The following is a 72089-nucleotide window of genomic DNA, read 5'->3' on the forward strand; positions in this document are numbered from 1 at the left end:
GATAGAGTCATATCTATTTGCATATAATCACATATATGCATATATATGATAATCTGTGTCACGCATGTGCGTGCGTGCGTGCGTGCGTGTGCGTGTGCGTGTGAGCATGTGCGCGTGTGTGCGTGCATGTGCGTGCGTGCGTGCGTGCGTGCGTGCGTGCGTGCGTGCGTGCGTGCGTGTGTGTGTGTGTGTGTGTGTGTGTGTGTGTGTGTGTGTGTGTGTGTGTGTGTGTGTGTGTGTGTGTGTGTGTGTGTTTTTTGTCCAAACGTATCTATGCATATGTTTGCATGTGCATACAAATATGGAAACATTCAGTAAAATTATAACAAAAATGAAAATAAAATAAAAAGAAGTTGCAGAATCATGAAGAATATAAAATGGAGGCAATAACTACCAAAATAACAACTTTAAAAATCATTTAGGTTCAACCTTGAAAAATATAACAATTTTCTCATTTATAAAAGATCCACAAAAATATTTATGCACACAAAAGTTAGGGCACTCTAAATGTACAATGGGGTGAGTGGAAGGGTGGATGTCCTAAAGTCAAACCCAAGGTATTTAAAGTTCAAGAGAAATGAAAAAGGCCCATTCTTATGGGTTCAACCTAAGGTTCTCTTATCTTATCATTTTCTCCTCTTCTATCTACCATAGCTTGAGCTTCAGTGTGAGAGTGGGTGCTAGTGAGTGAGTGAGAGCTTGAGAGATTGTTAGATTGAGGGGAATCACTTCTCCCTCTCCTCTTACTCACATGTGGAGAAGAATCAAATGTAAGGTGGAAAATCGAGGAGAGTTTGGAGTGCACTTGCTAGGATCAAAGTCCCATCAAGCGTGTTTATCCAACCAAACGGATTACAATGGCAAGCAAAAGCATCATAATGAATCCTATCTTCACTTCTTGGTCTCCTTTTGAACTTTCTTCTGGTATAATCAACATAATAAATTAAGAAGACAAAATAGATTGATTGGGAGTGGTGCATCTTAGATGAAAGCTAAGAAAAAAAAAGTCATACACTAGCTTTTGAATAAGAAGGAGATGTGCTTAATCTCCATTTTTAAACCTTTTTTAGAGGGCATAACATTCTAGTAGTTACGGTGCTAGGATTGAGTAGAATATTACTTGATCTACAAGAACAAGAAAAAGAAAAATCATGAATAATTATTTTCAAATTTATTATTTAGCATTCGTAAACTAAGGATGTGATAAGAAACCAAATGTGAGCATTAATTAATAAAGCTATTTTATATGTTATAAAGAGTGTGATAGTATGCCTTATTTAGAAGGCTAAAATATGACTTGAAAGGGAAGCAGATGGGGAACAATTTCCCAACAGAATCACCCTAAGGCTCAATTGGGTGGCTTTTCCCAAACTTGGAATAAGGACTAATAAATCGAGGTTTTTCTACGAGTTGGAACAGATAAGCGTTGCTTTAGGGGGCTAGTGTGAAATGAGGACCTTGTTTAGAGGGCTAATTATTTACATGATTATTGTTGACTTGATGTCGCTACCCAAAAGAATTTGGAGCTGAATTTACATGACCATGTCTGTTGTAAGGGTCCTAAATTATTACCTCCACTTGCTTGACCATGATAAGACCTTTGTTCTTCACCTTTCTCTTCATGTGTAGATTTAGGATAGTAGATGGTTGTCCATAAAAAGACTTGTAAAAAGGATGGCATCCGATGTGTGTCATCATCAAGCCTTGAGTTAGCATGGGTCTTATCTTCCAAATCCTATCCATGAGGGCTAGTGTAGGTCTTGTGTCACAGGAGAAGCCCATCTATGATGGGAACGATGGTGTCATGACAACACTATTTACTAAGACATCCCAAACCTGGGAATAGATTAAGATAGCTATCCAAGAAAGATACCTATCCCTAACATACCAAATCTGTAAACTAGATAAATTCTTCAACTTAAGGCAATAAGGCCTAACCGTGGGGAGCATTACTACTTCCATTTTGTTTTCCTCCTAAATTTTGCCCCAAAAAGGAAAATGACACAATAAGTAGCTTATTTTTGTCAAGGCCTAAATTGACCATTGAATGGGCAACTAAAGGCTATGAAACCCTTTGATCTTGAAAACGCTCTACTATGAGCTTAGTTCTTGATGGATGTCCTCCCCATAATGAATTTTTAGGCTACCCCACAATTCCCAAATTGTGGGTTTCGCTATCCAAAGAGAGCCAGGGTCTGCCATCTTCAAATGGAAATTGGGGTCACATCAACCTTGTTAATAATGGCCCTAACTGTCAACCCAACAATAACAATAACAACAACAACCCTCACCCTATAAATGTCAACCAAGGGACCCAACCTCGTTACTTTACATGCAACCAATCATGCCAACCCTTCTTGTAACCCTCTAGTTAGGGAAAACTTCAACAATCAAGGGTGAAGACCAAGAGAGTAGGACAAGGGATGGGGGGCCAAGCTTATTTCCTTATCGGATAAGAAGAAGAGGAGGATCTTATCATCCTACAAGAAGTTAGAGAGAGGTACTATCCACACGGCTATCAATAATCAAGACATCAAACAATGATTTACTATCCTTCAAATGCCTACAGAACACCAAGGTAAAACCCTTCAAATTCTTATTGATTGTAGTGCTACTCATTCCTTCATGTCTCCTACGCACATTAAGAAATTACCGTTCGATCCTAAACCCACTCACTAGAAAACTTATAGTTGAACTAGAAAACATGCAAGAAGTATACTTAAATCAAACTATCAAAAATGTTAAAACTTCACTTAGGAAATGAATACAAAAATGCAAACTTTAGGTCTCTATCCTTGGGCACATATGATAACCTCTTAGATATGGATTGGCTAGATCCTAATCAAGTGAGTATCCACTGTAGGGAAGGAACAATCACTTTCAACAATATTGAGGAAACTTTAGTCCAAGCTCAAGGAAAATCAAGGAAACATAGACTCAACTAGAAAAAGTAAGATGGCTAATTGAGGGTTTGAGAAAAGGACTATCCATTTATTTAATAAATTTAAGTAAGGCAAACCCATCTATGGGCCCTAAAGAACCATCATCGCATAATGAATATGCTAGCGTGTTTCCTAAATATCTAATAGAATTATCTCCTAGATAAGAAGTAGATCATGAAATTAAATTAACCATGAAGACTAAACCAATGGCAAAGAGGCCCTACAAAATCTCTATTTTGGAGGCCATCTAATTAAAAGAATAGATCAAGCAACTATTAAAGTAAGGGTTTATTCAACCTAGTAACTCACTTTGGGGTGCCCCTATGCTCTTTCACAAGAAAAAGGATGGGACTTTAAGGCTTTGCATCGACTATCACACGTTAAATCAAGAAACCATAAAAGATAAATACGCCATCACATGAATTGAGTTGCTCAATAGACTTCAAGGAGCAAAATTGTTTTCAAAAATTGATCTAAGATTAAGCTACTATCAAATTCGGATTAAGAAAGAGGATATACCAAAGATTTCTTGTAATACGAGGTAGGACCATTTTGAATTTACTATAATGTTTTTTGGGTTGACTAATGCACATGCTACCTACAACAAATTAGTTAAAATATTTTTAGGTCATATAGGTATTCTTGCAAATGCAACATGTGTGCTATGAATTGCATATGCAAGGCTTGTTACATGCTCGGGCCAAGTCAATCCCACCCTATCCCTTGGTTGATGGTATATGTAGGGCTAGTCACACACATGTACTAGCTTGGTAGAGTTGTGCCTATGGACAGGTTAAATACATACGACGAACAAGGCATACCATAGCAATCAGCAATGTTTTATTCATTATGGTGAAAGGTAAGAAGGATAGAAGCTTGCACCCGAGAGCTATGGCGAGAGAGCAAGAGCAAGAAAGAGAGAGACAAGAAATGGGAACTCCAACCGTCACAATGTGTGGCCGGGCCTTCCTTTATTCAAACTGTCACTAAAGGAATAAAGAATAAAGTGACGGTGAACGGGCGCCCGCCACCTGCAATGTGCAGTGGTGGCGGTGACTATCAGTGTAGTAATACACGGGCGGCTAGGCGGAGGTGCCTTTACCCCCAACAAACTCCCACTTAAAGGCGAATCTGCCCTAGTGAGGAGTGAAAAGAAAAAAGAAAAAAGAAAAAAAAGGACAGTACAACATGTACACATGTACAACAGGATGAGGAAAGACGTCATCTCATCCCACGCCCATCAACCTCCTGAGGAAGGCAAAGCGCTCTGTAGAGAGGCTATTCTGAGCAGATCTATAGGATTCTCGTCAGTTGAGATCTTGACAAGGTCAACAGACTTGTCCTCAATGACCCCACGTATGAAGCAATACCTCACCTCAATGTGTTTTGTCTTCACATGGAAGACTGGATTCTTGGCTAACTGAATAGCACTCATAGAATCCGAATGCAGTGTAGGGATACCATCAATACCAAGGTCAACAACCAAATGACCCAACCAAATGGCCTCCTTGCAAGCCTCATTGGCTGCAACATACTCAGCCTCTGTAGTAGAAAGGGTCATGCATTTCTGCACCCTGGACATCCAAAAAACAGCACCTCCAGCATAGGTGAATAGATAGCCGAAAGTGGACTTCCTACTATCTGCATGTCATGCATAATCAGAGTCAGTGTAACCCACGACTCCTATATCCTGACGACGGCCATAGCATATGCACATATTTGCAGCGCCCTTTAGGTACCTCATGACACCCTTCACGGCATCCCAATGCTTCTTGCCACATGTAGCCATATGGTGTGCCACAACACCAACTGCAAAGGCAATATCTGGATGAGTGGCTATCATGGCATACATAAGACTGCCCACTATGGATGCATAGGGAATCTTGGCCATCTCGGCCCTATGCTCATCTGTCTGCGAACAATCAGCCTGTGATACCTTCACATAAGAAGGCAATGGACAGCCAATAGGCTTTACGTCCTGCATGCGGAAGCGCTCAAGGACTTTATGAATGTACTCCCTCTATGACGAGTAGAGGAGTCCCTGATGCCTGTCACGTCTAATCCGCATACCAAGTATGTGAGAGGCATGTCCCAGATCTTTCATCTCAAAGCTCTTCTTGAGCTGAGCCTTAAGAGCATCTAGCTCATCATGAACTTTCCCTACTATCAATATATCATCCACATAGAGTACCAAAATCAATAAAGAACCATCACGCGCTTTCTTCGTGTAAAGACACGGATCCATAGCACTCCTGTTGTAGCCGTGTGACTGCATAAAGGCATCAAACTTATGATACCACTCCCTAGGTGCCTGCTTCAAGCCATAAAGACTTTTCTTCAATTTGCACACTAGGTGCTCCCTACCAGGTTCTGCAAAGCCCTTAGACTGCTCCATATAAATCTCATTATGCAAGTCCCCATGTAAGAAAGTCATCTTGACATCCATCTGGTATAAATCCAAGTTAAGCTGAGCAACCAAAGCTAAGACTAAGCACAGGGTGGCCATCTTAACCACAGGAGAAAAGACCTCATCAAAGTCCACACCATGCTCCTGCTTAAAACCCTTTGCTACCAATCTAGCCTTGTATGCCAACTTGGGGTGTCCAAGGGTACTTTTCAGCTTGTACACCCACTTGCATGGCAAAGCCTTATTGCCCTTATGCAAGGAAACCAAATCCCAAGTCTCATTCTTATGCAAGGATTCTATCTCAGACTGCATAGCTCTCTCCCAGGAGTGACTGTCACCCCTGTGCATAGCTCCTCTTGAAATATGACCCTGCGGATCTCAACAACTCTCTCAGGCTGCCTATGCATCTTGTCTTCATGGAAGACTACATCATGACTGCGGATGACTTTCCGTGCATGCGGATCCCAGAGACGGTAACCCATCTCGTCTGCATCCCCATAACCAAGGAAATTGCATTTAACACTCTTAGGATCCATCTTACTTCTCGTCCCTGGGCACATAGCAAAATGCCTCACATCCAAAGACATGGAGATGCGCATATAAGAGGGAGGTTTTCCAATCCATACCTCCTCTACAACCTGGAAATCCAAACCACTAGAAGGTGATATGTTTATGATATGCATGGCTGTACTAACTGCCTCAACCCAAAAGCTCTGTGGTAGGCCTGCATGGCTAAGCATACTGCGTACACGCTCCTGGGTGGTTCTATTCATCCGCTCAGCCAAACCATTCTAGGGGGGGTGTAGGGGGCGGTCAACTGATGCTTAATACCCCTCTCATCACATAACTGCTCAAAAGCACGTGAGACATACTCACCCCCATTATCTTTCCTTAGGCATTTTAGCCTATACCCAGACTGGTTCTCAACCAATGCAAGTCATCTCTGAAACATAGCTAAGACATCAGATTTCAGCTTAATGGGATAAGCCCAAACTTTCCGTAAAAAATCATCTATGAAAGTAACAAAATACTTTGCACCACCCATAGACTAACAAGGCATGGGCCCACAAACATCCGAATGTACCAATGCCAAGGGCTCACTCATGCATGGCCTACCAGACTTCTTATGCGTAGACCTAGTCTGCCTGCCATAAAGACAATGCTCACATGTATCAAAACATGCATAATCAAGGGGCGGTAAGTACTGCAAACCAAAAAGAATTTTCATTCCCTTCAAAGACATATGGCCCAACCGGGCATGCCAAAGAGATACATGTGGGATAGAACCCACAGACAAAACATGATCAAGGCAAGAAGCGGATACAATCAAGGGATAGAGGCTGCCAGCCTTGGCACCTCTCGCAATCACAAGTCTGCCACGAGTGATCTTCCATGCAGAGTCTCCAAAAGATACATGATAACCTATGTCATCAAGCTGTCCAGCTGACATGAGACTGCGTGTCAAAGCAGGTACATGACGTACATCGTGCATAACAAAACTGATGCTAGAAGGAAACTGCAGCCTAACATCACCAATGCCCACAATATCAAGAGAGATGTCATCACCCAAGCGCACAGAACCCGAAATAGTACAGTATGAATGAAACCACTCTCGGCAAGGTGTCACATGAAAGGACGCACCTAAGTCCAAGAGCCAACACTGTGCATACATAGAGTGTATCTCTGTCATCTGCGAAGCACTAGAAGAAGCTGCAAGGATATATGTTGCATAACATTGATCTCTTCAATTTTAACACTGGACTTTGCAGGCACTATGCTACGATCAGAAGACTTATCCTGCACTTTGTCTTTCCCCTTATCTTTGCGCCTTTCATTGCGCAGTTCATGGCATTGTGGCCTAATATGGCCCTTTTTCCCACAATGGTGACAAGTAACATCTGCATTCCTGCCACAGGATTTGCTACGTGACTTCCCACGAGACTTGGACCAAGATTTCTGAGAATCCCGTCCATAGCCACTGCCACTGCCATGCTTTCCATATCCATCATTCCTGCCTCTAACTATCATAGCATGCGACACACGAGAGGCATCCAAATTCTTACAGTTAACCTCTTCCTGCAGAAGAGCACTCTCAACATCAAATAATTTCAAGATAGCAGTAGAGGCACATAATGCAGTGCGAAATACATCCCATGACTCATTAAGAGTACCAAGCAAGAAAAGAGGAGTGACATCCTCTGCAAAAGTGATGTCCTGCGAAATCAAGTTCTTGAGTATAACATGAAACTGGCTCAAGTGAGCAGACATAGTCACATTCTCCTTCATGCGCAGATCCATAAGCTGCTTCAGCCAATACATCTTACTTGCTGGACTTTTCTTGTCATAGAGATTCTTGATTTTATCCCACAACTGCCATGCACTCTGTTCTTCCTCAAACACATTGTAATAAACCTATTCTATGAGAGATAATACAATAGTGGACTTGCATAACTTATCAAGCTCAAGCCATTCCTCATCTGGCATAGTTGCATGTGGATGCCCGCTCAACCTCAATGGTTTGATCTGCGATTTCTGCACCAACACCTACCAAATCTGGCTCTTCCAATAAGAGTAATTCGTACCATCAAGCTTAATGATGTTGAAAATAGAATGATCAGTGGACGAACTCGCCATAATGCAAGCTGGAAGACTGCAGACAGTTCAAAATTACTTGTTGTTTACTACAGAAAAATGAACAAAAAATCACCAAATTTGAGAGAAAATGGCGAGAAAAGTGTAACCAAAGCTACTGCCCACCAGTACTAGTGAAAGTACATCATTTCAGAATATTTTAGCATCAAAAATCCATGTCAATCCCGAGTTATATGCTTGTTGTAATAAATGACAACAGGGTACTGTGAGAGTAAATTGCCGACCAAATCACTACACCAAGTCAATAAATGACAGCCAAGACATGACCAACTATAAACGGGCATAAATTAGCACCAAACAGTCATCAAGACCCTGAGCAAACACCCAAACATGTCACCAAAGCATCCGTCAGTGAGTAGGCATATCCCCTGGACAGTAGGGCAAAGTATACATAACACTGGCAAGACCTGACACCAAGGTGTATGCTCACAAGAGTGCAAAACCTAAGCTCAGGTCAAAAGCAACTCCAAGATATCAGTGCATGAACCATGCAACATTTAAGTGTAAGAGATCCTAAAGTCTCAAGTATCTGCAAAATGCTCAAATAGCATAAACCTCTTGCACAATGTCGATCAAGCATACAAGATGCTCCCACTGGCACAAAAGGCGGATAAACGAGCTCAACAGCTCAATCAAACCAAGTCAAAGTACCAAAGACATGTAACCAAGACAATGCCTCAATAGCATCCTAAGAGCATGACGGCTACAAAGCAATTGTAGGTAGCATCCATGAGCAAGACATACATCCCAATAAAGATCTTTGACAACCAAAATGACATCCAATACAAAATTTTGGAATAGCAAATGAGAATCCAAGCCAAGTCTTCAGAGAGCACTAAAGCTCAACAAGTACATGGTACACTGTGCCAAGACAAATGCATCAAGCCGTAGGCGTCAGGTAAGCATGTACCCAAAGAGCATATAACTGTCAAAGCACTGACCACTGTCAAGCATAGACCGATGTCAATAAGTGCGGACTAAAATAGGCTCAAGCTTCCAAAAGCATCCAGATCCAATAACAAGCTCGAAGTCGTCCTTCGATGATCAAAACGTCATAGCATAACCCAAGACATACACCTGGAACCAATAGGCATATGTCAAAGCATGAAAGATAGCTTCAGCCCAAGAGTATTCAGCATGCATTTACTGTTATAAACTGTGTATTTCCAGCCCCACAATCAAGCCAAAATCATAGCATGACATGTAGCTTCAATCCCCTAATCAATTGGGATGCAATAGTCATCAAACTAGTTATGTAGTCATGCCCAAACAAGCATAGGCATAAATTGTGAATGTAGCACTAGCATCAAATGTCTATAGACTGTTTATAACAATCTTGAAATATTATTTTCAGCCACCAACCAATGCCTAATCTCAAATGATCAATGCCAAGTATCAATACATGTGCAAAAAACCTGAAATGGAGCCCAAACAAGTGCTTAATGCCAAGCTGAAGTGGCTGAATGAGATCTGTCCAGAATCAGGTGCAGATTTGCGTGATGATGCTGCTACTCCTGCTGGTCCACATGGCAGGTTTGGAGAGATTGGAGGGCTCAAACATGAGCCAAAGAGACCTTGGAACAAGCCTCTAGCAGCCCACAACCAGTGGCAAAGAGATATGAAGATTGAAAGCTTCAATGGTGGCTGCCCTGTTTACCTAAACATGTGAACTGAAATAAGTCTCTAAAATAATGAAGCAATACCTCAATGTCAATGCCTTGATGGTGCCTCAATAGGTCGGGAAGAAGCTCGGGAAGCCAGGGAGTGATGGAAGCTCAAGAGAATGAGCTATGGCTGCCGGAAAGGAGACCCAATGCGAGTGGGGAGCCGATGGGAAGTTGAGAATGCCACGAGCCAAGCTCAAGTGTCGGGAAGCTGAGCTCTGATACCAGTTGAAGGGTGAGAAGGATCGAAGCTTGCACGTGAGAGCTATGGCAGGAGAGCAAAAGCAAGAAAGAGAGACACAAGAAATGGCAACTCCAACTGTCACAATGTGTGACGAGGCCTTCCTTTATTCAAACTGTCACTAAAAGAATAAAAAATAAAGTGACGGTGATGGGCATCCGCCACCTACAGTGTGCAGTGGCAATGACTGTCAGTGTAGTAATACAAAGGCGGCTAGGCGGAGGCGCCTTTACCCCCAACATTTGGATAGATATAAAAAAAAGAGCGACAATGAAAAGAGAGAAGCCATAACATCATATTTCTCTTTCCTTTACGCCAGGCCATGCATGGCATGTAAGGGCTAGCTACAAAGGCTAAGGAGGTAATACTCATGAAGGTTTCCAACAACTATCCGAGCAAGCTTACATTTCCTCAATTGCAATGTGGGAGAAAATGAGGGAATTCTTGTGGGGGGGTGGGGGGGTTTAATAGGGTGGAGGGAGTGCAAGAGGGTGCAAGAGGGTGCAGGCTAGATTTCCAATGCCATAATGGCAAACTGTCATTGTGCCAACATCAGTCTACCATGCCACGAGTTATTTAAAAACCTTTATTGCTCTAAAGGTAATGGTTATCCTACCCATGCATAGGCCCGTTTTACATATCACCTCCGAACAAATATTATGGTTTTTTCTTATATCTATTGTCTTGCATATGCGTATAATGTTTTTGACATATAACTAAGGTTTTTTAATAGGTGGATGTTATGTGTGAGAATTATGTTTCATATACCCTTTACCCCTAGGTTGAACCTTGTCCTTGGGTTCTAATAAAACAACATAGTTCTTCCTTATTTACTATACACTAAGGTTCTTATCCTTTTGTTTTTCATAATCACTTGAATTTTATAACATATCTTTTGATTGCTTTTTAGGTACTCGTAATAGGGACTATGAACGCTAGATCCTTAGAGTGTATTAGTAGGCATCACATGACACAAGATATGTCTACTCAATACATGACTTAATATACCCTAAAGATATGGGGTTTGTCACATAGCAAAAAACCTCTCCATTAGTACATGAGAGGAATGGGAGGATGGGTACCATAGGATAGGTCATATGTTGGGATCCTTATGATTGTTGAACCATCAATTTTGTTCACCATTTGTGCAAGTATAACCCAAGCAATTGTACTTCATCCAATCAAGCACCAAGAAAGGGGTGTGTGTGTGCGTATGCGTGTGCGCATGCGCACGTGCACGTGCGCGTGCACGCATGCATACATGTGTTTTTGAGAGACAATGAGAACATACAAGCTATTGTGTGTGTGTGTGTGTATGTGTATATGAGAGAGGTTGAGAGGATAGTCAACAATATTTCTACAAAAGAGAGAAGGATGTGTTTATAAAAGACATGGTGGATTACTTGTTAGATCCTTACATCTCATACTAGATGTACAATATTCTACCATCTCCCTATATGCCATTGCAAATAGTTGTAGATTATGCATATCTCCATTTTTAGCATCACTTGCAGATCTAATTTGACCCCATCATGGAGATGCCCTCACTGATACCCCAAGTACCATTTTACCAAAGAGACAAAAACTTCAAGGAGATGTAGCCTTGCAAGACATGGAACCATGCATACCCTTGGAGAAGTTCACAACACCACTCACTTCCACACTCCTCCCCTTAGCTACCATGTAATTTCCTCGCACACGCCTCTTTTCAATCCCCTCAGCACAAATGTCCCACAAAATATCTATGCAACAATGAGCATTGAAAATCTTATGCTCACCTCTAGAAACTGTGAAGGGAACAATACATGTCCAACCATGTGTGATCTTCCACTACCTAGTGCAAAGAGAAAGAAGAGGGCCTACATGCCCAAGTTAGTGTTTATCAACTATTGTGTATGCAATACAACAAGTTGTTATGAAAGTTATTCCAAAAGCCTAAAGCCCATACACTTATTACCTGAGAGAGATGGCATGCATATGCTACCTTGCTTTTACGAAGTGCATAGATAGCCTCCTCTCCCTCAACCACCAAAGAGTAAACCCATGTCCACCATCCTCTTTAGCACACATGGTCTAAGACCCCATGAACTGACTCTAGATTGGTCAAGCACTAGACCATAATGGATTGGTAGTAAATAACCTCTCACACACAAGGGACACGTTATCACCACTCCTAGCCCACCCATTCAATAAATCCCTTTATGAAGGATCCCTTGCCAATTGGTCACCTAATAGTACAACACCAATCCTAAAAGTCAGATATCGTGTGGTTATCCCTAGCTCTAGGATCATTATGGTCAACCACATACCAACAAAGTTTTATGGATCCATACCACAACATGAGCTATGCACCAACATTGGGCACGTAAATGGGCAAGATTTAGCAAGCAAGAGTGTTCTATACTTGACCAAAATTTCACACTCTTGAGTTATCATCAAAAAGACTAGGTAACAAGGGGGATAGGTCTCTTGTTTCTTTGAGGATTTCCACAAAGCATTTGTTACTTTCTCACAAGTTAAGCTTATGCAAAGATTATAGGAGTTGGGGGTCTCTCTTGAAGTGCAATGGGGTGTTTTGCCACTAAATGAGAGTCTCTAGATAGATCCAAAATCCATGAGAAATGTTGGAGGATATCATGTGTGTGTGTGTGTGTGTGTGTGTGTGTGTGTGTGTGTGTGTGTGTGTGTGTGTGTGTGTGTGTGTGTGTGTGTGTGTGTGTGTGTAACGAGTTTGAAAGTGCACATTTCACCTTGTATGTCCCCTTGGCCTTTCATGTGCAAGTCAACAATGATAAGAATTTGCTTAATTTTGTGCACATACATACAACAAATCTAGATGAAAATTTTTGAAGTATGCTTCTATGTCTACATGTATAAATACACTTATCTTTAGGGTTTTCTAATATTAAGCTTATGAAAATCATTTTATTAAAACCAATGGGGTTGCATGCATTTACTTCAGCATTCATAAGTTTATGAAAGGCGTAATGTCTTTCATGAAATGTTTCATACTTTAATGAGTTCGCATTACTTTACAACATTACAAAAGAGAGAATTAAATGAATAGACTTACTATAGGTTCCATGCTCTATGCAAGCCTAGCATCACCTCCAAAAGGTAGTTTGCACAAGGGAATGGTAATGTTTTGCTTCTAGAAGACATATCAAGTGTGAGCAATGAAGACATGCAAAATATGATTGCAATTAGAGGAATTGGCATTTTTGACATTCAAGATGGTTATATGATAGTGATGTTTAGGTTGGCCACGTTCAAGTCTCCATGTATCACTCAATAACCTAACACTATCCTTTGATTTTTTTCATGTGCTAAGATCCCTTTGGTAGTTCTATTAATATGCCCATCCTAAGTAATCAAAAAAGAAGAATGAGAATATGCTCTACCAGGGCACAAAAACGTCTTATATGGCAATTGTATGACAAGGTCTCTTTGATGCCATCTAGAAACACTCACAAGCTAGATTAAGGAATGGAACCCCCTTTATGGGCACACTAATGGTGTATTTACAATGGTGATGCATATGCCAACTTAGATGTAATATCGTGTATGACATTAACACATTAAGAGTTGATTTGCTCAAAGCGACGTGTTTGCACATGTTTATTACATATTGCATAAGATTGCAATAGTGTGTGCACAAGAGCTTAGAGATTTTAAGAGTAATGTGCATATACCATTGTACATCCACCCTATATCACATAAGATTACACCATTTAAAGTATGTGTTTGCACATGTTTATTGCATATTACGTAAGATTGCAATAGTGTGTGCAGGAGAGCTTAGAGATTTTAAAAGCAATGTGTATACCTTTGTACATCTATCTTATATCACATAAGATTACACCATTTAAAGTTCGTGTATGTACCTTTGCACAACTATCCCATATCACAACTTACACCACATGAGAACTAAGATTTCGCAACATACCACACACACGTTTTTTTTTTCGTTGGCGGGGAAGAATTCTTACAGACTACATGTGCATGTGCACAGAGAGAGAGAGAGAGAGAGAGAGAGAGAGAGAGAGAGAGAGAGAGAGAGAGAGAGAGGTTCAAGTATCTTTTTGTGCATGAAGATATTCAAGAGCAAAGAACAAAAAAAGTAAATGGAGTGGACCCTCAAACCGTGACTATTCCCCTCACTTGGCTTGACTGTGTGGATTGGCATGCTGCTACCACAAAATTTTAGCATGAGACTCCCACATTACTCTTAACACCAAGGCTTCACTCAATTATATAAAACTCCTTAACAAACATTAAGTACTTATCCTTATTATGGGTACCTTGCATTTGGGGGGGGGGTAATGCGTGTGAGCACATGCATGTTATGTTAAGGTCAAACTATGGAAAAATATTAGTTTACCTTGGATATTTAAATTTTAGTTTTAAGCTCATGTTTCATGCATACATACTTAGTGGTTCTCAAATGAGACTTCAAGAATGTGATGTATACAAGATATATTTAACAACACATACTAAAAATATCGTCCATTTTAGGTGCCTCAAAGGCATCAAAGCATCAGTCACAATCCACTTCAGATTTCCATTGGCACAAAAAAACAATGCATGAAAAGAAATCCAAAGGCCATTGGCCCAAAAAGAAAACCAATTGTGAAAGTCATGTCTTTGAATGGATATCATGACCCTAAGGCAACTCAATGGTTCAACTTTATATGCTTATTTATGATTTTTGAATAAACTGCGAGGAGCCAATGATGTGCAAAGCACAACACTGCTGTGCACAAATGTGGCTAGTGCAAGATCTAGTGTATTCCAATTTGATGTTGCTCAATTACTTAACTTTATTATTTATTTATTCAGTTGGTATATTCTATAATCTCGATAGGTACAAACATCTCAAAGGGCTTATGTGATTCCAAGCTCCCTCTTGTTCAAAATCAAGAAGCTCACTAACTCATTTTATCTTGCTTCTGGTATACTCAAACTGAGTGAATTGCGCATGAAATGATGAGAAATAGTTTCTGAGGCCTTCTGGTGTGCTGACAAACAGGATTTCACAATGCTTGCTAAAAATTACTGCTAGCATTGTCTAGGTAGCAAAAACAAATAATTTGTTCTAGGGGACATGATCTATCTGAATCGAAAGGTATGATTCACGGCAAGAAAATGCAAGTTGCATATATATATATATATATATATAAAACTAGTAGTCAATCAAGAAACAAGCAAAACTTCAAAGTATTTAATTTTTTAAGAGTAACACTGAATAAGAGCTCTCAAATTACAAGCCTGGTCCTTTGTACTTGGACATATATTGTAAGTCTTTATGAACTTCCTGATATCCAACCTGCGAATACAAACCACCACCTATTAGTGCCTTTTGGAAACCAGAACGTAATGATAGGTACAGAGCAAAAGCCCAAAATGAAACAGGGACAACAGGTTGCTTGTATTATTTGGTTTCAACTAAAATGCCTTGCCATTTCACAAACTAAGGATGAATGAGAGCTCTAACATTATTGGGAGTGAAATTGCTGATACAAAGCATGTGTCCCCAATAGACCTTCCACTAATCTTGGAATCTCTTGAAGCAGTACATGCATTGTTCAAAAGAGTAGTTTGACCACCAGTTGTTCGAGTTGATTCTGCAGTGCTGCTCTATGCTACATCTCCCAGGTAAGTAGTAGGTTTTTTGGGCTGAAAGGTGGCCAACAGTATACTGTCTCTGGTAGAACCTGCACCATGTCTTAATCCATTTCTTTTAGGAGTCTTGAGTATCTCACCAAAGTAAGGCAGATACCATGCTATTATGAGTATTTCAGTCAAAAAGTTAGTGATAAAAGCCAATCTGAAACAGAAAGCAGGTCACATATTTCTCACAGCTCAAGTATTCTGTGTTTACTGTTATGCCACAGCTAATAAGAAAAGTAACAAAGCTTTGTTAAAACAGAAAGCTACCCACAATTACACTCAATGCAGTGATTGAATGCAGCCTTTCCATGGATTTGTCTGTCAACCTCCTTCAAGAGAGTCCAAATTGGATGAGGAAGCCAGATTGAAGCTTATTATCAGTGTCCAACACAGTAATTAATGACAAAAATTAAGTTGATAATAACAAGGAAACCAAGAACATAAAGCTCAAATGGAAATGAAGAATCATGTGCTTCGTTACCTTGGAATTATGCTCCTTGCAGTGATTGAATGCAGTCACTCCTGTTTTTGTCTCAGTTGAGTAAGGCAATATAGTGCCATATGCACTGCAACCCTACACTTCAAAAGAGCTAGAATTATGCTTGTTGGCATGATCATGTCTCCAATTTCAAGACCATGAACCTCAACCAAGTGATACAACTGTGAAATTCCCTCATCTTTGTGTGCAACAGAAGACTCATAATAATAGCTGAGAAACAAATTCTTAAAACTAAACACCTTATCCAGATTCACCTCGAAGGTTCTAATGACATCTACAAAAGTCTATAAGGTATTGATCTGGTTTCACTAAATTGTAGAATTTGTATCTAGTTATGGGCTCTTGTTGCTTTCCATCTTTTAGTCCTTCCATTGTAATAGGTATTACTTGGATGTGTATTTTTAATGCTTAGCTCTGGCATTATGATAACATTATTAAAATGTGCACATGTGAGATGCACATGTGAAGTGCAAGTCAATTAAGGCAGCATGATAGGTCCAAGACCCTAATTTTACAATGGGGGACAATGGCAAAGGTTGCATTAAGTTATGCTGAACAGGTTCTTGCGGGTGCCTCGAGTCAATTTTGGCCTAGAGCATTAAATGGGTCAGGAATGACTTGTGATATCATGTGACCTAGGCAAAAATCAAACTTCTAGTGTTAGACTAAGGTAGACTAAGACCAAATGAAAGTTTAAACCAATTTCAAGTTCCAATGGGATTAGCTATTAAATGTAGATCAGCACACACCAATCAATGCGCAGGGACAACAGGATGATTAGTTTTCAATTCCAGCCAGTCAGGGGTTGGTTTGGACCAGTGGCAGCCAGCAAGAAACCCATTTGAACCAAGCAACAGCATTTCTAGCATCAAAAGTTGTAGACAACTGCTCAATTGGAGGCTCCTGGAGGCTGCCAGCAAGCATCTAATCATCAAGCTCCTGGTCAGCAGCTGACTACTGTCTGTGTTTAGCAGTTTAGTCAGCTCATGAGTGAGTCTAGGTATGTGCATTTGTGGGCTGGGAATTGTAGTCTATTTCAAATATCTACTATTTTAATCATTTTGATGATTTGAGCCATTTATTGCTGGCCGACTACATACTTCGCTGGTAAACCTGTTATTTTGTTGGCATTATTTTATGCCTTATCTGTCTGCATTTTCTGCATTTAATGCTTGTGCAGCTGGGCCACAAGTCTTCTGATAGCGTTTTCCAACTGTTGTCCCTCTAATTATCTCAAATTTTGCAGTCGTTTCCTGATCAGCTCCTCTTTACACTGCGTGTGAACTCCACATCCATGCAGACTGTGTTGTGTTTGGCTGTACTCTCTCCCTAGATCGCTCCTCCCTGCTCTTCTACTGATGATAAACTTCATGGCCCTGATCACTTGACATGGGGTCCTGTTATGAATGCATTGTTTGGGCAAAAGCAATTGTGGTACATGATTTTTGGAGCTATTGAGCGGCCTTGGCCTCCCACTCCTCTTCCAGATGCTTGGGACCAAGAAAACTACGAGGAAGCTGAGCTTACATGGGATACTAATGATGCCCATGCATCATCGCCTCTTCTCCAATGTATTTCTAAAGAGGTTCTACTACCAGCCACCTCCAATAGAACAGCTTCAGTGGTATGGGAGAAGCTTCAAATGTCGTATGAGATGTTGAGCTAAAGATTCAAATGGGGGTGGTTCTAGAGAGAATCTGTGTTGTTGGGAATAAAGGGCCACCGTGCCTTTTATATGTGCACAAGTGTGAACGCACCCTTAGTACTTGTACTTTACATATATCCATCTCAAAAAACCAAAAAGAGGTACAACTCCTTTTTTATACCCACACATCATGCATCTCACTCACTCTCTACTCTCTACTCTCTACTGCTCTCTCTCTGCCATCACCATCCCTAACCATTGCATCTCCACTGTGCATCGAGTACTTCAAACTGGTATCAAAGCGTCGGTTATCACAAGCACACTTCCCGTTGGAGTCCGTTTGAGTTGTGTCGGCTCATCCCACACGAAGAGAACAGCAAGTCGCCTTCAATTCTGTTCAGGCCGCAAGTCACACAAGTCACCAAGAGCAGTTTGCAGGTCACGCACCCTTAGTACTTGTACTTTACATATATCCATCTCAAAAAACCAAAAAGAGGTACAACTCCTTTTTTATACCCACACATCATGCATCTCACCCACTCTCTACTCTCTACTGCTCTCTCTCTGCCATCACCATCCCTAACCATTGCATCTCCACTGTGCATCGAGTACTTCAAACTGGTATCAAAGCGTCGGTTATCACGAGCACACTTCCCGTTGGAGTCCGTTTGAGTTGTGTCGGCTCATCCCACACGAAGAGAACAGCAAGTCGCCTTCAATTCTGTTCAGGCCGCAAGTCACACAAGTCACCAAGAGCAGTTTGCAGGTCACGCAAACCAGGCCAAAGTTGCATGTCACGAGTCACAATCAATCTTAGGTCACAGGTCACAATCCATCGCAAGTCAATGCAGGTCACAGCAGCAATCACGTGACACCTTCGGTGACAATTCCAGGTCAACACAAGTCAGGCACTGGTCACGTGCAGTAGTCAACAATTCACTTGTTTTTTTCTTGACAAAAATCACGTCTTTTTCAAAAGGGTAAAATTTGCAGGCTGTAGCGTGTGGATAAGCACACATTGACAAATCTCAAAGATTGTGCATACATTTACTCCTGAAATTTGGAGCTTCTGATGTATGTGTTGGGAATAAAGGGCCATCTTTTATATGTGCACACGTGTGAACACACCCTTAGCACATTTGTACTTTCATATATATCTATCTAAAACCTAAAGAAGTACACTAGTCATTGTACCAAATATCAAAGGTGTCGTGCTCACTCTCCTTTCAGCTGTTCTCTACTTTCTATGTGCTATCCGTCGCATTCTCTCTCAGCTCAGTCAAGCTCCGTCAAACTGGTATTAGAGCTCACAGGTTGTGCATATTTTCCAAAGTCAATAGCAATTGTCAAGCTGAGAGATAGACGAGCTGGAGCTCAGGTGTTGAATGCTCCCGCAGTCATGCAAGAGTCAGACGGCAGAGTCGAAGGTGCAACGAGCTGCAAAAAACGTGTGGCACGCTGCACAAGGCATCACATTGATGAATGTCTACAGGCATGACCTGCAAGTTACGCAACGACTAGGCATGCTGACAACTCAAAGGGCGGCAGTCAGAGTCGCAGTCAACGAGCGACCACGCTAGTGACCAACGCCAGTGCGGAAGCGACGAAGCGGGCAGGCGGAGGCGGACCAAGTATGTGCGTGACGATGGGACACCAGGCGCCAGCAAGTGTGACAGCCGTCACGCGACGGGCCAACAAACCCCCCTCCCCGTCATTTTTTTTCCTAAAAATCAGGTTTTTTTCTTTTAAGTACTCTTTTACCCCCTTTCATTTGACGGGCGTTCGTGCGTCTAAGCACAGTTCAGAATTTTGGGCAGATTTGTGACAATTTGGGGATTTGTCCAGATTTGATGCAAGCAAGACACAACAGTGATATTTGTCTCGAAAATTGCAAGAATTTGTGACATTTTGCCTCTGACATTTGGGGCTTTTCATGTACATGCAAGAATTGGGCTGAAATTTATCCAATTTCTCGACATTGATGCACATTGGACCTCGTGCAATTTGGGACTTTTGCTATTTGGGCCCCCAAGAAGTGTAGTCGAGCAAGCCACCTTCATATGCACACTTGAAAGTGTTTGGCTACGAAGTATCTGTGCACATACACATGGAAGAATGCAACAAACTTGAGCTAGAGTCCTGAAAATGTATTTTCCTAGGATATGCTGATAAAGGTGAAATGGGATATGGATTATGGGAACCCGAGAAAAGAAAAGTAGTACGCAGCAATGATGTTATCTTCCAGGAAGATCGCATGCACAAACAACCAAAAAGAACAAAGGAAGTCCGTAGGATTGTATTCCGGGAAGAAATACCTTTTGGACAGCAAAATATGCCCATTGTACAGCAGCAAATACCTGCTGTAAATGAACCTACAAATGCAGAAAATAATGCTGGAAATAATCAGCCAACCATTGCCCATAATGATGAGCCACTAGATGTGCGGGAACAACCAAAATAGCAAGCTGTTAATGCTGATTTGCAGGCTGAAATGCTGGGACAGCAAACTGAACATGGAAATTTGCAAGCTCAACAAATAACAAACAATGATCATTTGGTTAGTAGATCGTCTAGGGCTACTAGACAGATTCGTTCCTAGTGCAAACAATGTGGCTGATTATGTCATGTTGATAGACTAGTGAACCAACTTGCTTCCAGGAAGCAATGGACAAACAGGACAGCAAGAAATGGTATAAAGCCATGTTGTCATAGATAGAATCTCTTGAGAAAAATGGCACTTGGGACTTGGTGCAATTGCCTAAAAAGCAAAAAACACTTCCATGCAAATGGGTTTACAAGATGAAGGTCACTTCTGGTTCCTTGCCAAAGTACAAAGTAAGATTGGTTGCAAGGGGTACAAGCAAGAACATGGAGTTGACTTTGATGAGATCTTCTCTCCTGTAGTCAAGATGACTACATTGAAAACCATTTTGGGTTTGGTTGCAACTGAAGATATGGGGCTCATACAGATGGATGTAAAGAGTGCATTCTTACATGGTGATCTACATGAGAACATAAATATGCAGCAACCTGAAGGGTTTGTGGCAAAAGGGAAAGAGAAGATGGTATACAAACTCAAAAGGAGTTTGTATGGGCTGAAACAAGCACCAAGAGAATGGTATCATAAGTTTGATACATTTATGCAGTCTCAAGGTTTTCATAGAAGTCAAGTGGATCACTGCTTGTACACCAAGAAGGCAGCAGATGGCAGCCTCATTATCTTGGTTCTGTATATTGATGACATGTTGGATTGCTCACAAGGATACTCATGCCTTGGACTCACTGAAGCAAAGTCTTCATGGCAGCTTTGACATGAAGGATCTTGGTGATGCAAATCACATTCTTGGCATGCGAATAATCAGAGATAGGTCAAAAGGATTACTCTATCTATCTCAACAAGAGTATATCTCCAAGGTTTTGCAATGTTTCAATATGGAAGGGGAGAAAACAATTGGGGTTCCATTGCCTCCATATGTGAAACTCAATGCAGAGGACAGCCCTACATCTGATGATGAGAAGGCTGAAATGCCAAGATACCATATGCTTCAGTTGTTGGCAATTTGATTATGCTATGGTTGCTACACATCCTGACATTGCCTTTGCAGAGGGAGTGGTTAGTAGATACATGGCAAACCCTGGTAAAAAGCATTGGGAAGCAGTGAAAGGTATTATGAGATACCTCAAAGGCACAAAGGATTTGTGCATCTGCTTTGGAAAGCAAAAGGCATCTATCATTGGCTTTACGGATGCAAACTATGCTAGTCATACGGACTGCAGAAAGTCCACTTCTGGATATGTGTTTACCTTCACAGAAGAAGCAGTCTCTTAGATCTCCAGACTACAAAAGTGTGTTGCATTGTCTACTACAGAGGCAGAGTATGTGGCTGCCACTGACGCATGCAAGGAGGCTTTATGGCTTTCATGTCTAGTGGGAGAGCTTGGCATTACAGAGTTACATGTTCTCCATTGTGATAGTCAAAGGGCTATCATGCTAGCACAGAATTCCGTCTTTCATGCAAAGACGAAGCACATACAGGTAAAGTATCACTTCATTAGAGATGTACTTGACAGCAAGAGCATTGAGCTTGTCAAAGTGCATACAAATGATAATCCTGTAGACCTTCTCACGAACGATCTTCCAGCAAAGCGGTTTGCTCATTGCCGACAGTTGATGGGAGTTGGATAGATATATGTATTTCAACTTTGTACATACCTAGACTTAGCTAATTATTTTCTCCTCTTAAGGCACATTGCCTTTAGGTGGGAGGTTGTTGGAAATAAAGGGCCATCATGGCTTTTATATGTGCATGGGTGTAAACACACCCTTAGCACGTTTGTACTTTCATATATATCTATCTAAAACCTAAAGAGGTACACTAGTCATTGTACCAAATATCAAAGGTGTCGTACTCACTCTCCTTTCAACTGCTCTCTACTCTCTGTGTGTGTTATCCGTCCCGTTAACTCTCAGCTCACTCAGGCTCCGTCAATATGCTCTGCGATTTTACTCAACTAAGTAAAATTTGTGAAATTTGCACACATTTGGGTCTCAAAAATTGGGGCTTTTACAAAATTTGTGACATTTTGGAAAAATTGGATTGTTGAATCTACTAAGGAGTTATGTCTCATGCAAATTGAGCAATTTGAGCAAAGCAATTTTGGGGCTTTTGACCATGTGGGTCAAATTTGTGCCCATGGATGCATTTGGAATGGAAATTGAAACTAAATATTAGGCTTTCTCATGCAATTTGATGTATTAGCCTGTGGCACAGCTGCAATTACTCATGGTGTGATGTGGCACAAATTTTGAGACTTTGAAAATTGACTTAAAGATCTGAATTTTTTACAATTACTTGGTTTTTCTTTGCTGGCTAGTACTTATTTTGTACTGCGGTTATTTGTGTGACAGTTTAGCTTACATTTGTTGCCTTTTGAGTCATTTTTGGGCTGTGAATCATGGCTGGCAACAGTGATAAGAAGCTTGAGGGTGCACACAACTTTGCTATATGCCAAAAACAATGCTATAATGTCTTGGTGCAGAAGAAGCAAATGAAGCCCATAAAGACAAAACGGGTAAAACCACCAACCATAGATCAAGATGAGTGGGATGAGTTAGATGAGCTTGCACACACTACCATAGAGCTTTCAATTCAAACACTCTACTATTTAATAGTGAGAAATTGAAATCTGCTTATGATATATAGCAAAGACTTGAGTTATATACTCAGAAAAGTACAGCAAGTAAGGTTTATTGGTTGAAGAAATTGATGGACCTTCACATGAAGGAAGGTACAACTATGTCTGTACATTTGAATGAGTTTAACTCTATTTTCAGCCAGCTGATTGCTTTGGAGTTCAACATTGATGAAGAGTTCAAGGCAATATTTTTGCTATGCACTTTGCCTAAAAGTTGGAACACTTTTAGGATAGCAATGAGTAACTCCAATGCCGTGTTGTTATATTCAGATGTGGAGAGCTCTTTACTTATGGAAGAGCTAAATAGGCAAAATAATTCAGCAAGCAAGTCTTCCAATGCACTGCATAGTAGAGGTAGATCCCAAGGGCCAACACAAGGGCAAGTCTGAGAAAAAAGCACGTAGCAAGTCTCATGGAAAAAATGTAGAGTGCCATCATTGTGGCAAGAAAGGGCACTTCAAGCAGGATTGCTTTTAAGTGGAAGAAAAAAAAAAGACAAGGGAAAAAGCATTAATGATATCAAAGACCAAAAAAAGAACAATCAACATGAAAAGAAGAGCAATGTAAAGATAGAGAAAGTCCATGTAGTCAGTCACGAGAGTGACAGTGGCAATGATGTACTCTTTGCTTCTTCCTTTAGTGCACAATCTTTGATTGCGGATTTTGATAATGACATGTACACTTGGATTCTTAATTCACGTGCTTCATTCCATGTGACACCACACTATGAGTGATTTTCTAACTACAATGGTGGTAGACATGGTGTTGTCCACTTGAGGAAAAACTATGCATGTGACATTGCAAGGATCGGCAATGTGTAGTTCGCATCTCACCATCTTTCAGTGTTCACCTTGCATAATGTGAGGCATGTATCCCAGCTCAAGAAGAGCTCGATAAGCACAAGGTAGCTATGAAGGCTATCACACCACTTTTAGGGATAGCAAATGGAAGATATGTAAGGGCTCTAAGAGTGACACTCTGTATCCATTACATGTATCTAGTATGTCTGACCATGTTATCGCCATAACCGAGCAGCCAAGTATGTCTTTGTGGCATACCCGGTGGGGACAAATGAGTCAAACTAAATTAAAAGTACTTTCACGTTTGGATTATTTATTGTGTTTGAGATAAGCTAATTTTGATCATTGTATATTCGGTAAGCATCACATAAAAGATCTCTTTCGTTAAAATCTTCACCCTTACAGTTGGTACATTCACATGTGTCTTTCAAGCCTTCTGTGTCACCAAAGGGATAAAGAGGAAGCTCATTGCCCCTTATAATCCACCCTAAAACGATGTTGCAAAGCATATAAATAGGACTATTTAGAGAGGGTCTATACCATGTTGCATTATCCCATGGATTTTGGGTAGTGGTTGTTATGACAACTGTATACTTGATGAATCGGTCACCGAACAGGCCTTTGGGTGGTTTTGTGGGGGGAGTCCCTCAAGGAGTGTGGTCGGGCAAGCCACCTTTGTATGCACACTTCAGAGCATTTGGCTATAAGGCATTTGTGCACATACACAAGGAACAACGCAACAAATTGGAACCAAAGTCTTATATGCATTTTCCTAGGATGCGACGAGGAGGGTAAAATGGGATATAGATTATGGAACCTCGAGAAAAGGAAAATTGTACAAAGCAATGACATTATCTTCAGCGAAGATCACAAGCATAAACAGCTCGAAAAGACTGAGAAAGTCAAAAGGGTTGTGTTCCGAGAAGAGATACATGAGTACCCACTGTACAATAGCAAACACCTGCTGCAAACGACCCTATAAATGCATGGAATGATGCTGAAATTGGTCAACAAGAAGTTGCCCATGATATACCACAATTTCAGCAAGAATATGTGCCATTAGAACAACCAGAATAGGAAGGACAGCATACCGAACCATTTGAACAACAAGCTGTTAATATAGATTTGCAGGCTGAATAGCCAACAAACATTGATCATTGGATCCATAGATCTACCAAAAATACAAACCAGCCAGATAGGTTTGTTCCTGGTGCAAATTATGTTGTTGATTATGTCATGTTGACGGATTGTGGTAAACCATCATGCTTCAAGGAAGCAATGGACAGAGAGGACAGCAAGAAATGGCATAAAGATATGCTATCAGATATGGAATCTCTAAAGAATAATGGCACTTTGGATTTAGGGTATTTGCCCAAGGGACAGAAAGACCTACCACGCAAACAGGTTTACAATATGAAGATCACTTCTGGTTCCTCGCCAAAGTACAAAGCACGACTTGTTGCAAAGGGTACAAGCAAGAACATAGGATTGACTTCGACGAGATCTTTTCTCCTATAGTCAAGATGACTACTTTGAGAACCATATTGGACTTGGTTGCATGTGAGGATATGGAACTTGTACAGATAGGATGTAGACACTACTTTCTTACATGGTGATCTACATGAGGACATATATATGCAACAACAAGAAGGTCCACAAATTTTCAGCCTAGATTTACCGCGTCTACAGCCCATACAGGTGATCCAAAGCCCAATCGATCCTTCCAAAGACCAAGTGACATCATCCAGGACCAAGCAACCTTGTCTAGTCATTAGGCAACTCCAACTTTTTGTGTTTTGCCGCAAACGCAAATTTGTGTTTTCACGACAACAGCTTCCTAATACAAGTAACAACCTCGCAGTGCAAGCGACCCCTTTTGGCAACAGGTGATGGCCTTCCTTTGATAAACACAGCTTTTTGGGTGATTGCAAGATCAAAAATTTCTTACCAATTCACGAGCTTTGATGACTCAGAGAAGGAGCTTCTTTCCAAACACTCTTCTGAGCGGAGATGCGATTATCATGGTTATAGTCAATGAGGAGTCCCCCGTTCACACCCCCCCCCCTTCTATTCATCTACTACAAAAGGCTCCTCCAAAGTGAAGATACCGTCCTTGATACCCTCAGAGCAGGAGCCTATCTTACCTTCGCTACCCAAAGAAGACAAACTCAATGGTTTGAACTATTCATTGTGGTCATGTAAGGTGGAGTGCATACTCGACACCTTCAATCTTTGGACTCTTGTTTCAAATTCCATCCCTCGTCCTAAGGAGAATCCAACAAATGAGACTTCTATGGACCGAGCCACCTTGTGGGATCATCTCAACTCTCAAGCCGATCCTTTCTCTTTACGAGTTTGCAAGATTCTGTCCTTGTACATGTTCGCAAGTTGAAGATTGCAACAGAAGTATGGAAGAAGCTTGCATCTTTGTATCAACACAAGACGTTTGCCCACAAGATTTCCCTTGAGAAAAAGGAGCACATCACGAAGATCAAGCACGTGAGAGGTGAACTTGCCTCTCTTGGTCGGATGATATCCTATTGGTTATGAGAGAAATGCAGCCAATGCACCTTTCTTGCAGCCACTTATTTATGATAACTTGGCATCAAAAGGGAAAGTTGAAGATCACGAATGAAGTTTCAAAGTTTTTACTCGTATGCAAGATAGATCAAAGGCTTTAATCTTCATTCAACAATTTCATGCGGCCTATTTAGGAGGGAACTTCAACAACTCATCCAAGATTCAAAAGGCAATCACCTTCTTGAGGGGGAATGCATTGCAATGGTGATCATCATTGTTGAGCTAAAAATGCATTCTAAACTTAATTTGCTCTTACTAACAACCCCAAAAGTCAAAATTATCAAACTTTATCAAAAGAAATACAATCCTAGAGATTGTCTATGTCCCATAGACCAAACCCTAATTTGGAAGGACCTATCCATCTATAAATAGACAGGCTGCCCACCACTCAGCATTAATCTCGTTTTTGCAGATTGTTGGTGCCTAAACTCTACTTCCCACACCCTGCACAGAGAATATCTCAATTCAAGTTGCTGTCCACTGCTGTATATTGTTGCACCTGCTGTCCAGCTCTCCCAAATTGTTGGCAACTGCTATCTGTTACTGTCAAGCTTGTGTTTACTGCTGTATGAATATATGCTGCTGCTGTCGAGACTTTCCAGCCTGTCGCTGGCTACCATGTGGCAGATTTATCTGTGTTTGCTGCTCCAGACTGCCACCAGGAGTGCCACATCAGCAGCTGTACCTGTGTTTTGCTCATGTACCCTATCATCCTGCTGCCACATCATCATCTGACCTGTGTTTTACTGATTCTGCTCCCAACTGATCCATCAAATACTAATCCAACCATTCCAGAGCTACACTTGCTGCTGCCTGTGATCTCCAAAGGCTGTTTGCTGCGATTCAGGATCCATCAAAGTACAACACTCTCCGACTCATACTCTCTGCCCTGGTCCTAGATACATGGGAGTTCGGGGATCAATATTTCACCTTTGCATAGTGTGTTTGTTGCATTGTGCATCATACATATATTCATTCATTATCTTCTTCAACATTCATGGTCTCTAAGTTACCCTAATCCTAACAATGTTCTTTATCAGTATGTGCCTTGTCATACGATTGTGTTAGTTATCTGTTGACGAGTATTTCTTTAGGTGGTAACAAAGCTAAGTACCTGCTAAAGAAACCTAGGCTTTTGATTGGAGAGCTTGTCATTAGAAATAGGTTCACATATAGAAGATGACCAAATAGAGAAGTAGATTGAATGAAATGCAAGAGTGAGAAGAAACAAACTGACCAATGACTGAGTGATACAAGGCTGCCATGGTCAGCCTCAACACACAGCATTGAGCAACAGTGTGGGTGCAAGACAAAAGCAGGGGGGATGAGGGAAGAACAAGGAGGGCTGACTGAATGATGGATGGACGAGTGAGTGGAGTGAGAGGGACACACATGACGCTGCCTATAGATGGGCAAACTGAGGCCACAATCAACATACAAACTGGCCAAGCCCAAAATGTGGGTGCCCAAGTCAACCCACCTAATTAGCCAAAATGATCACTATGCCAAAAATGAAATGCACCAATGTACCCTCAATCTAAAGTGCATAAAACACATAAAATGACAAACGATGACAATGTTAGAGCTCCTAATGTCCTCATCTGATCCAAACTAAGGCTCATAGGCAAGAGAGGATTGTATTTGTACATGACACATGTTTGCTAACAAAGCCAACATGTTTCATCAATCAATTATGAAAGCAATCTAGCTTTGTGTCTATAAGTATCTGTTTGTTGATTTCCATGTTTAGTTAATTGTATTTATAAATTTAAGTTTCCACTACCCTTCCACCAAAGGCCAGTTTCAAAAAGCATGTTAAGAAGTCTCATTTTTCAAAGGAAACAAGCATATGACTTTGCCCATAAGTCCACATGGACTGTAGTATCCTATGTAGAACCAAGAAGCCTACACAGCCAATCACTACAAAGATGAACTTCTGATCAAAACTTGACAGGATGGTAAATACCATGCCAAAGGGATGAGTTTATGGTGCAAAGCACACCCATAATTCTTCAAAAAATCAATACAATCAAATGTCATAACAAACTCAAAACGTGCATTTGTTTACGTTGTTCTGCTCAACCATTTGCCCAACAAAAACCAAGTTTTGTGACGTTAGGCACATGCAACACATCAACCGAACACTTAACTTTTCCAACCTGCAAGACAATGCGACACTCCCAACATGAGCAATAGGATGCATAGTATTGTCACATGTTTTTACAAAACCAAGCATTTCTAGATTTTTCATTTCTCTAAACCATTCTCCATGAGACATCCTATGCTAAGCTGCAAACTAGCTCCAAATAACAAATTGCAACCTAATGTGTGCACCAATATAGAGACTGTTGAGCTAAAAATGCGTTAGTTTTACTTAAGCAGCCCCAAAACTTGATTAATTAATGAAGAAACCTAGTTTATTTAAAAGAAATGCGATCCTAGAGAGTTTCTGTGTCCCATAAGCACAAACCCACTTGGGAGGGCCCAAACTTTCTATGAATACGTATGCTACTCTCCATTCAAAAAATAACCCCGTTTTTGCAGATTTCAGGTGTTTCAGCTTGCTGCCCACACCCCATTCGCACAAGACATCTCAACCGAAGCTGTCCATTGCCTTCTACATCAGTTGGCACTTGATTTCCAGCCCTCTTCACACAGTTTGGAGTTGATCCCAGCCAAGCGAATGCTGTTCCTGCACAAACCTGCTGCCGTACAGCCTGCCATGTCATCACAGCCTGCGTTTTTAGTCTTTCTCTCTCCTCACTACCGTCTACATCAGATCCAACTTCTCACTGCTGCCTTTGCTGGTGTTCGACATCCAGAGGCTGCCTTGCTGCAATTCGGGATCCGTTCAAAGTACAACACACTCTCCAGCTCATTATCCCTGCCCTGATCCTTGAGATACAAGAGTTCGAGGTTCACTACATAGTATGTTTGCTACATGAGCATTGTATATTTAGTAGTTATATCACTTCAGTTATTTTCTGTGTTCATTGTCTCTGAGTTTTCCAAACCCTAATTGTGTTCTTTTATCCGTCTGTACTTTGTCGTACAATTGTTATTTGTGTTTTTGTGTCAGAGTATTTCTTTACATGGTATCAGAGCCTGATACTCTCTGAGAAACCTAGGCCTTTGATCTAAAAGCTCTCCGCAAGAAGTAAGAACAACAATAGGTTCAAATGACTTCGAACACATCAAAACCAATTCAGTCTCCAAAACAACCTATGCCAAGAACCGGGAGAGAGTGGGCAAAACAGCTTTCTCCACAAAGTTTCGACATGGTGGAAGACACTTCTGACAACACGGAAGAAAGGATATACAAGCTTTCCACTGAAGAATATCCTATAATCATGGACTTTAGACAAAAGAAGATTAAGGAGCTCATTCGAAGGATTGCCCTTCAAGAGAAGCTACTCAATGAAGGTATGCATGAATTTCTCTCTTCAGATGTTGCGCACAAATCAGATGATATTACAAGGACATCGAGACCTTCCTCAGGGATGGACCCCCCTGTTGGAGAAAGAGATCCGAAGTATATTCCATTCTTTCATCCACTCCAATGCAAGGTACTTTAGATTCATCTTTTGTTCCTTCGTCTTTTACCTCTTTTGCTTTGCAATATACTAGTAGAAATCATGAGGAAGATAGAGTACAATCAATTGACTAGGAAAAGGTTCTCTTGAGGACCAATTCTTGTATGTTAACACATGTCATGGGGATTATAAGAAAAAGTCAGCTATCTCTTCTTCTAACCTTCATTCTTTTTAGTTTACTTCTCAAAATCAGAATGAATTTGGTGTTCCTATTTCTACATTGCATGGTGCATCATCATTTCATTTTCAATCATTAAATGGTAAAAATGAACAAAATGCATCTCCATCTTTCACACCACAAATTCAAAACCCACCCATCCCACCACATTTTTCAGTGCTTCTCCACTTCCTTTTACACCATTTACATTCCCCTATCAAACACCTCATGTTGCACATCACACCGCACCAAGGAATTATGGAAACATAGGCACCGGCTTTAGGACCTCATCCTTTCCTCCATTGGGTGGTGTTTCACCTACTTCTCACACACTTTTGGGATCATTGCAGCCTAGGTATCCCTCCTAATCTCTCCCGAGTGTAGATCAATTCGTACCACAGCTTGCCTCTATAGCATTACCTAGTCGACCTCTTGGTCATACTGTTGTGCCCCAGCCAAGCTTTGGACAGGGCTTTCGGCTCCTAGTGCCTCCGCCTCCATCGGCACCTTATGGAAACATTCATGTTCTAGTACCTCTGCATCAATTGGCACTCACTGAACACTCCCAACCTATTTCTACCTACCTACCTTTTCCCCCTCATTCTTACTATCAGACACACCCACCACCACCACCACCACCACCTTACTCTCCATCTCCATCCTATCCCGCTTTCCCGACACCTCATGCTTCCACCTCATCTTCTACCAAGCATGCTTTCAATGATAAGACTCGTTTTAACAGGTCAAACTTTACTACTTGGTCGAACTTGATGAGACATATCCTTGACTCCCAGAACCTAAGGGATCTTGTGCAAGGGTTGAAACCCCAACCCGATCTCGCACTTATTCCATACGAGGTTATCCGCTCATGGAAGGCTAGGAATGCCTCTGCTATTGTCGAGCTGATACAGGGCTTATTGTCAGAGTGCAGCGGTGCGGAAGCGTAGGACTGAGAGAGAGAGAACGCAGAGAGAAAAAGGGAGAGAAAGAGACAGTGTACAATGAAGATCTGCTATATAAAGAATGCTGAATACAAAGATATACACGGGTGCAGTGCGCTGGACTGCGTGTCTCCACCTCGACGATGCGACCTGCTGTCCACCTCGAAGTCTGCTGCAGTCTGCACTGTCTGCTGTCTGAAATCTGTGAACAGAGACAGAAATCTGCACGGCACCGGTCTGTAATCTGCGACAGAGAAGAATGGGTAGACTGCTGAAGTCGTCGACAATAAATAGGCGAAAAACCACCTAGAACGGGGCGCCAGAAATAGGGCGCAGCCTGGTAAAAACGGCTGCAGGCAGTCGACTGCCACGTGGCAATCAGACTGCACAGTCCGACTGCAGCTGCTGGTCCGACTGCTGCTGCTGACTGTGCAGCTGCCTAAACAGGCTATGATCTCTAACACCCCCTCTCAGAGCCTGGACAGGGCAGAAGCCTGAGGGATCAGGAATGTTGCCGAAGTAGAGCCTGAGGAAGCGCCTTCGTAAACAAATCCGCAAGATTATCCTCCGTCTTGCAATACTCCACAGTGATGGTCTCATCTAGAAGCTTTTCTCGGATGAAGTGGTACTGGATCTCAATGTGCTTCGTCCGGGCATGAAAAACAGGATTCCTTGCCAAGGCAATGCAACTCTCATTGTCACATCGCAGCAATGTAGGACGAGTCTGGGGGCACCCAAGCTCCTCCAACAATCTCCGAAGCCACACAACCTCGCATGTGGTGGAAGATGCGGCCCGATACTCCGCCTCAATAGACGAAAGGGCTACCGTGGGCTGCTTCTTGCTACTCCATGAAATAACACCTGCACCCAAAGTAAAGCAGTAACCTGTTGTAGACCGTCTGTGGTCCACGTCACCAGCCCAATCCGAGTCGCTCCAACCTGCAAGTACAAGATCTGACCCATCTGTCCCTGCGGGGTAATGAATCCCCAAATCAGACGTCCCCCTTAGATACCGAAGTATCCTCTGAGCAGTCTGCCAATGCACCGTCTGAGGTTCACTCATAAACCCTGCCAAGAGCCCAACAGCAAAACATAGATCAACCCTCGTGTTGAGAAGCCAAATCAAAGACCCTATCAACTGTCGATAGCGGGAAGCATCCGCCAAAGGAGAAGCTGAATGGGAAGTGGCCTTCCAGTTCGGATCCATAGGAGTAGAGAGGGCCCGACAATCTTCCATCTCAAAAGTCACCAAGAGCTCCTGTACATATCTCTGTTGGGAGAGAAAGATCCCCCTCTGAGACTGATAAATCTCATGGCCTAAAAAGAAATGGAGTAGCCCCAAATCCGTCATCTCGAACGTCCGATGTAAAGCTGACTTTGTCTCCTTGACCTGCTGTGCATCATCACCTGTGACAATCAAATCATCAATATATAATACAAACAGCACACAACCATCCTCGGAAGTGTGAACATACAGCTGCGGATCGGCCTTGGACCTCCGATATCCCAACTGAGTCTGGAGGAACGAATCAATCTTCTCGTTCCAAGCTCGCGGGGCCTGCTTGAGACCATACAGGGCCTTCTTCAACCTGTAGACTTTCCCATCTGAAGAACCAAAGCCAGGAGGCTGCTCAACGTAGATCTCCTCCTTCAAATCACCATTCAGGAAGGCTGACTTCACATCCAGCTGATAAACAGGCCATCTCCTATGGCCAGCCAAAGCAAGAACAGCTCTAATGGTTGCCATACGAGCTGTAGGGGCAAAGGTGTCATGACAGTCAATCCCTGGGCACTGGGCAAAACCCTTAGCAACAAGGCGAGCCTTGTGCTTATCCAAAGTACCATCACTGAGATATTTGGTCTTGAAGACCCACTTGACTCCAATCACCTTCTTCTTCGGGGGGCGTGGCACAAGTGACCAAGTGCCATTCCTCTCAATAGCCTCCAACTCAGCTTCCATAGCTTTCTTCCATGGGGCGGACTGTAAAGCCTCCTTCACGGAGGTGGGCTCTCGATCCTGCATAACTCGGGACATCAAACAATAATTGGAGCAAACAAGCTCCGAAGAATGCGCCTGGTGCCTCCGTGGCCGCCGCGGATCATCCTGCGGTCCCCACTCCTCAGGAACCCCCTCGATCCCTCAATCACGGAGTGTGTCACGGGCCCAGCAAGGAGGAGGCCGAACCTCCCCTCGTCGTTCTCCATCAGTAGAAGACTCTGGAATGTCCACCGGTGGTAACTCCTCAGAAGGATCCGGTGGAACAGTAGACTCTGTGTCAGAAACAGAATCATAATCAAACGGCACAGGCTCCAGTGGAACTGTAGAAGGAGCCAAACTCTCCCCTGGATCTCCAAGAACGGGATGATCCTCACCCATTGAAGAAGCCGGAACCTCCACAAACCGCACATCACGGCTAGTATATACATCCCGCTTGACGGGATCATACAGTCGGTAGCCTTGGGACTGAGAGCTATAGCCAACAAATACCTGTTTTCGGGAAGCCGCTTCAAATTTGTCACGATGAGTCTTGGGAATGTGAACATAGGCATCACACCCAAAGACCCGAAAGTAAGAAACATCTGGCTTCGTCCCAAAATAAGCCTCAAATGGAGTCATCCCTTCCACGGCCGAAGTAGGGGATCAATTAAGGATGTGGACTGCAGTAGCCACAGCCTCGGCCCGCAGAACCTGAGGGGTCTGTCGGTGCTCCATCATGGTGCGCGCCATCTCGATCACACTGCGGTTCTTCCGTTCTAGAATACCATTTTCTTGAGGAGTATTGGTATTGGCAAACTCCTGGTGAATTCCTCTATCTGCACAAAACCGAGCAAATTCATTAGACACAAATTCACCTCCCTTGTCGGATCGCAAGGTCTTCAACTTCCGGCCTGATCGATTCTCCTCAAAGAGAAGCCAATCCTTGAAGTGCGAGAAAGCTTCTGATTTTAGTGTCAAAAAATAGACCCATGTCATCCTGCTATAGTCATCCACGATCAGCATGAAGTACGAGCTCCCACGCAGGGACTCATTCCTCATAGGGCCACATAGATCCGTAGATACTAGCTCCATCGGTGAAGTAGACCGCCGCGAAGCTGTGTGGGGAATGGCATCCCGATGCTGCTTCCCTCGTATGCAGGAGACACATGGATGCTGGCTCACCACTATATCCGGCAACCCTCGAACAAGCTGTCCACGTGACGCCTTCCGAAGATAGTCATAGTTCAGGTGACCAAACCGAGCATGCCATAATTCAGACTGTGACTGTGAGGTAAGAAGAAGAGAAGAGAGGGCAGTGAAAGACTTCAGTTTGTAAATGCCGTTCTCCTCATATCCAGATGATAGAACCTTCCTCGATTCACGATCAAGGACTCGCACAGTAGAACTGTCAAATTCCACCAAAAGACCAAGGGAGCAAATCTTATGAACTGAAAGGAGATGGTACCCTAATCCTGGTACATGCAAAACCTCTGAGGTATGGATGCCACCTCGTCCATTCGGAATAAGCTGCATCTTACCCCGACCTGCAATAGAAACTGAAGAGCTGTCTCCAATGAGAACCTGCCCACGCGAAGGTCGCAGCTGGGCAACACCATCTGATGAAGGAGTCATGTGCCGTGAGGCACCGCTATCAATAATCCACTCTCGAGATTGGGGAGCCGCCATCGCAGCATCAGAAGCATTCGGTGAAGCGTCCTCAATGACAACTAAATGTAGAAATGCAGCTGATGAGGGTGCAACCACCACTCCAGAATCCTTGGTTTCCTTCTTCTTGGTGTCCTTCAAGTCTTTGTCAGGGCAATCCTTCTTCCAATGGCCAGTCTTTCCACAAATATGGCATGTGGAGTCTTTGTCCTTGTCCTTCTCCTTGTCCTTCTTGGACTTGTTATCCCCCTTCTTCTTCTTTTGGTCCTTCCCCTTCTTCTGAGAGGCTTGACCTGTCAACGCCTCCGTCTTGGAAGCATTCTGTCCCTTTAACTGTTCCTCTTCGTCCAAGACCATAGGAACCAACTCATCCCACCAAAGAGTAGACTCTCGCCCCGAAGCAATAAGGACAAAGTAAAATGTACCGAATCGTGGCGGCAACTGGGACAAGAGTGTGATCGCCATGTCTTCGGAGGAAATTGGCTTCCCCGCATTCTGAACCTGCATCTGTAGCTGCCTTAGCTTGTTAATGTGTTCCCTTAGCGAAGAAGACTTATTGACGGACAAGGTCCGCATCTGTACCTCCAAAGAAACCCTCTTCATCAAGGTCATCCGATTGTACATTTGATCAAGCTCCAGCCATATCTCACGAGCCACCGTCAAGTGCTCGATGTGAGCAATCACGGCTGTAGTGCATGATAGAAAGAGAAAGGATCGAATCCTGGCATTCAGTTTGTCCCAATGAGACTAGGCCCTGGCCAACTCCGCACGAGCATCGGAAGAGAGTTTGGACTCATCTCTTACCGAAGGCCGGTCAATATCTTCCTGGACCAACTCCGCCAAATCATAGGACTCAAGAATGGCCAACATCATAACGCGCCAAATGCGGTAGTTGTCGCCGTCGAGCTTCTGATCTGTAGGAAGAGCCGGTAAGACAGGCACCTTCCGGTCCATAATCGCCTGGAACTCCAAGTCCATCTCTGTAGACATCTTCACCTGCAATGCCTTCTCAAACGCAAAAGCAGCCCCCTCTGACTGAGTAAACTCAGCCTGCTAAGGCTCTTCCGCGTCCCGAAGCTTCTTCACCCGCCGGAGGCGATGAAAAAGCAAAACCTGCACTTTTAGGTTGAAAACTCAAACTTCCTCCGCGTCAAACAGCAGTAAACAGCAGCAAATCCACCACATGTACTCCTTTCCTGTGCGCCCACACTCGTTTCAGCCTTGTTCCAAGGCGCAGCCCTCCTGTCTACCCTTAAACGCAAAAAACGCAAATTTGTGTCGCAATGGAAACTCCTTTTCAGGTTGATTCTGCGCTCAGTCAGCCCTCAAACACTGCTCTGATACCATGTCAGAGTGCAGCGGTGCGGAAGCGTAGGACTGAGAGAGAGAGAACGCAGAGAGAAAAAGGGAGAGAAAGAGACAGTGTACAATGAACATCTGCTGTATAAAGAATGCTGAATACAAAGATATACACGGGCGCAGTGCGCTGGACTGCGTGTCTCCACCTTGACGATGCGACCTGCTGTCCACCTTGAAGTCTGCTGCAGTCTGCACTGTCTGCTGTCTGAAATCTGTGAACAGAGACAGAAATCTGCACGGCACCGGTCTGTAATCTGCGACAGAGAAGAATGGGTAGACTGCTGAAGTCGTCGACAATAAATAGGCGAAAAACCACCCAGAACGGGGCGCCAGAAATAGGGCGCAGCCTAGTAAAAACGGCTGCAGGCAGTCGGACTGCCACGTGGCAGTCCGACTGCAGCTGCTGGTCCGACTGCTGCTGCTGACTGTGCAGCTGCCTAAACAGGCTATGATCTCTAACACTTATTGCCTGAGTTTCATTCTCAACTTCAGCATTTTGACTTAGCATCAGAGCAATGGGCACACTTGACTGACCGCTATGCGGCTCAAGATAGAACCCGTTGTATAAATCTTGACCATGAGCTCCAACTCTTTAAAATCACTGACTGGGATGACTTGAAAGTCAAGTTGGCTAAGTATCGGCGACTTCTTGCTGAATTCTCCACTACGGGGACTCCCAGGTCCTCTAACGATCAAGTCACATGGTTTCTGAACAAACTCCCCAAGAAATACTTCAATTTTGTGGAAGGTATAGTTTCAAAGCCTACCATGTCTACTTTCTATGAATTTGAGTATCAGTTGTTGCGTTACGCATGATTGTTCGATCAATTTCATATGAACTTTTCCTCAAAGGGAGCTCTTGTTGCTCATTCTCAGAAGGGGCATCAAGGGAAGGGCAAACAAAATCAAACCTCCACTCAAAATCAAAAAAAAAAAAACAATCCGAGAAATCACAAGGAAACTCCCAGTCACAACTTAAACAAGGGTAGCAAAATGTACCTAAAAAGAATAGGTATTGTTAACATCGTCAAAAGGCTGGTCATTTTGACGACGAGTGTTGCTCAAAGACCAAAGGCACAACACCCAAATCTAAGTCTCAAACCACTGCCTCTCAATCAGGCAACCCCCAACAGGGGAGGCAAGGTAATGGCAAGGGGCAGTTTAAAGATCAAACTCATACTGCCACCGCTCAACCACCTCAGTCGACAACATTCTCAACTCCATAGGGGTTGTCTGACTGGTCTGCAAAGGCCCACATCATCTCCATAGAGACATCAGATGCGAGTCTCATCCACATCTGTGAGTTGCCTCCTGACGAGGTTACCGCAGAGGCCCACTCGTTGCAACCGAGCACTTTAGCTCTCCTTTTTGGATTGTGGACAGTAGAGCTATACATCATATGACTTCTATAGAGGACATTTTCCGTACCCGAGCTCCTGCAGCCAGGCGGGTCCGCGTGGGAAACAACTCGATCAAGATTCAAGCTCAAGGTAGCGTTAGTTTTGCCACTGACAAGGATCCGAATCTAGCTTCGCCGGATGATGTATACCATGTCCCCCAGCTTGGGGTGAACTTGTTATCTATTCAACAGCTTTGCCAATTGAGACAAGCAGTTTTCTCCACAGCGGCCACAGTCGAGATCCTTAACTCCCAAACTGGTTTAGTTATTGCTCACCATAAGACACAGCCTAATGGCCTTTACCACGACACGCCTTTTGACCGACCCAATAGTTGAGGGCTCCGTGTTCCATAGCTTCCAGGCACTAGCCACATCTCGGGAGCCTACGAACAATGAGCGTCTTTGGCACTCACTTAGGGTATCTTAGTTATGACTCTCTTTATGAGTTATCTCGCCATTGACTGGTTGAGGGTCTTCCCCGCCTAAAACTAGCTCACGATGTCTGTAAAGCTTGTCAGCTCGAAAAGTAGCACCGTACCCTATTCTCTCAACAATCCACACATCGTGCTAAGGAGCCTCTTAGATTGATTCATGTTGATCTTTGTGGGCCGACATCCACTACCGCCTTGAATGGCGCATTGTACTTCTTTTTTATAGTGGATGATCATTCTAGATACATATGGATGTACTTCCTCAAGCATAAGTTAGATGCTTTCACATATTTTTATGTTTGGATGTTGCCGGCTTATACCCAGACTAGTCGTCGTGTTGGTTGTATAAGGAGTGATAGCGGTGGTGAGTTTATCTCCCACGAGTTTTTCGAGTTTCTATTGAAGCATGGCATCTCTCGCCAGCTCACCTCTACTAACTTCCCCTCTCAAAATGGAGTCATAGAGCGTAGAAACCGGACAATCATGGAGATGGCACACTCTATGTCGTTTGCAGTAGAGCTTCCTGAGCGCCTTTGGGTCGAGGCTGTTAACACTTCGGTGTACATCCTCAACCGGTACCCGACTGTGGCTCTTCTACATAAGACCCTGTACGAGGCATTTTTTGACTCTTGGCCTGTCATTTCCCACTTCAGAGTCTTCAATGTCGAGCCTACACACACACACATGATGATAAGATAGGAAAGCTTACTCTCCGAGCTGATCTCCTTATTTTTGTCAAATATTTCTCTGAAGCGAAAGCCTATCGTTTGTTCGATCCTCGAACAAACAAGGTGATCGTTAGAAGGGACATCGTGCAATCCTTTGCACAGGATTCCGATTCTATTCCTCCTTCCACATCATCAGAGATTGTGCCTACTAAGCCTGGTCTACTTCGCGCTCTTGACATTCCTGCAGATTCTTCATCTCCCATGCCCCCTCCACGAGACCTGTTACCTTACTGGTACCAACAAACCATGCGGGATTCGGGGATCCTACCACCAGATTCTACTCTGAAGGGACCTAGAAGATCTATCCGGTTTGCTCCTTAGGCTTCATTTGCATCATTGTTAAAAGCCGATTACATACCGCATTTTGAGCTGGATACATGGCAAAAGGCTCTTCAGTACCCTAAATGGCGAGAGGCCATGGAGAAGGAGCTAGAGAGTATTGACCGAAATGAGATTTGGACATTGGTGGATCGTCCAAGCCACAAGAAAGTCATCGGGACAAAGTGGATTTTCAAGTCTAAGCTAAAAGCTGATGGGACTTTAGATAAGTACAAGGCTCGTCTTGTTGTGCAAGGGTTTCGACAAAAGCATGGCACTGATTATCAAGAGACCTTTGCTCCTACTGCGCGGTTGACATCTTTCCGCCTGCTTCTCGTACTAGCAGCTCATCACGGTTGGCCGATATATCAGATGGATGTCAAGAGTGCCTTCCTGAACGGTAATTTGGAGGAGAAAGTCTATGTGGAGCAACCACCAGGCTTTCCTTCATGGAACCTGAGGGATAAGATGTTCCACTTGCAGAAAGCTCTTTATGGGTTGAAGCAAGCACCGCGATCTTGGTTCCATAGGATGGATGAGTTATTACGGACTCATGGATACCATTCAACTCCTTATGACCCAAACTTATATATTCGATCTATTACAGAGGAGGCTAGCTATATCCTGCTATACGTTGACGACTTACTCATCGCAGGCTCAGATTCTGCTGCCCTAGCAAGCATCAAGGCAAAGCTTAGTGCTACTTTTGAGATGACAGACCTTGGTTTGTTGTCTTATTTTTTAGGAATGGAGATAGTTCGTTCTACGGGATGTATTTTTGTGTCACAGCAGAAGTACGCACTTCAACTACTAGAATAGCACACTTTGGATCAGACACGGCAAGTGGCCACACCTCTTAATCCTATTGTCCACTTGTTGAAGGGTACCCTAGGACAGCCCTTTGATGCACATACCTATCACCCTGTTGTAGGAAAACTTCTTTGGTTAATTCATACTAGGCCAGATTTAGCTTCCTCAGTCAGTATTTCACATCACCTAGGATATCACATTGGATTGCATATCTTCGTGTGTTGCGTTATTTACGATGTACTTATTCTTATGGGCTGACATATGGTTCTGGTTTATGTTTGCAATGCTACACTGATTCTAATTGGATCCCGACACTAACGTTCTCACGACGGCTACCTCTTTACCTTGGGCACGGCTCCCATTTCTTGGTCAAGCAATAAGCATGAGACGGTGGCGGCTTCCACGGCCAAGGCTAAGTACCGGGCTCTCTTCAATGGTACCACCGAGGCCATCTACCTGAGGAGTTTACTGGCAGCACTTCATTTCCCATGTGGCTCTCCCACCGTTGTCTACTCCGACAACCAGAGTGCCATTGCCCTTGCAGGCAATCCAATCATTACACCATGACGCAGCATATGAAAGTCCACTTCCATTTTTCCAAAGAGCAAGTTGAGCTAGGTACCATCCTCCTAGAGTTTGTGCCTACATCCGACAATTTTGCAGATATTTTGACCAAAGCAATCAACCGGCCAGCCCTTCAATACCTATTAGCTAGGATTGGTTAGGTACACCCTCCTCTACTTCTTCAGCTTGACGGGGAGAGGATGCTTCCCTCTTGCTTTCCCTTCCAGTTTGAGAGGGGTCAGCTTCTACTCTTGATAGTGATAATGATGGTGCTTACCATTTTTAGGCATTCATTCATGTATTGTATTACGGGCATTTGTAACTTCATCCGCACTGTCAGGATGACTTGATTGTAAAAGGACGCTTGGGCAAGTAAACAATTCTCTTGCGAGGGCACTGTCCAAGTGGCACTATTGCATTGCATCTTGCGTGGGCATGACATCTTGCATCACCCTTTTGCATTACCCCATGCATTGGCATTCTGTTCATGTAAACATGCATCTATGCACATTTATCCATTTTCGATCTTTTGAAGTGATCAACTCTGGATCCACCATATTCGTGGCAATCTCCAAGGCAGGTTTTCCTTAGCTTGCTTGCCTGCTTTGCTTGTCTTACTTGCTTCACATATTTGCTATACCCTCAGTCTTTTTCCTTCTTCACCAGCACCCAGTAATAGTAGGGATAGTGTGCTTGTTTTATGAAGATCTTGGGTCAGACCATCCTTTATCATTCTCCCATTTGGGGCACGGATACTCAAAAGGTCGAAAATTTGAACCCACACTTAATGTTAAATCTAGAGAATTCCCAAATTCCCAAAAAAGAAAAAAGCAGTCCTTAGCTGATTCCATCCGCCTTTGTAGGGCTTGCTAGGCCACTGGGCAGCCGACGAGCATCCTTTGTCCCATGCCCTGTCCTCTCTGGGGTGATCACTTGGGCTCCCTTGGTAAGATAATCATCATCTCTATAGTCTTAGTAGGCCATTGGACAGTCGAGGCGCATCCTTTGTTCCATGCTCTAGCTACTTTGGGATGGGACACCGGGGTAAAAGATCTTTCTCATGGCACTGTTGTTGGGCTTGAGAGGGGTTATTGAGCTAAAAATACATTAGCTTTACTTAAACAGCCCCAAAACTTGATTAATTAATGAAGAAACCTAGTTTATTTAAAAGAAACGTGATCCTAGAGAGTTTCCATGTTCCATACGCACAAACCCACTTGGGAGGGCCCAAACTTTCTATAAATACGTATGCTGCCCTCCATTCAAAAAAGAATCCCGTTTTTGCAGATTTAGGTGTTTCAGCTTGCTAACCAAACCCCATTCGTGGAGAACATCTTAGCTGAAGCTGTCCATTGCTGTCTACATCAATTGGTGCCTAATTTCCAATCCTCTTCACGCAGTTTGGAGCTGATCCCAGCCAAGCAACTGCTATTCCTGCACAGACCTGCTACCGTACAGCCTGCCATGTCATCATAGCCTGCGTTTTTAGTATTTCTCTCTCCTCACTGTCATCTGCATCAGATACAGCTTCAATGCTGCATTTGCTGGTGTTTTACATCCGGAGGCTGCTTGCTACAGCCTGCGTTATTAGTCTTTCTCTCTCCTCACTGCAGTTTGCATCGAATCCAACTTCTCACTACTGCATTTGCTAGTGTTCGACATCAGAGGCTGCCTTGCTGCAATTCGAGATCCGTTCAGAGTACAACACACTCTCCAACTCATTACCCCTGCCTCGATTCTTGAGATAAAGGAGTTCGAGGTTCAGTATTCATTCACTGCATAGTGTGTTTGATGCATGAGCATTGTATATACAGCAGTTACATAACTTCAGTTATTTTCTGTGTTCATTGTCTCTGGGTTGCCCTAACCCTAACTGTGTTTTTTTATTAGTCTGTGCTTTGTCGTACGATTGTTATTTGTGTTTCTGTGTCAAGAGTATTTCTTTACAAAGACTACCCAACAAAATACGACACTTACATAGCTAGTCGTGGTAAAATGTACAAAAAAGATGGAAGCCTCGTATTGGAAACAACTTGTATATACAAGCACCCTTTCAAGCACTTACACAAGCAATTGCAATCCTTTTCTAAGCACGACTCTAAAAGGAGTCTTTATCATCACAAACAAGTGCTTGCTCCGTAACTAAGACTCTTCATTGAAATCAATAAGATTACTACATGCAACTAAGCCATTAGAGGTTACTAAATTGTCCATCTCTTACTTACCCACCTACATTGGAAAGCCTCCAAAAGAAGAGTAGTCATGGGCACAACACATTGATAGGGTTCCCAGCTTAGACACTATGATAGATCAAGTCAATAGAACCAATGCCCCATGTGGACTTAATACTTGGGTCATGTTAAAGAGTAAATGAAGATAGTAGACTAGACACTCATGACACCTTGCATGAAATGGTGGATTGATAAGGGCCCCTTTTGCAAGGAACTACCCTAAATAAGAACCCAAATGGGACTAACAATCCCCTTCGCCAAAGCCCAAGTAGAATCTTCTAGCCCAAGGCTAGGAATCTTACCTAGGTGAGCCATTGTCAACAAGTTGATTGGACCCACCCACATGCAATTTAAGTCATTCACATGCATGTGGGTGGGTCCAATCAACTTGTTAACTATTGAGTGCACACACTATTCCCTACCTAAAATCTATCCAAATGACCATCAAAGCTTGTAAGAGCAGATAGGTGAGCAAAGCCATCAACATCAATTGCATCTTCAACTTGCTAAAACTAAGAAAGTTTCATTCACTCTTCGTACTTGTGCTTAATGATTTCTCTCATGATCACTGTCTAAGCAATAAGATCAAATCTCGATCAATCTTCACAGAAAACATCAACTAAATCACTACATAACATGATACCCATTCACAATACATACCAAAGTGAGTATGTTCATCCACAACATTGACACTTTGTTCCTTATAATTGCTTCACTGAGCATTAGTCCCAATAAAATGTTGTTTTACATAGTTTTGGAACGGCATGGATTTAATAAAAGATACGTTTTACACAGATATGCATATGAGTACATTTACAAGGTACAATATAAATGTCAATAAGTAGATGTGTGTATGTCCACACATACTAAAGTATGTTTCTAAGTGTATAGTACATCTAGTATAATAATAGAAGCACTTAACAATGCCTAAAATTCCATATTGTAGTTTACAAGCATACACAGACATACAAGTGTAATTTGCCCACAATAACATTTGTAAGTGTGTGTGAATATGCACATTTTAGTTTGTCTGAGTTCTTAAACTAGAGACATCATAATCTTTAATAGTCACAAAAAGCTAGTGATCTTGGAACTCTTGACAAAAAATGTGACCACGAAATGTGGAAGTATATCCATTTTGCCTATATATCCACTTGTCAAGGCATGTGTGAACATAGCCTCATGTACATATGAATATATGCATTTGTACACATAGGTACATGCATGCATCTAACAAACAAAAAAGGTGTGGTGAACATACGGCTACCTATATATCATACATGCATGTAAAGCTATGTTTATCTATGCATGCACGTACATATATATGTGCACACAAACATGTACATACATATTTGTGCATGCATAAATATTTGGTCGTGTCTGCATCCATATACAAAAGCATCTGTTTCTATCAATTTGTATAGGCATGCATTATATATTTATTAAGTATTTGCGCACGTAAAATCCATTAAACCAAACAACACATTTTGGTAGAATCCTCATATAGTTTAGTCACAATTTTAAAAATGTGCACATACATCTACAAGGATGCCTATATTCATCTAAGCAATCTATACTGTATATGTATTTATGCATAGCTATTTACACTTGTGTACCAAGTGAAAAGCCCTTGAACATCTCCCAAATTTTCAACCTTTTTTGGGAAAGCATATACATAAAAGCGTGAAATGTGAAGATAAAAAATTGAGTTGAGCGGTACTACGGTGATCGAATAAGCATACAATATCAATTCAATGGGAAATCTAGGTACTATTTATATCCCTTGAAAGATAGTAAACTCTCAAAAGCAACCTGAAGAAAACAAGTCAAGCCTTTGAAAGTCATTAGTTGACCCTAAAACGCTTCCAAACAAGATCATGAAAAATCAAAGAGTTGACTGGAAAAGGGGTAAAAGCTTACATAGAATGGATTAGAAAGTAAACCACCATATTTAGAACTGATAAGCACTTTTAAAATTGCACACCATGAGAACATAGATATCCAACCAAGTGATGCACCCTAAGACTGACTTGAACCCACAAACTTACAATTGTGAGCCCAAGTGCTAACCGCTAGACCATCACCTTTAGGACTAAGATTGCGCAAACTAAGATTGCATAAACAAGGTAGATATCAAAACTCCAAAACTGCAGTTTGTTGAAGAATTGCTGAATGAGATCTGCAGAAGGGATGACTTTTAACAAGTTCAGGGCAAGCCATGCCAGTAGGCAGATAGAAGACCCATGCATATAATTATTTGTTTGCTGGCAGATATCTCATACTCCCAAGCTAGGAAACCCATTTCCAACTTTAAGACTGTCACGAGAGTACTATTCACAATGCTGCCTATAATGCCTTATCACTTGAACTTTGATGAATACAGCCAAATCCCAGGATGCAGAGCACATTTGTTAATAGTAGGTTTGTCCATAAAAGACATAGAATGGAAGAACTCTGATCTTATAGGCACAGAACCTGTAAAGCTGCAAAGTAAACTGCAAAGTCAAACCAGGGAAGCACGCAGAAACATAACAGCAAAAAGGATATCCACTAGATACCAGTGGGTATCACCTAACTAGCTATTAAAGATACCCATGACAGACATACAAGTCAACCGAACAGCTTAGAATTTGCTGCAAATTAGCATGACCTATCAGGACAGAATATCACAATCACTTAGTTGAATTTCAGACTTTGGCATGTCCTCGGTCAATCTCCACTGAGATGTCCTTTCTAAACCACCTTTCTTCTTTCCTTGGCGAATTCAGAGAACCAGCTTAGGATACTACACTAACATATCAAGGGACTGGTGTAAGTAATTCTCAAGTAGCAGACAACACCTAGGCAAGAGGCTTCAATAAGTAGCATATGGACCAGATAGATTGACCCTGAATCTAACATGATCCAAAAAATAAGAATACAATGAGCTTTCATGGTACTGATTAAGAGCACAATGCAATTCGGATTGGCATGCTATGAGCATCCGCATGTCCCATAACCAAAGAGAAGTAATCCAAAGAAAGACCCCTGAGATACCATGATTTTCAAACCCATGTGTGTCACATGGTGAAAAAGTCAAGTAAATTAGTCTTTCTTGTTTTAATACAGATAAGGACCAATGATGCATCAAACATGTGCATATTGCTAAGTAAGAGAATCCAATGGTCGATACATAAGTTAGTTCTGGTAATATATGGTCACACAAGTTTGCCTATGCACAATTTACAATGTAACTAAGTTCAATAAAGCATTCCACTTTTAAGGTTCCTTTTTGAAACATGTAATGTTCAACTAAGTTGTACTCTTGTTAGATTTGCCCCTAAAATCTTCTTGCTATACTGAAGGAACAGAAAGCCTTACTGATTTTTCCCATGGCGGCTTGAGTTCTCCTCCTCTGCTCCAGGTGATTGCAAAGAGGAACTAAAAGCTTGTCTCATAAAACCATAAATAAGACCAATACAATACTCAACACAGGAAATTGACTACCAATAACATGTTTTTATGAACCTAAAGAGAAGGCAATAATAGTTAATCTAATGCTAACGATACAGCTCAATTTAGCAATCTCACATGGCTCCCAGGAAATAGAGCATCCCGCTTCTATGGATAAGCTTCAACACGGTACAAAAACGCTGCAGCTCCTGGCTCTAGCTCAGGATCAAGAGTATTGACATATAAAACAACCAGACCAAAGATACAGTGAGCTAGCATAAACTATCATCACCAAAGAGCCAATAAAATGTACTGCAAGGGTCTTCTAACCCACTTGCAGAGGTGTGGACTGCAAGAAATGGCCAGCCAGATAGCCACCCTCTAGTGAGAGCTACTGGCTTAAGCCTTCCTAAGCTCAAGGCTGGAAAGAACAGGAATGGTGCAGCAAGACGATCTCTATATCGGAAGTTGTGTTGGGATCTGTTTCCGTGTACATCAACATACAGCCTTTCCACCTTTACAGAAATGGTGCCAACCCCTGTTAAGCACCTATTGCTACTGTAATCATGTCATCAACCACAAACTAACTACCTTCTGACAACACCGAGTCTAACATGTACATCAGACCCTGGTTAGATGAGCTCAAATTTGAAAAGTGCCCAAAAAAAATAGACATAAATAAATTTCTCACTGTAAGAACATTAGCACCTTGGAGAGGAAAGAGAAATTAACACACCAAATAAAGGCGTCTGATTTCTCACTCATTGAAAACATTGGCAAAACACTGCAAGACATAGACTGGCTCCTCCAATATATATATATGGAACAGAAAATATTAAATCTCAATCATAAAGAACATTGGCTAGGTACTGCGTGAAATACACTGGCTACATGCACCCTGGCTGATGGAAAAGCAACTAACCACCAATTCAATGGATTAAGTCAACCTTGTTAACAAAATCGTACACAGCCCACAACTAAACAATTTGACAAAATCTTTGAAACAATCTCATAGCTAGACGAAGCAGCCCACAAATATCAAAGGGAAGGGCAGAATTTGCTGCAACCTCACTGATGTTTTGGTTAGCTAGCTAATAAGAGTACTCAAAAGAGGTGCTCGTAACGAGCACTTCAACTGCCATTGTTAAATAAGCTTGCAAAGAAAGTGATCCTTATTCAACTGCTTCAATTGCAGTCAACTTCTGTTTCGCTGGCTAGCAAGGTCAACTTTCAAGGTTAGTCCAAAGGTTTTAATTATATCTAAAACAGGCGTGTACATTCATTCACTCTGGCTTTGCTTGCATTTTCGCTGATCTTTTCCTTTGAGTAACAGCAAGACCAAGAATGCAAAAAACTTTCAGATCCTCAGGCTCACCAAGCTTGTATAAATCGGCGACATTTAGACACAAAAAAATTCACAACAATAATTTGCAGAGCTCTTCTATTTGACAGGGTTTTATAGGCATACAATTCTACCACGATGCAGCACCGACAGCTTACCTTTTCTTGAGGCAGACAAAAGTAGAAAGGTCAACAAATCTAGACACAGCTAATGAGCCCTTTTAAGCTCAAACTATGGGCCCTATTATTCACAAACGCTGGTTAGGATTTCAGAGCAATTGTTCCCAACAAGACCTTGTGACTATTCAAGCTCTCGACTGTGTGGACTGCAGCATAGATGCATCTTCTAGAAAATTGAGTGCATGTATCCAGCACCTACAGTCATGTATAACAATAAAGGCTACAGCAAACATGTGATGAGCACGACATGGTAGTGTATTGGCCTAATAAAGCTCAGAAAAAAAAAACTTTTCAGATTTGGAAAGGTAATTAGGTCTCGCTGTTCTACACAAACACAGATATACACATGCACATGCATACCTATACAAATCATCATAGATTGAAGGCACCAGTTGTAACTGATGTTTTCTTCAAATCCCTAACACTTTTTTTAAAGTTTCTTGATAGGGCCCATTTCAGCTGCCCTTTCTTTATCCCAAGATGGTGTCACCATTATGCAAATCATAATCTGATTCAATAATTTGATAAATTAGCTTCATCTTTTCCAAATCTTATCTTAAGCCACAGGCATATGTGAGTGCTTAAAGCTTCAGCCTACAAATCCCAAATCAGTCAAAAATCAGAAGTTCACTTTGCACACATACTTAGATACTCAGCATCCATTAGCACTGAAGAACTGCAGAACATCAGATTAATTACCAAGCTTCTAAGCTCTCTATACTTTCAGAAAAGGAAGGGCAGTTTAAAGGTATTTTGGAATGAGCAAGAACAAGGAAAGAGGACAGTAATTTTGACAATTAGAGAGGGGTACAGATAAGAAAGGCATAAGCAAAAGCCTGGAGACTCAAGGACAGAACAAGCCAGAACCCACAGCACAAACTATTCACTGATGCAGATGACCGCACTTTGTTGTTTTCACCCTGGCATTTACGTGGAGTAGGGCCTGACATTCACCATTGCCTAATTGCACTAGTGCTACTTGAGGCTTGCTTAGGCTGAGACCAAAATGTCTTAGTAAGTTCCTTGATTGAGTAACATAATGCAACTTTCTCTGATCACATCTGTGCACGTCTGCAATAAAGTATAAAGGCAGCATATGCAAAAGCATAATTACCATTTTCGTCTTTAGAACTAAAAGATGAGTGGATATAAATTACATGTCAAAATTTAAGTTATTAAAAACTACCTGCAAAGATTCTAATTATCGAGTCAGCAAGAAAGCCTCCTTGCAAATGCCCAGGTTTGGATAGCTTGAAACATCAGAACAACTGCCCAGCAGAATAAACTTTGTCGTTGTCTTAAAACTGGAGACTTGACCTAGTTGGCATCATGTTATCCAACAGAAGAAGCAACTCCAAATACCACAAACTACAGGAAGTAGATCCAACCGTGCTAAAGCCCCTCCTGATGTTTTGCCTCCGAATGACAGCAGACAGTATTAACAGTAAAATCCTCAGTTTGTTTATCTTTACTTAGCTGTTTCTCTTCAGTTAGGCAATCCACTTTTGAAATTGGCATAAACATTCTTTGAAAATGCCCAAGTCTAGCTTATGTTTAGACATCACAGCTCGCCTATAACCAAACCTTGTCAACATCATCATCTACAACAACTCCATATTCACTATAAGTTGATACTGTATTATCCAACAGACAAAGCCCAACACACCTCAAGGCCAGTTTATCCATAACTGGAGGAAGCCACATGATACACAACAAGGAGTACGTCCAAGACACCTACCTTATAATAGCCTCATTTTTGAAATGCACAACCAGAAACACCTCCGCTAGAGAAATGTCACACCATTCTACTTAAATGTGGGAACATAGTTATCGCAATTACAGCCTAACACTTGCAATTCCCTTCAACAAAGAAAGGCATGCTAACCTCCGGCCTAGTTAATTAACATGAAGAGCATAAGACTTTGGGTGCATACCCACCACAAGCGCAGTAGTAAAATAAGGTTCGGAGGAAACTTTCCTATTTTTTAAGAAACAATAAGAGCGTGCACGTCATTATATATAGGCTCAATTCGACAAAGAGATATTCAATACATGTGTACTAAGAGATATATAGTTAGCGATTTAAATACTTGGATGCTCATGTAACATCTTGTCATTCTTCCGATCATCCTTTTTGGCCCCCCTATCCTATGACCAAACAAACATCTGAGGTAAAAGCCTAGGCTTGCCATCCTCTCTTAATAACTTGCAAGATGTACCTACACTCTCTAGTTCTGACTAGATACTCCATCTCTAGTGAATACAAGTTCCTCTGGCTTTAAGGAAAGTCAGCATCTGCGGATGGGCAAGTGTTTCATTACCTAATGAGCAGGAAAATGCACATCTGGCATTTTCGGGATTTACACCACCAGCTCATCCAATAAGCAGTCTGCTCCATTGGACTGCAGGTGTCATGCAAGTTATAGTAAATGTTGTTGATGTCTTAAAACCAAGGGATCTAGCTTTCACTAGCTCACAGAAGAGAGCTCTAGTACTAAATGTCGTGAAAACATGGAATCTGAAGAGTAAAGCATCCATTTCTACCATAAAGAGCTTCAACACAAGGCACAACTGCAGTTAGATTCCAACTGCCAAGAGTGCTAGAAAAACTTGGAAAACTTAAGAAACCAAGATGTCTGACACCTGAAATGAGGCTGAACTATAACATGATCATCGAACAAATCCATTCCAAGCTATCATACTTTCGAGCAAAAATTATGCAACTAAATGGCAACAGAACTATGGGGACTTGGAATCTAATCAAATAAAATGAGAACAACAGTATAATATGTTGACTTTACATATCTGTTGTATTTGTAAGGGTAAAGGCCAGAAGCTCCAAATGCCACATTGTGCCAATTTCACTATGAAAAGGAACAGTTGGCAAGGAATGCACCTTTATTCGTGATGACCTTAAAGGTGCCACTTAAAAGAGTTTTACATCCATACCAAATTAATAAACTGAAGGTGCAAACCAAGCATACAGTATACCAGAAACTGTCTCATGTTCAGAGAAGCTACGCTTTTTTTTTCTCTAAGAGAAGAAACTTTACTATATTCCATCTCCTACTATGGCATACAACTGTTCTGATGAGAACTTAGGACAGTGAAAACTTCAAAAAGCCCCAACGTACTGCACCTCCATCTTTTGATCAAGTAACTACATCTCTGCTGAGTTTTCTTCCATGAGAAGTGTGCTTAACATGCCATTCTCCATTTTCTGCAACAACAGAAGTGCAATTGGTAGTGATCAGTGATTGGATCAAGGGAGAGGATGTTTTTCCTTTTGATATAAAGTAGTGATTTTGCACCTTGATAAAGTCAAGTTCATCTACGAGCACCACCACGTTGCATCTCATAAGCTCCCCATGAGGGAATGGCAGCACTACCATATGGCACACCACTATCAGCGGCAGCACCAACCTGATTCAAGCCAAAACAAACATTAGAGATTCTTCCCAATACAGTAGAACCAGAAGGCAGTAATTGATATTTGCTGAGAAACATCACCTGGCTCATGCCATAACTTTCTCCGTATGAAGGAACTGAAGAATATGCCATCTCAGATCCATAACCTCCACCATATCCACTGGCTGAAAGGCAAACACATTTACAGGGCATTCAAACCGTCACCATTTGTTGAAGACCTTGAAAGAAACTATCATGTTGGACATAAAAGGCTTACCCCGTCCTTTCTTTTCTACATTAGTCAATTCTGCACGTAGCTTTTCCACTTCTCTAGCCATCGAGACAAGATTCTTTTCCATAGCACCCCTCTGGTCAAGCAGATCAGTATTGGCATTTTTTTCGAACTCGAAAGCAGTCCTGGTTATAAGAAAGGACATGGAACAGAAGCATGAGAATTTTAGAATTGCTCTCCTTATCCTTTAAAAGTGGTTGACTGAGCCATTCTAATACCTTGCACGTTGAATCTCCTGGCGAAGCCCATCAATCTCAGATTTCATAGCTGGGACATGCTGTGCGTCGGCACGGATCCTCTGCAATTCTTGAGTTAGCTGCTGGACTTGTATAGTCAAGTCTTGGCGACTAGCAAGGAGCTTCTGGCCATCAGCTTGAACTCTCTGTAAATCAAGTTTGAGAGGTTCAAGGGCTCGAAGTTCTGCTTCCATTTTGGCAGATTTCTCTGCTATTCCTCGGAATTGCTGCTCTTTGTCAGCCTGGAATCCACTCAATATTTGTTGCAGTTGCTGAACTTGCTGCTGAGCAGCAGCTAGCTCTTGCCTCAGAGCAACATGAGTGGCTGCAAGCCTCTGATTTTCTGTTAGAAGCCTCTGAATTTCTGCATGCTGAGTGGCCAACTTTTCTTCAACATCCAAACCCAGACCCAAGGGTCTCATTCCTGATCCAAACCCACCAGGTCCAGCACGATGTCCACCAGGACCCCCCAATTGACCACGGGCAGGTATCATGGGGTGAGGAGCGAAGCCTCTTCCTGCCATTCTACAGCCTTGAATACACCTGATGGATACAGTCAAAGCACCCTATCAGTAAATAACCCAAGCTAATTCCAATTTAACAAAATCCACCAGCTTCATACTATACCAAACTAGCACGATTCAATGGTCCAAACAACTCTGCCCTTCATCGGCCTAGCTGAAGCATTTGCGCTGCTGTACTTCCTTCCAATTGGCACTTATTAAACAAGAAACAAAGACAGCTGGGTGCCCCCTACATGCCGTCACCCTTGGAATCTGACTGTGTGCCTCTGATGAACAGATTAAGACCAGCTTAAGGTCATATGGCTGTGATGAACGTGTAAATTTAGCACCTTGAAATTATCCACAGTAGTCATCACCGTAATCGAAGCGGGTGTAGCCCCAATTTGCACTGTACCACATGCATGAACAGATAGCTTGCATGAATTTGGACAGCAAGTAAAAATTGGGACAACCGTGAAGACGCCCACAGCAGCTATTGCCATGATTCATGCAGTGAAAGCACAATTCGTGTGCAAGCGTCTCCAGTTTGCACCCTCTAAATGCTACCACGTTCATGTACCGAGATCTTCCATAAATTAGAACAGAAAGTTCTAATAAACCAGACAGACGACAGAGCCACAGCCATCGTCCCGTTAAGCCTTGAACAGAAACGATGGAGGATGGGGACGCTTACTTGGACGAGATAACTTCGGCTGAAGAGCGCTAGACGTGCAGGTGCGGACGAAGAAGATCGAGGAAGCCTGCAAGTCTGAAACCCTAATAACGAGTCCCTCCAGTCGTTGCTAATGTCACATCTTTGTGCAGAAAATGGTCTCTTTTTTGTCCTCCACCAGACAACAGCTTCTTTTCGAGTTCACTGGAATCCAGCACAAGCCACAAGGTTATAAAGCGAGGACACGCACGCGTCCATATGGTGATAGTTGGCTTGGACTCCAGCTTCGTCTCACAATGTATGGTGGTAGTTGGCTTGCACTCTAGCTTCAAACCATCTAAAGCTTCGTCTCACAATGTGCTGGCGAAGTCATCAAACTAACATGCACAAATCCCTCGTTATCAATGCATAAATGGTTAAAAGGAGACTTGGACTAGGGTGCAACTAGAGTGGTTGCAAGTCCTCCGATAATTCACGTGGTATCCTCAAAATTTGAGAGCACTCAATTTACTGGGCCAAGTTTTCCCGCATGGAGGAACCTAATCTTGCTTCCTCATCAATCACTTGCTTCCCTTTTTATGATCAATGTTATTCTTCACTCCTCCTACTTTTGGCACGATCTAGCTAGTGTTTAACTCGATGATTACTTGCATTTGGATACACAATATAAAGTCCATACCAAATATCATTTGACCTACATATGGCGAGTTTGTACCAAGTGATAAGCTAAAGTTTATCCTTAAGACTTGCCTTTATGAAATAACTAAGCAGTCACATGCAATTGAAATAAATATTCTTGAGTCTTCATAGTTGTGGCTATCAACGCTAAACAACCTTAGCTCCATTTTTACCACAACTTTGATGAAATACATGAAGTACCCCCAAAAATATGGGTACTTCTAGTCCCTACATCAACTCCACCATCATGTGATGTTGGATTGAGGTATCCCAATCATTTCTAGAGATAGCTTTTTTTTGGGGCGGGGGGGGGGGGGGGGGGAGAGAGGGAGCGGGACAGTCTCATCATTGTAACAAGCCACACACTCAGCAAAGTCATAAGGCTTGCTACAATGGAGACCTATATGCTCAAATGAATGTTAATATACACATGAATTAAAAAGCTCATGGAGTGCAACTATTGATCCAAACCAATAAAACAATTGTAAGGTAACAAAGGAAGAAGCAGTGCAAGCTAGTCAAAGATCAAAACTAACACTAGAAGACAATTTTATTTTTGAAAAGATCTTAGGGACTCAAACCTCTTAGATAGGACACCTAAATCATTTCATTGAAGCCCCGACACACAAAGAATGTTCTTACAAAATCTAAGAGTCACGCTCACTCCAATGCAAATAATATTTTATCCATGCATGATCATTTTAGTAACTCGAGTAGCTCCAATGCAAATAATATTTAATCCATGTACGAGAATTTTAGTAGCTCATGTGTGCACAAAAAGCCCTACAAAAATGTTTGAAATCATAAGCAAGCTTGCCAACTCTACAAGTTTAGTGAAAGTCACCAAACTACCGTAGGTGATCCCTAAATGCCTAAGAAAAGCATTGTAAACAAGTAAAAAGGACTAGACAAGACATACAAAAAGGGCTGAGCATGCTCACCCATGAAGCCAATGTGTTCAAAGGTCAAAAATAATAGAATCTCTCCTTCTTGTGTGTGCGAACTTGTGAACAATCTCTTATCTATTTTCTTCTCTTCCTTCTTGCTTCCATAGTAGCTTGTGAGAGTGATTAAGAGAGAGCTTGGAAGAGGCTTCTCCTCTCCATCCTCTTTTCATTGGTTCCTCCTCTATTTTTGTACACATGGAGAGCTTCAGACCATAGCCATTTCTTGAGTGAAAGAATATGCCAGAGAAAGAGAGCATGTACATGTGTTGGGGTAAAGGCCAATGGCCAATAGCCTGACAGGCACCCCTTGTATATATATACATTGTACAATCATATATAAGTGAAGACAACAAAGAATAAGGGTACCATTCAACATGACTCTCTTATACTTTTCTCTCTCGACCCTCTTGCACTCCGTATATTTTGCCTCATATCCCACTACTACTTCCCTTTCAATTGATATCATAGCGATGTTCAGTGTTTATGGGAGCTCGTACTTGAAGTGAGAAGAACAAGAAGTAAAGCTTTGCCACAAATGTCAAGCATTCAAACTTCTTCTTTAACATTGGTGCTTGCTATTTGCATCTTAATAGAGGTACTATTCTCATCATGGAGCTCTCCATCTAAGGCAAATAGGTGCTTCAACTTAATGAGCCATTGAGGCATAGCTCAATTTGATTGCATTTGGGTAGAGAGCATTAGTGGTTGGAATTGATGAAAAGTAACTTGCATTTGGATGCTCAAAGAGATTGAGCGACATTGAATCTTTCCAAGAGAAGAGGACTTACCATTCTCTTCTATTTGTTTTATTCTCAAATCCATATGCAATAGAGGAGAAATCAAGAATACTCTCAAGAATTCACTTTGGGAGCCATTCTATCCATTTTGAGTAGATATAGAGCGTGTTGCAAAAGTCATGCATAGCTATGAAAACTTGACAATACATTAGTATTTTGGCCATACTTTTTCATTCGATATGGGATTGAAGTATTCTATACCTCAAAGCAAAGAGCATAACGAGAACTATAGATTTTGGATAAGCACATAGTTCACTTTGTGCAGTTTTTGTCCTTTGTTTTATATAGAATTGAATTGCTTGTTCTTAGTAGTCACTTGCCTAAGAGTGGGGATGCTTTTAGAATTGCTATTAGTAACTCCACACCCATATATGATCTTACAAAAGCTCAACCAAGGAGGTGAATAGAAAGAACAATGTAGGGTCAAAGGAGCTCTAGTACACTTATCACGAGAGGAAGATCAAATGCTAAGGGAAACTCTCATGAGAGAGATAATTCAAGGAGCAAGTTGCATTAAAAAAAGGATGTAGAATGCTTATTTTATGACAAGAAGGGTCACATAAAAAAGAACTGCTATAAGCGAAAGAAAATAAAAAGGGCAAGTGAGGATGATGGCAAAAAAGAAGAGAAAAGCAAGGTGAAGATAAATGAGATAAATGCATGCAATTGTGATGGTAGTAATGTTTTATATGTATGCTCTTTGGGTAATGTATGCTTGGTTGTTATCGATAATCACATGTCTCAGAATTGGCTTCTAGATTCAGGAGTATCATTTCATATTACTCCACATAGGGAGTGGTTCTCTACTTATGATGCCGGAAGAGAGGATGTGTCTCTGTTGTCTTGGAAACAACTATGCATGTAGTATGCCGGCATTGGGGATGTACACTTGTCACTACCAAATTGTTCTTTGTTGTCTTGTAGAATGTACAACATGTTCCAGACTTGACAAAAAGTTTGATCAATACATGAGAACTTGATGATTGTGGTTATAGAGTGATCTTTGGTGACCATATGTAGCATATTTGCAATGGATCTCTTAATGTGGCCAAAGGGTCAAAATTTAGTACTTTGTATCCTCCTTTGCATGTTTCTAGTATTAAAGACTATGATATAGCTATAAGTGAATAGCCAGTTGTTTCTTTATGGCATTGCAATTTGGGGCATATGTCAATCATTGGAATGAAAGCTTTGTGCCATTTGCAGTACCTTCCGTCTCTAAAAATTTCTAATCTTGGTTTTTGTGAGCATTGTCCCTTTGAAAAGCATTGTCTCTAAATTTTTCCAATCTTGGTTTTTGTGAGCAATGCCACGTAAAAGGGATAGTAGGAGTAGAATTTCACAATGTCTTGCTTCGGTTCATTGTGATTTATGTGGACCAATGCCCACAGGTTCATTGGGAGTAGCATTGTACTTTACAATTTTATAGATGATGCCACAAAAAAGGTTTGGGCTTATTCTCTTCACAAGAAAAGTGATATGTTGGATACATTTTAACAAATATTATCATTTGTAAATTAGTCAAGTAAGAAGCTTAAGTGCTCGAGAATTGATAATGGTGGAGAATATACCTTGCATGCCTTTACAAACTTTTATGCAAGTTATGGTATCAAGTCAGAGTTAATAACTTGTGAGAATCTTGCTCACTATGATGTGGTTGAGAAGATAAACATGATCATTCAAGAAAGGGTTCTCATGTCTTACATAATAGATATGGGGGACTGCTAGCAGCTCTTATTGAGCAAGTTTTATGCATGTCTACAAGGCTTTCTAGACTACAAGATAGATATACTCCATCTCTAGACTATGTCATGGTCACAAACTATGGTAAGTCTTATTGTTATGATGATGTTGTGACTAAGGATGACGGTCATAAGTGGAAGAGTGCTATGCAACTAGAGATGGGTTCTTCAAAAAATAATGCTACATGTGAGTTAGTTCCTATACCTAAGGGCAAACATGCATTGCCATGTACGTAGGTCTATAAGTTGAAGGTATCTCCATTTGATGCATTGCCTCGGTATAAGGCAAGATTAGAAGCCAAAGGATTTAAGCAAGAGAAAAAGATTGATTTTGATGAGATATTTTCACCAATACTCAAGATGACCACCCTTCATACGATTCTTTCTTTCATTTCTAGAGAGGATAAGAAGTTGGTTCACATGGATGTAAAGATTGCTTTCTTGCATAGGGACTTGCATGAGGATATTTACATGCAGCAACCTAATGGGTTTGTCGTGGAAGGCAATGAATAGTTGGTGTGTAAGTTGCATAAGAGCTTATATGGTTTAAAATAGGCTCCAAGGAATTGGTATCATAAGGTCAATGCCTTTATGCAATCTTAAGGGTACATTAGAAGTCAAACCAATTATTACCTGTACACTAGGAAGGCTCGAGATGGTAGCCTTATGATCTTGATTCTTTATGTGGATGACATATTGATTGTTGGGAAGTCAATCGTGGATGTGGATGCTTTTAAAAAAAGGTTACACAAGACCTTTGACATAAAGGACTTGGGAAATGCCGATGGTCACATTCTTGGCATGTGCATTATGCTAGATCAAGACCAAAATATGCTTTACTCATTTCAAAGACATTAGGAAGATATTGAAGCATTTCAATATGGAGAGGGGGAAGGCTATCCACATTTGAAACTTAGCCAAGAGCATGACACCAAGTCTAATGACCATAAGGCTAAGATGGCCAAGGTTCTTTATGCATCCATAGTCGGTAGTTTGATATACGCTATGGTTGCTACAAAGCTAGATATTGCCTATGTAGTGGGAGTTGTTAGTGGATAGATGGCAAACCACAGCAATAAGCATTGGGAGGTAGTAAAGAGTATCATGAAATACTTGAACGACACTAGGTCTATGTGCATATGCTTTGGAAGGAAGGATGTATCTATTCTTGGATATGTGGATATTGATTTTGCAAGCATTATAGACTATAGGAGGTCTTCTCTAAGTTCTATCTTCACTTTCATTAGTGACAATCTCTTGGATCTCTCAATTGTAACCATGTACAACTTTATCTATCATTGAGATAGAGTATGTTGTAGCTTAAGAGGCATGTAAGGAAGCTATATGGCTTACTTGTCTTATGGAGACTCGGGCATTATAAGGGAGGTACTTACATTGCATTGTGATAGATAGAGTGCCATTCAATTGGCACAAAACCTTGTCTTTCATGTAAAGACAAAGCCGTTGAGGTGAAATATCACTTCATTAGGGAGTTATTAAGAACAACTGCATTACAACAATTAGTTGTAAGAGTCTTCAAGTTAGCCTTGGGATGAATACCTTGATCATAATTGTTTCTCAATACCATGATTGAATGTTGAGCATTTGAGCTTGCAACGATCAAATTGATTACCTCAATTGTCATTATTGATGTTGGATGTAGGCTTAATACCTAATCGTTTGTCCCAATTACCTCAAGGGCCTCAATATCAATACCAACTCCGTGATCATTACATTATGATTGATGCATATCAGACTAAGCAACAAATGCACCGTTGGCTATTTCAAAAATGTTTTAGTTTCCAACAACCTTGGAGCAAAGCATGGCTTGGATTGCTAGCAATCTACTCTTAAGAAGGTTGTATCCTTTATAGCTAGAAGGAGTTTTCATGTGACACGAATCATGGAGAGTTGGTTAGTAGAGGTAGATGCTTTCGTAATTTGAGGGACTAGTATTCCACCACTTATTTCCCTAAAACAAGCTGGTCTAGATCGTATTAGTCTATTCTAACTTCTAAATTAACATTATATTATTAGAAAGCTATCCAATTAATCAACTACACCCATCTACAAGGGCACTTCTATCTAGGATGCAACCATCCACTTTCCACACATGCAATCTAAATCAACTTTACCTAATTAGACATTTCACACAAAGTTTGTTTATGCATTCTTTAGACACATACACAAAAATAAGTTAATTGAAAATAGTGCTTTATCAAATCATCTATGTGCAATGCTTCCTCTAGAGTGCACATCCCAAATTTTAGGACACTTGGACCTTCTCCATCTCATACCCATATCCTAAATTGGGGATTCCAATGCCCTAAGACATTCAACGCATGACGACTCCACTATCGTATTCTAGGTGGAACCATGGGAATCACAAGCCAAAGTCCCATTGGCTTCCCATGCATCATAAGGGCAAATATATCAATTGTGTGTGGCCTTTTCACCACTTAATTATCAGCCATTGTCTTGATCAATGCCCATTGGGGGATTTATCGTTGCCACATTAGTAACATGGCGGAGGACACCTTTGACAAGTCCCCATAGCTACACAATCTTCACTCATTCAACCCATCCATTTATCTTTGAATTGAGCAAGGAGTTTTCCACTTAAGAAATCTCTATAAAATTCACAATGAAAAATCAAGGAACAAACAATCCAAGGTACAAAGTAGTCATTTTAAGGTGTTTCTATTGCTCGAAGATAATGTAGCCTCCTAATTGCACAATAATGCATTGCCACAAGCATCAGGTGCTTATTAAGAAAACCTCAAAGTTTAGCCATGAAGAATGCATATGCATTTCATTTTTTTTACCTTAGTTAGCTTTGTCCAAAGGTCCTTGAAATAGCCTTTAAGATATCTCTCAATGGCATATATTGGGAGGTCCTTTATTGGTATAATCCAAATGTTTCTTTTCCATAATGTGAAGGGATTTAGGGTGTCAAATACTCCCAATGTCTAAGTTCATTCTAGTTAGAGGCAAATGGAAGGTTTGTGGCTTAAGGTTACTATTTCCTATGATTGAAAATGCTAACAATTTGTCTATACTTGGCTTGATAAATCTTTTTTTAACTCTAGAATTTCTATTTCTCTTTGAATCTATTGGGAGATCGAATGATCCTTAATGTGACCTCAATTGATCGACGATATTTACAATCTAATCGTATGGTTTCCCAATGAGGTATCTTTCCTAAGGAGGTTAAGATTTGAGGTGTGCTTTGTTACGATCTTAAGGTCATATTGCCCTTACTTAGGTTACTACTTGATGCCCATGCTTAGAATTACCTATCATAATCCTCTCCTCTCATTACACATTTTTTCATTATCATTATTTTGTTAACTCCTTTAACTTCTTACTAGGTCCAAATGTACTTTAATCCCTATGACAACCGATTAGATATTAGCTCAATCAAAGCCTTATTGTGAATATATGCTACTTTCCCCCGCTCATTAATAGTAGTCAAGAATGAACTTATGAGCCCTTGCAAGAGCCTAATTAAGTCATAACTTAGTAAATCCCTTATTGGAAGCATAGAATCCCATAAACTCAAAGTGTCATATAATATGACATGTTTTGGATTGCCTAAAATTTCCATCATTTTTTTGGCTTTATTACACTGATGCCAAATTTCCTAATTACCACCACTAAAGGGTTGATCTCTAAGAAGTAGCTTTATTCTCAAGTCACTATTTCCAACATAGTAGCTTTATGTCTATTTGGGGTCATATCAACCTAGGGTTAGTTATTTTAAGCTCTCTAAGATTTAAAGCTTTTTAGATTTTGAACCAAGAGCATATGGTTGATCTATGATTGATGTTGAAACTTTTTGGTTTAGCTCTTAACATGGAGGATCTAATATAATTCAAATAACACTTTAGGGTATAGATTTTTAGTGTGTCGTATTATGATTTTGAGTCTTTTATTAGTGGTTCCCTCATGTGTAACTTTTCACTTGTTAGTTATAGGCATTAGTGTTTACTAGATCATCGTAATTCTTATAAGACCTCCTCTCTCATTATTCAACTAGACTAAGATTTTAGTCTATGAGTCTCCTAGTGTTCTAGGTAATTTGTCAAATTGCTATATTATTTGGCCTTTTTTGGTCATTGTGTCTATGAGATCAAGCTACTTTATTCTATGTGTTAATAAACGAGATTGTCAAGGCCCTCTCAGTACAAAAAACATGCTTATTCAACTCATAATTTGAATGGATCGTCAACAAAACCTATATGACAAATAATAGATGTTTGAACCTAGACATCTGGGGTCATGCCAACCTCCATTGATACTCCATTGGCCATCGCAATAAGAGGCCTCATTATTCTCACATGGCATCATGGAACCATAGTTGACTTTGTTCAAAATTGATGTGATTGTCCCAACAACCTGGAATACAATTTGAGCAAGAGAGGAAACATAGACAATAGTACATGTCAAGAAAATGGGTATGATCTCCTCCACAGATGAGTGAGAACCTACCTCACACAAGTATTTATAGATTTGTATTTCTTAGCTTTTGTGCTAAAAGAATATGAGAAGCATCCTTTTGGGATTTTTACTTTCCTTTCATGAATGACATGTTCTCTAACACCTATCTAACAAATCTAATTTTACAAAAGTATTTGTCTTTTCCTTAGGTCTTAGTACAAAGGTTTCAACAATAATGAATAAATTTGTGCATGAGCACATAAATAAACCTACAGAGTAGAAACATCTAAAATAATAATAATCAAGCACACCAAAATGTATCCTTTGATAAATATAAAATACCACATCTAGATAATTGCATACAATAATTTGCCACCCACTATGAACACAAAACATGTTAATTTCCTACCATCCATCCATTAGGCATTGTGTAACAAATGTTACACACATGCACAACAGGCAACAAGGCACAATTATGGGACAATTTGATAAATAAAAATCCACAAAATAAATAAAATCATGATAGTAACCACATAAAGTTGATCATGAATGATGACATTAGCATGATAACCTCAATAGGGTCATAATGGGCTATTATCAAAATAGAGCCATTGCTAAGTAATGACAAGGGATGCTCACAAGTGCCAACTAACTGATGTGTCATCCCTAGTGAGCCAAGTTAATGACACAAAGAGAGGTGCCGGACTCTAGCAACACCTCCCCCCAATGTATAGCAAAGTGAAGGTTTCATATTTTTCTCAAAGGAGGCATCTTTATCATTTGATCAGAATGCAACCAATGCCACATAACCAAACATGCCAATATTTTATGACAACCCCTCTAGTTCCATTAACCACATTGGAGGACTTCCCATGTGTATAAAGTTCCCCATCCATGTAATTTTGGATGGACTATTAATTGGGCTTCTAGACCTCTTTTTTTTTTTTTGAAATAAGTTAATTTATCATTTACTTAATCTTAAGCCCCCATTCGTTGCCATAACTCAATGTCATTCCCCCCTTAATAAGGGATATTCATATGCAACTTGAGGGGTGGGTCTTAACAAGGTTAGGTAGTGTGTGTGTACCCTTGTATGTTTTATTCCTTAGATTTCCTTTAAGTGATTGTGTGTATATCCTTGTGGGTCCTAGTGTTGGGCCTTTCTTGAATAGAGCTTATTTGTCAAGGGCAAATACATTTTTCCAAGCCTTAATTCACATGTCCTATAACAATTTCCTAAAAGGACTAGGTTTGCTTTCATCAAAGGTTGATATACATTTTTCCAAGCCTTAATTCACATGTCCTATAACAATTTTCTAAAAGGACTAGGTTGGCTTTCATCAAAGGGCAAATACATTTTTCCAAGCCTTAATTCTCATGTACTATAACAATTTTCTAAAAGGACTAGGTTGGCTTTCATTGTGCTTTCATCAAAGGTTGAATAAGTTACATCCTTTTACCCTTAGAAATTAATGTGTCCTCGTTTCCAAAAAATGGTGTATTCTTACTAGTATATAATTATCCAATTTCAATTAGATATCTTTCACTCTCACCTAGCTTTTTGCTCTAATAGCATGTGTAATGGACTCATCTTTAGGCTTCAATACATAGATCCATTGGTAGCTATTTTAAAAATCATTTCATTTCCAACTATCTTGTAATGGAATATAGTGTGCATCTAAGGTGGATTTAACATTACTCAACTCAAGCAATCTAGTTCTACAGACTCCATACCCTTAGAACTAGAATCTGTCATCACAAAATACAATCAACTTGCACTTGGTTCATGTTTCCATGACCTGAAGGACTAGTGCTCTACAACTCCTTTCTCCTAAAATGAGTTGATCTAGGATTTTATCAATCTATTCTAACTTTTAAATTAACACGATAGTGTTGGAAAGCTACAGGAATGTATCCAAAGGGTGCATCAATTGCTACAGGATAGTGTTGGAAAGCTACAGGAATATGGTCTTTATATCCAAAGGGTGCATCAACTGCATCCACCCACTTTCCATGTGTGCACCGAGAACATTCTTTAATTTTCCAAACAAGGGGTGCTATGACATAATTTAACCTATAAATAGCATTAGATAAACATTTCTTTGAAAGCAACACCTTTTTAATACATATTTGTACATTGCTCCTTGTGGACTGGTACTTTGCTCTCCTTGTGCTCATACCCATATCTAGAATTAAGTCATTCAACATCCTCAATGGTTGGAAATGTAACAAATCCATGACCTTTTTCTAGGTGAAATCATGGGAATCATTAGCCCAATGCCTCGATGACTTCACATGCACCTTATCATAGATACATTGCTTATGTGTTGCCTTTTCCACTCGAAAAATCAACCATTGTCTCAAAAATTCCCTTTTTGGATTTATTATTGCCTCATTGGTAGCATAATGGAGGATATTGGGGTGAGTCCACTACCATATAATTTGAACTAGTTCATCCATTATGTTTGGATTAAGTGAAGACTTTTTCACTTAAGAAATCTCTTTATTGTCACATGTAGAAATTGAGTATTAGCCAACCTAAGGTATAAAAACACTCCTTTCAAGGTATTTATCTCACTTCAAGATAATACAACTTTATAGTCACATAACAATGCATACTCAAAAGCATTAGGTGCCAATAAAGACAACCTCATGGGTTAGCCACGAATAATGAAAATACATTCAGTTTTTACATTAGTTATCTTGTTTCAAAGTTCCTTGAAGTAACCTCTAAGAAACCTATCAAGAAGAGGTCATGTATATATCATTGTTGTATGGCATAAACCGGAAAGTCCGTTATTGATATACTCCTAGAGCTTATTTGTAATACTTTAGAGGGCTTGAGGGTATTGAAATACTCCCAATATCCAAGTTCATTCTAATTAGAGGCAAAGGGAAGCACTACAATATATAGGCCTTATACCGACGTTAAAAGCGACGAAAATGCAAATAACAAAATTTGCCCTCGTCGTCGGCAAAAGCGTTGTTATTGGCGACACCATAGAACAGTCGGTATCAACGTCGGTATTGCAAAGGAGCATCGAACGGACTTTGCAAAAAAAGAAACAACACATCAGTCCACCATACAATAATGCATTCTAATTAAACATGGTATCTACGTACAAGAAAGATGAGTGACTTACAGGGCCCCCACGTCTATAAAATCAGTCGATCAATGAAGTAAGACCGTGGCATATCGAGTCTCGAGGCCAATTGGATCGCGATTTGTAATGGAGTGCTGCAAAGAAAACAAAATGCTAACTGTTAGAAACATGATTGTCAGTACAAAGGATATTGCCAAAAAAAAAAGAGCAAAACAAAAGAAAAACTTACAAAGTCCTCCAAATATTTTCTATGGCTGCCACTCCCAAGATGATGGGCCACTCCGGCATCGAGTCGTATCCTCGCCGCCTCGCGCTACTGACTCCAACATCCTGGAGAATCTGTAGCCTCCTCTCTTAATTGGCGCCAGTCGTTCGTATCTAACCACTCGAGCTTTGCAGCCCCACTTTTGATTGCCTTGCGTGCATCGGATCGTCTGTGTGACATATATGCACGCATGCAATCCATCATCCAGCCCGTAGAAAATCTATCTACTAAGGCTAGAACTGGAAACTCCTCATGCAAGGATGCTACTATGTAGTCGTTGCTCCCCTCCGATATGTTCTTCCAATGATCTAAGACGTTGTGCCGAAAAACTTGTTGACACAACTCTCTCATGTGAGCCATCACCCTCCTCCCCTCATCATTCATGATGATGGCTCTTGACCTATCATCGACTGGATATCCATATCCCCCTTGGAGTCTGCCTAAGATGGGTCCTCTCCCATCTGCGTCCATGCTCCTGGGCATATCCAGGAGACCCTTGTGCATCCGGTGTACCGATCGGGGTAATATCTCTTGGAGTGGCACCCATAGGGGTGCCACCTCTGCTGACGGCTGAGCAAAAGCCGGAGTAACTGGAGTAGACGTCCCCACAGGTGTGACAAATCCCTAAGGTGACGCAACTCCAGCTGAACGACGAGACGGAGACACCGCGTCCATATCTCCACATCATCCACCTGAGCCTCAGCCACACTCCCTAGAAGGACCACGAGAGCGAGGAGTCGCACCTGTATCCCGTGTCGACTGCGGGCTCACTGCATCCGTATCTCTGCAGCATCCCCTTGACCCCGAAGCACTCCCTCCCTTTGGCCCAAGTCTGGAGCATCGAGCTCGTCTGCTCGAAGTTGAAGCATCCGATCGCGCTGAAGTAGATCTAGCAGAGCGCCCTGACGAAGACCGAGACAGCTCCTCGTCTGCTATATTTCTGAATCTCGCGATTTGGTGGTCTGGAGACATGCGTGTGAAGATATCCTGTAACTCCTCATCGCTCATCCCTCGATTCATCCTGAAAATGTCACCTATACAGACAAAAAATGATGTTAGAGTAATTAATTTAAATCATAAAAAGCACAGTAATATAAATCCTTAAAAAAAGATCTCACTTAAAATGCATATCTTATATACCGTTATAAGCGATTGGTCAACGAATTGAGTAAGTGGATACTCCAAGTATGAAGTATCCTATGGTCCCATGTCAATCTCCTGACACAACTCCGCATACACTGGAAGGTCGATAGACATGTCACCACAAAAGGATAAGTCCACCTCGTTCTCAAAGAATTCTTGGACTCCTGTATTTCTATCATTGTTAGCCAATGCTGGCTCCAAGCTTTTGGTGGCCTCCACCCCTTGCAATATCGACCCCTCTATTTGCATATTATCTTCATCTATGCTCGGAACATCGCTTTGATCATATACTCTCGCACTGCGGGGAGTTGAAGGTATAACATACCACCATCGAGGTTGTCGAGGGTTTGGATAGAAGATTACCTATTCACAAACACGTACAAGAGAGTTTAAACCATTGTGACGTAAACCATGTCGTAATACAATTAGCAAACAAATGAGTCCATGCACCTATTCACAATGGGCCGGCAACACAAATGTGTCACGCAAATCTGTCCATTTTTTTTCGGAATCTATTTTGAGAAATCCAAATGGACCTCGTCAAACTTTGCTCTAGCTCCTCCAAGTACCACTTTGAACCACTACACATCGAATAGTATCATGGAGAATCTACGGTAATCCACCGTAAAAATAATTTGTAAGTTCCTAAAATACTCCATCTCATCCACAACCATGTTTGGATCCATTGCTCGTCATCGGCTCTCTTGCTCGAACCTTGCCATCATACCACAGTCCATTGTGGAGCGCATATTGTCAATACGCTCCACGTGAAAATGCCATCCGCATGACCACGCTGCACTATATATTTTGTATTGTACATTGAAATACTCAAATTAGATGTTGTATATAAAATTTAGATACGACAAATCCTAAATCCCTCATCACCTTTGGACTACATCCCTTCGAGAATTCCCACTCCTCCATTGAGACCTCTGTTCCTTCGCGAGACGCTGCGGTCAAACCATGCAACCATCGTGTTGATATGAACCGCGACATCTCCTCCATGCCCTCGGGATATCGAATCGGTCGATGACACGTACTACGTCGGAATTCAGCTCATGCTTCCTCTCGATCTTGCCTAGCGATCTGGTACTACTTGGCGAGCCACATCTCCATAGAGGCATGGTACAACATACAAAAGCGATTCACCTTCTACTCCATTGAGGCATCCATTCTTTTTTCTACCCCATTTTCAACCACCATATCTCCTGTCAGTCTATCATCGTCCTTCAACGACCATAGCATTTCCTCGTCTGGATCCACCATTGGTAGCCATTGTGAAATATGCACTAGCGCCTCAGACACCAACCAACCTTCAGCCATGCTACCTTCTGGCTGAGCTCGTTGTCGCACAAAGCCTTTTAGGGTTTTCATGAAGTGCTCCAAGAAGAACATCCATCATGTATGGACAGGTCCAGCAATCTCCACTTCATCTACAAGATGCACAAGAAGGTGGATTTGTATAGTGAGCATGCTGGTGGACAGGTATTTCTCAAAGAGACAGACCGTCTCCACTACTCCCCGCCTCGCGGATTCAATAGAGGACGTCTTAATCTCCTTCTGTGAGATCCATTGCACCAAAGTCGAAAACTTGTAAATGACTCCGCGTATTTCTGGAGTAAGATATCCTGGGATCGCGATCGGTAGTACAAACTGCCATAAATGAGAAAGCATTATGAATAATGGCTACACTTCAAATAGAAAAATGCGTACGCCAATTACAATCCATTTGTAGTATAAACTTGACATATATTATGCCAGTCATGGGATTTTAGCCCTGATAATTGGTCGTCTTTAGAAAATGCAGACATGAGAGAACGCATCATACCCGTCGGAGTGTGGATAGACTTGACTACTTGCTTCACAATGCGCTCTTCTTTATTGGACAAAACCCAAGGAGCGTGAGATAGCTGCGCGTGACCATCAGCACTCGATTGCGGGCGGCCAAAGCGCATCCATCTTACCTACCTCCTTCTAATCCATTCATGTCCCTATAGTGTCTCTCTTTCCTATGATGTGGTTCCATAGCAATCCGCCCACATTCTTGAAAATATGTATGGGATCCAACATGTGGTTGACCTGTAAGTGGGTCCAATATAACAACTCGTAGAAAACTGAGAACCACCGCATTCCGTTTGGATGTGATTCCGCATGGAGCATTTTTAGCTCATACCAACTTGCGGCGTTCGTACGTGTTGGAGGTCATTCAAGAAAACCTTCCCTGAGTTCATGATCCTCTAGCAAGAAAGCAGTGTGTCCTTGATATAGCATCTTCTTCATGGTTCGTGATCTTCAGGAGTCTAACTGTGGCCCGCACAATGGACATGCAAGATAACCTGAGGTAACCAGACCTATTCCAACACCACGACCCAGTGAATACTTGCTTGAATGAGATAAAATATAGATATTACCAACGGGAACAGAGACTTGTTTACCTGAGCACTCTCCGAATCTCGGAAAGTCATGCATCGTCCACATGAGAATGACTCGAATATTGGCTGACTGCCGACCATCGCGCCTGCTCATATCTTGCACGGTGACCTCCTCCTCCCACAAAATCTTAAACTCATCGACTAATGGACGAAGATACATGTCCATATTTTTGACTTTGTAGCGACCGGGGATGAGTAAGCTAAGGATGAGATGTCCTCTCTTCGTAGAAAGCCATGGAGGGATATTGTAGTTGACAAGGACTATAGGCCACACACTGTAAGAAGTTGAGCGTAGACCGAATGGATTCATGCCATCCATTGCAAGACCGAGCCGAAGATTCCTTAGCTCTCGAGAAAAGCCTGGGAAGGTAGAGTCAACGTGGCTCCATGCGCGTGAATCCGCTGATATTTGTTGAACTCCATCCGTGGACCTATTCTGCGCATGCCACGTTGTCAAGCTCGCCATGCCGGACGTAAGAAACATGTGGTTTATGCGGGGGATAAGCAGAAAGTGTCTGAGAACTTTTTAAGGGATGGTTTGCCCTTGCAAGTCCTGTCAATACCTGTGAGCACTATACTTTGGACATGTCTCCATAGTCTCGTATTCTCCTCGAAAGAGTATGCAATTGTTGATATATACATGGATGTTGTTATAGTCCATGCCAAGCTTTCGTAAAACATGTCGTGCATCATCACGAGACTCAGACAATATGGTATTTGCAGGTGGTAATATATGATATTTCAATAACCTGAAAAAATCATAAATACCTTGAAAAAGCATAAATATTTTTAATAATAGTGTCGAAAAAAATTTTCAACGAAGCGTATGTACAAGGTACCTAAATAACTCGGTCACACTCGTATCGTTCCACCCATATTTTGCTTGCACACTTAAGAGTGTAAGCAGTGTCTTCAGGCGATATACTCAGCACCCATCATATAATGGTATTGATGCTTTCTCTCTAAGTGGATTAGAAGTCTCGACATCCATGGGAATCAATGCATCGATCATTGCCTCCATCTCAGACTCCAAGATTGTAGGTAGGTTTGGAAGGTTGCATGTCTCCTCTGGCATTGATGGTATAGATTGGCCTTGCAAGTGGTGGATTGACTCATGCACTCTATCCATCGCACGGCCATGAACTCTTCTAATTGGCCGCAAAGGGTGCACTCCTTGGGACAAGACATCACCTCCCTGGATAGAAAATTTACCAGCGAGACCTAATCTTATTGTATATGGTATTCAATTAGCTTACGAGTACAATGCATGATTGATATTAACTTTTCTTACAGTTTGCTGAAAATCCACAATCGCCTGATCAATGATCTCAGATTGAAACTCGCCAAATCGACATACGTGTTCTATAGACAATCGGCTTTTTCATCTAATTGCCAACTTGCATTGAGAGCAAGGACATGGGACATGCTGATTAAGATACGCCTCACGATCTTGAACAACAGGACCTTCATTGTTTTCCATTTTGTCTACGTTACAACAAATAATTTGTTTTTGTTATCATTCTTTTTTTTCCTTAAATTGTTATCCTCTCCTTCCATCTCTCTCTTTTTTTACGACGACGACCACGACCACGACTACGACCATGGCCATGACCACGACCACGACCACGACTACGACCATGGCCATGGCCACGACCACGACCACGACCACGACCACGACCACGACCACGACCACGACTATGATGACCACGACTACAACCACGATCATGACTACGGCTATGACCACCACCACCACCACCACCACCATGACTACGACTACGACCACGACTACGACTACGACTACGATGACCACAACCACGACCCATGACCATGACCACGACCATGACTATGACCCATGACCATGACTACGACGACCACGACTACGACCACGACCATGACCATGACTACAACCACGACCACGACTACGACTATGATGACCACGACCACGACCATGACCACGACCACGACCACGACGACCATGACTATGGGTAGGTTGCACTCACTAAGAATAGGATTGGCGATTCACCTCATCTTCTCTCCATCATCAATAGAATTCTCCTTTACCATTTACAACTCATCCATATTCTCTCCACACTATTGCACACTACAATCTCTATAAGGGCATGAGATTGGGATCTCCACAGATACCAATGCATGATCTCTAGCTTGATGGTTGCATATATACTACTACTACTCATGGAATAAACCTTAAAATAGTTATTATGCTCAAATATATGAGGGTTAGAGCATAAATTTGTTCCTATGACTATTTTAAGGAAGAAAGAGGGTTAATGATAAAAGAGTGACATTCCTTGCAAGTGATTTTATATTATATTTATTAATTAAAATTGATAGTTGAAGATGAGTTTCCTAAGAGATCTTGTGGTGATGATGTTTTAGTTTTGCGAAGCATATATATGAATGATGCTGTTTTAGTTTTCTATATTTGTCTTTTTAAGAAGAGATTAATTTTTATGGAATATCCAAAGTTATTTTTGGGATTATGTTATGAAAAATGAATGTTTTTCATACTGATAGGTTGATTGCCTTCATTGTATATTTGTGTGGTGAAGTATGAGAGGTCTCTTTGCAAGAAGAACATTATGCTAAGAGGCACAAGTATGCTAGGGCTCTCTAGCCATATATCCCTTCGGCCTAACCCCTATGAGCCTAGGATGAGCTTATTGTAAGGTCCTATTTACTTTTCTCTCTTTCTCTCCCCCTCTCATCTCCTCTCCCTCCCTCACCCTAACCCTCTCTTTCTCTCTTTCCCTATTAGGTTTAATAATTTTCTATCTTTTTCTCTCTCCTCTCTCTCTCTCTCTCATATTTCTTTTTCTCTCTCCTCTCCATCTCTCATTTCCCTTTCTCTCTTTCTCTCCCTCTCTCATTTTCTCTCCCTCTCTCACCCTCACCCTCTCTTTCTCTATTAGGTTTAATGATTTTTTATCTTTTTCTCTCTCCTATCCCTCTCTCATTTTTTCTCTCTCCTCTCCCTCTCTCATTTTCCTTTCTCTCTTTCTCCCCCTCTCTCATTTCCTCTCTCTCCCTCACCCTGACCCTCTCTTTCTCGCTTTCCCTACTAGGTTTAATGATTTTCTATTTTTCTCTCTCCACTTTCTCTCTCATTTTTTTCTCTCTCCTCTCCCTCTCTCATTTCACTTTCTCTCTTTCTCTCTCTCTCTCTCATTTCCTCTCCCTCCCTCACCCTGACCCTCTCTTTCTCTTTTTCTCTCTCCTCTCCCTCTCTCATTTACCTTTCTCTCTTTCCTTCCCTCTCTCATTTCCTCTCCCTCCCTCTCTCATTCTCTCTTTTTCTATTAGATTTAATGATTTTGTTCTATTTTTCTCTCTCCTCTCCCTCTCTCATTTACCTTTCTCTCCCTCCCTCTCTTTCTCCCTTTTTCTATTAGATTTAATGTTTTTTTTCTCTTTTTCTCTCTCCTCTCCCTCTCTCATTTCCTCTCTCTCCCTCACCCTCACCCACACCCTCTCTTTCTCTCTTTTTCTATTATGTTTAACATCTTATCTCTTTTTCTCTCTCCTCTCATTCTCTCTTTTTTCTCTCTCCTCTCCCTTTCTCATTTCCTTTTGCTCTCTTCCTCTCCTTCTCTCATTTCTTCTCCCTCCCTCTCCCTCTCTCATTTCCCTATTATGTTTTTGTCTCCCCTCCCTCTCCCTCTCCCTCTCTCATTTTCCTCTCCCTCTCCCTCCCCCTCCCCCTCTCTTTCTCTCTCCCTCCCTCTCCCTCTCCCTCCCTCTTCCTTTCCCATTTCCTCCCCCTCTCCCTCTCTTTTTCTCTCTCTCCTTCCCTCTCCCTCTCTCATTTCTTCCCTCTCCCTCTCTCTCTCCCTCTCTCATTTCCTCTCCCTCCCTCCCTCTCCCTCCCCCTCTCTTTCTCTCTCCCTCCCTCTTCCTTTCCCATTTCCTCCCTCTCCCTCTCTTTAATTTCCCTCTCTTTCTGTCTCTCTCTCCCTCCCTCTCCCTCTCCCTCTTATTCTCTCTCATT

At 41.6% G+C, this 72089-nt stretch overlaps 1 protein-coding gene across 4 annotated transcripts; it reads right to left on the reverse strand.

Moving 5' to 3' along the window:
* Positions 1-14803: 14803 nt before the first annotated feature.
* LOC148014906 (protein FLX-like 2) lies at positions 14804-52743 on the reverse strand. 4 transcript variants are annotated; one of them, XR_015688304.1, is made up of 9 exons: positions 52557-52743; positions 51342-51902; positions 51109-51248; positions 50934-51016; positions 50735-50846; positions 50563-50643; positions 16058-16150; positions 15401-15620; positions 14826-15232 (listed from the first exon to the last, which is right to left on the reverse strand). XR_015688304.1 is itself a non-coding variant. In XM_087664981.1 (6 exons), exons 2-5 carry the CDS (start codon positions 51881-51883, stop codon positions 50751-50753), a joined length of 861 nt encoding a protein of 286 aa, XP_087521107.1. In that variant the 5' UTR covers positions 51884-51902; positions 52557-52743; the 3' UTR covers positions 50166-50643; positions 50735-50750. The 4 variants fall into 4 exon arrangements, 2 of the variants coding, with proteins under 2 accessions (XP_087521107.1, XP_087521108.1); XR_015688303.1 differs by having other exon boundaries at positions 14804-15232; positions 15401-16150; XM_087664981.1 differs by lacking the exons at positions 14826-15232; positions 15401-15620; positions 16058-16150 and having other exon boundaries at positions 50166-50643.
* Between the last annotated feature and the right edge of the window lie 19346 nt (positions 52744-72089).

The sequence above is a fragment of the Lygodium microphyllum genome, chromosome 24 (assembly GCF_053477565.2).
Source record: "Lygodium microphyllum isolate KBCC chromosome 24, Lygodium_microphyllum_v1.1.10, whole genome shotgun sequence".
NCBI lineage: Eukaryota > Viridiplantae > Streptophyta > Polypodiopsida > Schizaeales > Lygodiaceae > Lygodium > Lygodium microphyllum.

Coding starts and splice junctions, on each gene's coding strand:
- LOC148014906 (XM_087664981.1), bottom strand. CDS start 51,883: ATGGCAGGAAGAGGCTTCGCTCCTCACCCCATGATACCTGCCCGTGGT. Junction 51,017..51,108: donor TGTAGAAAAGAAAGGACGGG/GTAAGCCTTTTA, acceptor TTTGCCTTTCAG/CCAGTGGATATGGTGGAGGT. Junction 50,847..50,933: donor AAAGTTATGGCATGAGCCAG/GTGATGTTTCTC, acceptor GGCTTGAATCAG/GTTGGTGCTGCCGCTGATAG.